A 60,948-nucleotide genomic window follows, 5' to 3' on the forward strand; every position below is an offset into this window, starting at 1 on the left:
CCAATCAGGCACACACACAAATCGGAACACAGAGAAACACATAGCATTGGAATGAAACAGGGACAAGGACTTTTGGCTTATTATATTGTCTCCTCACACGCTGACAGAGAAGACACAATACATGATGCAGCTTGAGAAGACCACAGCAAAAGATTGACACCACAACATGTCTGGTTTCCACTTCTCCTATAACAACACTCATGTGACATTCACTGACCTGAGTGACCTCAAATAGAAATGCTGCAGTACTTTTTCTAAAATGCCTTATGCCTCTCTTGGTAACAGTAAGTGAACATTAATTTCAAAAGCAATAAATTGAAGGACATTTCTCCAAAGAAAATGGATGTCCTTTGCTGTATTCAAAGTAAGTCAGCTGTCAGTCAAGCAAGCTGTATTCAAACTGAGTGGATGCAATTTTGCCTAGTTGCACAAACTCTGCCTGAGTGAAAAGTCTCAGAACATTAAATCAAATAACATTCTAATGAGAACAAAGTGTAATTAGCTGGATCAGACTGCATGTGTGGGTAGGGCTGTGGCGGTCATTCAATTTTTTCAGCCAGTGATTGTCAAGCAAATAACTGCCGGTCTCACGGTATTTTACCGTTAATTAACATAAACACATGTATTATCTCCTGGCTTCCACGCATAGCCTACAAGCCGCTGATGCAGACCTTTGGAACATCTACATTTTCAAAAGTCGAATAAATCCATGTAATATAGCCTACACCATCCCGAGTGGCGCAGCGGTCTAAGGCACTGCATCTCAGTGCTTGAGGCGTCACTACAGACCCCCTGGTTCAATGCCAGGTTGTATCACAACCGGCCGCGATTGGGAGTCCCGTAGGGCGGCGCACAATTGGCCCAGCGTCGTCCGGATTTGGCCGGTGTAGGCCGTCATTGTAAATAAGAATTTGTTCTTAACTGACTTGCATAGTTAAATAAAGGTTAAATATTTAAAAAAATTGTACAAACTTCATCAGTCTCTCATTGACAATTTGACAAGCACTTGATAATGCCTTGAATTTCCCGGCTGCATCCCCTTTGTGTGGCCGTACTGCCCCCTTAAAACATCCATGCCTTTTGTGGCCAGTGGCCGTTGTGCCCTTGGGCTGAATATAATAACTATAATTCCCTTCTCCCAGCTGCGTGCCGAATCACATCTCACTCACATGGCTCTCTGTCGCGTGATCGGGACTTTCTCACAGGCTACAAGTGAAGACAGACACATCGGGGACGCAACTGCGCTCGTCCTTATCCTATTCCGAGGCGTATATTGAAGATATTGGAAGAACTGTCCACATTTGAGCCAACAAGATGAGTAGGCCTAACGAACAGCAAAAGCACTAGCCTATGTCAATCTACTATCTCCCATAGTGCAAAAGTTGACCTATTCTATTCTGTGCGAGAAATACATATTCCAAACATAGTCTGGGACAGTTGTGGGATGCAATAGATCCCAAAGTAATACAACTACTAGCATCAAAAAACCTGTTTTAAGCAATGAGCCTGACGCAACAGATGAGAACATTTAACTTAAAATTATTAGGCTATTTCTTCACATTATGAGTGCAGCAATGCGCACACGACAGTAGGCTATAAGCGTGAATGTTCCATTAGCAGGAAAACACCATTCTCAAAAGTGACCACAAATGCGATTATGCATGTAATGCTTTTATTATAAAGGTGCATTTTTATGGTGAAAATTATCTTCCCCAAACTTGAAACTCATGCGCTGTGTACAGTCGTGGTCAAACGTTTTGAGAATGACACAAATATTAATTTTCACAGTCTGCTGCCTCAGTTTTTATGATGGCAATTTGCATATACTCCAGAATGTTATGAAGAGTGATCAGATGAATTGCAATTAATTGCAAAGTCCCTCTTTGCCATGAAAATTAACTTAATCCCCAAAAAACTTTTCCACTGCATTTCAGCCCTGCCACAAAAGGACCAGCTGACATCATGTCAGTAATTCTCTCATTAACACAGGTAAGTGTGTTGACGAGGACAAGGCTGGAGATCACTCTGTCATGCTGATTGAGTTAGAATAACAGACTGGAAGCTTTAAAAGGAGGGTGGTGCTTGAAATAATTGTTCTTCCTCTGTTAACCATGGTTACCTGCAAGGAAACACATGCCATTATCATTGTTTAGTTGATTGATCAAGCTGAATCAGCTGCGGGATTGGGGCACCACCAGTGCAGAGCTTGCTCAGGAATGGCAGCAGGCAGGTGTGAGTGCATCTGCACGCACAGTAAGGCGAAGACTTTTGGAGGATGGCCTGGTGTCAAGAAGGGCAGCGAGGAAGCCACTTCTCTCCAGGAAAAACATCAGGGACAGACTGATATTCTGCAAAAGGTACAGGGATTGGACTGCTGAGGACTGGGGTAAAGTCATTTTCTCTGATGAATCCCCTTTCCGATTGTTTGGGGCATCCGGAAAAAAGCTTGTCCGGAGAAGAGAAGGTGAGTGCTACCATCAGTCCTGTGTCATGCCAACAGTAAAGCATCCTGAGACCATTCATGTGTGGGGTTGCTTCTCAGCCAAGGGAGTGGGCTCACTCACAATTTTGCCTAAGAACAGAGCCATGATTAAAGAATGGTACCAACACATCCTCCGAGAGCAACTTCTCCCAACCATCCAAGAACAGTTTGGCGACGAACAATGCCTTTTCCAGCATGATGGAGCACCTTGCCATAAGGCAAAAGTTATAACTAAGTGGCTCGGGGAACAAAACATCAAAATTTTGGGTCCATGGCTAGGAAACTCCCCAGACCTTAATCCCATTGAGAACTTGTGGTCAATCCTCAAGAGGCGGGTGGACAAACAAATACCCACAAATTCTGACAAACTCCAAGCATTGATTATGCAAGAATGGGCTGCCATCAGTCAGGATGTGGCCCAGAAGTTAATTGACAGCATGCCAGGGCGGATTGCAGAGGTCTTGAAAAAGAAGGGTCAACACTGCAAATATTGACTCTTTGCATAAACTTAATGTAATTGTCAATAAAATCCTTTGACACTTATGGAATGCTTGTAATTATACTTCAGTATACCATAGTAACATCTGACAAAAATATCTAAAAACACTGAAGCAGCAAACTTTGTGAAGACCAATACTTGTGTCATTCTCAAAACTGTTGACCCCGACTGTATGTTTTATTTTATTTGGCTTTATACATAGCTTGGGCTTTGTCGAGTAAGGCTTAAACTATGTATTTAGATTGTAGTTAGGTATTGTAGGTAGGTATCGTGGGTTGTTGTAGGTAGTTGTTGTATGTAATTATTGTAGGTTAGTATTGTATTCGGCGGTGCCGGGTGTAGCACGAAGCTAGCTAGCTAGCTAACTCACCACCTGGACTAGCTGGCGAGTAGCTATTAGCAACGGTATAGTTGTTTCACGCCTGAGAGTGCCTGTAATTACGCCAGCTGGCTGCCTACAATAATTACATACAATAACTGCCTACCATTCAGCTGTTTTCTAACCTCATTGTCTGAACCGTTAACATTAGGTAGCAAGTGGCTACTGTGCTTGAAAATTAGCAAGCTTGTTGCAACCTGGATAGCTACTTGTAAACAATAGCTGGAAGGACCGAGCGAACAGACGCGAACTGGCTGAGTCAATTCAGTGGCTAGCTTTGCACTTGGCTAGCTAACAGTAGCTGCTAGGGGTAAGTCATAACCTACACTTGTGTTTTGGTTTTTACATATTGATAGCCCGAGTCGCTCAAGGAATTCGGGACATGGGTGACTAGTTAACGTTAGTTTGGCTCTCTCTGTGTGTTCGTGCCGTGAAAGGAGGGGTTCTTCTTTGTCTGAAAGCAATGGCTAGCTAGTTTGCTAACTATTCTAGCTAACTAACTGGCTGAATAAGTTGACGACGGACTCGCTCAAGCTGTCAGGACTAACCCACAACGTTAGACACGGACACGAACGATCTGCTTGTGTGTTGATACACTGGTGGTTGTTGTGGCTGAGTATTGGTGCTAAACCCTGCTGCTGGAGACCGGCATGCTAGCTGGCTGTGGCGTCTTATGACGAGGTGCCCGGACGTTTTTCACGGAATAATAATGCACCTAGTTAGCTAGCTGAATAAACTAGGTTAGTCTATTCCTAGAAAACATTGAACCGCTGTAGTTTACAACAATTATAGTTTCTGAGGTGGAAGTTGGGAGAGTTATATTTGGGAGTTGTGGTGAGGGAGGCCCGCTCTCTCCTTTCCCAGATGTTTAGTTCATTTTATTCCGATCTCCTCTGCATTATTGTAGCCATCTGCTGCAGCCTGTCAACTATGCCTCTGCCTATCCCTGTTCTCTCCTCTCCGCACAGGCTACACAAACGCCTCACACCGCGTGGCTGCTGCCTCTCTAACCTGGTGGTCCCTGCACGCACGACCCACGTGGAGTTCCAGGTCTCAGGCAGCCTCTGGAACTGCCGTTCTGCTGCCAACAAGGCAGACTTCATCCCAGCCTATGCTACCCTCCAGTCCCTCGACTTCTTGGCGCTGACGGAAACATGGATTACAACTGAAAACACTGCTACTCCTGCTGCTCTCTCCTCGTCTGACCATGTGTTCTCGCATACCCCGAGAGCATCTGGTCAGCGGGGTGGTGGCACAGGAATCCTCATCTCTCCCAAGTGGAAATTCTCAATTTTTCCCCTGACCCATCTGTATATCTCCTCATTTGAATTCCATGCTGTCACAGTCACTAGCCCATTTAAGCTTAATATCCTTGTCATCTATCGCCCTCCAGGTTCCCTTGGAGAGTTCATCAATGAGCTTGATAAGTTCCTTTCCTGAGGATGGCTCACCCCTCACAGTTCTGGGGGATTTCAACCTCCCTACGTCTACATTTGACTCATTTCTCTCTGCCTCCTTCTTTCCACTCCTCTCCTCTTTTGACCTCACCCTCTCACCGTCCCCCCCTACTCACAAGGCAGGCAATACGCTTGACCTCATCTTTACTAGATGCTGTTCTTCTACTAATCTCACTGTAACTCCCCTCCAAGTCTCCGACCACTACTTTGTATCCTTTTCTCTCTCCCTCTCCTCCAACACTACTCACTCTGCCCCTACACAGATGGTAATGCACCGTCGCAAACTTCGCTCTCTCTCTCCCGCTACTCTCTCCTCTTCCATCCTATCATCTCTTCCCTCTGCTCAATCCTTCTCCCTCCAATCTCCTGATTCTGCCTCCTCAACCCTCCTCTCCTCCCTTTCTGCATCCTTTGACTCTCTATGTCCCCTATCCTCCCGGCCGGCTCGGTCCTCCCATCCAGCTCCGTGGCTTGATGACTCATTGCGAGCTCACAGAACAGAGCTCCGGGCAGCTGAGCGGAAATGGAAGAAAACTAGACTCCCTGCAGACCTGGCATCTTTTCACTCCCTCCTCTCTACATTTTCTTCATCTGTTTCTGCTGCTAAGGCCACTTTCTACCACTCTAAATTCCAAGCATCCGCCTCTAAACCTAGGAAGCTCTTTGCCACATTCTCCTCCCTGCTGAATCCCCCCCCTCCCCTCCTCCCTCTCTGTGGATGACTTCGTCAACCATTTTGAAAAGAAGGTTGACGACATCCGATCCTCGTTTGTTAAGTCAAATGACACTGCTGGTCCTGCTCACACTGCCCTACCCTATGCTTTGACTTCTTTCTCCCCTCTCTCTCCAGATAAAATCTTGCGACTTGTGACGGCAGGCCGCCCAACAACCTGCCCGATTGACCCTATCCCCTCCTCTCTTCTCCAGACCATCTCCGGTGACCTTCTCCCTTACCTCACCTCGCTGATCAACTCATCCTTGACCGCTGGCTATGTCCCTTCCGTCTTCAAGAGAGCGAGAGTTGCACCCCTTCTCAAAAACCAACACTCGATCCCTCCGATGTCAACAACTACAGACCAGTATCCCTTCTTTCTTTTCTCTCCAAAACTATTGAGCGTGCCGTCTTTAGCCAACTCTCTTGCTATCTCTCTCAGAATGACCTTCTTGATCCAAACCAGTCAGGTTTCAAGACTGGTCATTCAACTGAGACTGCTCTTCTCTGTGTCACAGAGGCTCTCCGCACTGCTAAAGCTAACTCTCTCTCCTCTGCTCTTGTCCTTCTAGACCTGTCTGCTGCCTTTGATACTGTGAACCATCAGATCCTCCTCTCCACCCTCTCCGAGCTGGGCATCTCCGGCGCGGCTCACTCTTGGATTGCGTCCTACCTGACCGGTCGCTCCTACCAAGTGGCGTGGCGAGAAGCTGTCTCCGCACCACGTGCTCTCACCACTGGTGTCCCCCAGGGCTCAGTTCTAGGCCCTCTCCTATTCTTGCTATACACCAAGTCACTTGGCTCTGTCATATCCTCACATGGCCTCTCCTATCTTTGCTACGCTGACGACACACAACTAATCTTCTCCTTTCCCCCTTCTGATAACCAGGTGGTGAATCGCATCTCTGCATGTCTGGCAGACATATCAGTATGGATGACGGATCACCACCTCAAACTGAACCTCGGCAAGACAGAGCTGCTCTTCCTCCCGGGGAAGGACTGCCCGTTCCATGATCTCGCCATCACGGTTGACAACTCCGTTGTGTCCTCCTCCCAGAGTGCGAAGAGCCTTGGCGTGACCCTGGACAACACCCTGTCGTTCTCCGCTAACATCAAGGTGGTGACCCGATCCTGTAGGTTCATGCTCTACAACATTCGGAGAGTACGACCCTGCCTTACACAGGAAGCGGCACAGGTCCTAATCCAGGCACTTGTCATCTCCCCGTCTGGATTACTGCAACTCGCTGTTGGCTGGGCTCCCTGCCTGTGCCATTAAACCCCTACAACTCATCCAGAATGCCGCAGCCCGTCTGGTGTTCAACCTTCCCAAGTTCTCTCACATCACCCCGCTCCTCCGCACACTCCACTGGCTTCCAGTTGAAGCTCGCATCTGCTACAAGACCATGGTGCTTGCCTACGGAGCTGTGAGGGGAACGGCACCTCCGTACCTTCAGGCTCTGATCAGTCCCTACACCCAAACGAGGGCACTGCGTTCATCCACCTCTGGCCTGCTGGCTCCCCTACCTCTGCGGAAGCATAGTTCCCGCTCAGCCCAGTCAAAACTGTTCGCTGCTCTGGCACCCCAATGGTGGAACAAGCTCCCTCACGACGCCAGGACAGTGGAGTCACTCACCACCTTCCGGAGACATTTGAAACCCCACATCTTTAAGGAATACCTGGGATAGGAAAAAGTAATCCTTCTAACCCCCCCCTTTACTCCACCACCCCCCCAAAAAAAAAACATTGTAAAGTGGTTATCCCACTGGCTATAAGGTGAATGCACCTATTTGTAAGTCGCTCTGGATAAGAGCGTCTGCTAAATGACGTAAATGTAAATGTAAATGTATGTATGCCAGTTAGGCTCTACACCTGTCAAGTGGATTAATGTGCTTCATTTTAAGAAGTTATTTGGCCACTTCAGTTGTGATACAAACCATATCAAAACATATAGGCCTATTGGCTAGGCTACATGAGGTGTGCGACTATGATTTGAAAAAGTAAAAAAAAAAAAGCATTCGCTGTTTCTTGCCTTAAGCTGGGCATCATTCACAAGTGATAATATATAAAAGTGATAGGCTAATATTGTCACCCATCACACTATTCTTGATGTAATCTTTACATATACTAAATAATATGAGTGAAATTTGTTTAAATTTACAATGGATCATTATCGCCTGTCTTGAAACAGGGGCAGCGGGAAAAAATAAATGTAATCTACAGTGGGGAAAAAAAGTATTTAGTCAGCCACCAATTGTGCAAGTTCTCCCACTTAAAAAGATGAGAGAGGCCTGTAATTTTCATCATAGGTACACGTCAACTATGACAGACAAAATGAGATTTTTTTTTCCAGAAAATCACATTGTAGGATTTTTTATGAATTTATTTGCAAATTATGGTGGAAAATAAGTATTTGGTCAATAACAAAAGTTTCTCAATACTTTGTTATATACCCTTTGTTGGCAATGACACAGGTCAAACGTTTTCTGTAAGTCTTCACAAGGTTTTCACACACTGTTGCTGGTATTTTGGCCCATTCCTCCATGCAGATCTCCTCTAGAGCAGTGATGTTTTGGGGCTGTCGCTGGGCAACACAGACTTTCAACTCCCTCCAAAGATTTTCTATGGGGTTGAGATCAGGAGACTGGCTAGGCCACTCCAGGACCTTGAAATGCTTCTTACGAAGCCACTCCTTCATTGCCCGGGCGGTGTGTTTGGGATCATTGTCATGCTGAAAGACCCAGCCACGTTTAATCTTCAATGCCCTTGCTGATGGAAGGAGGTTTTCACTCAAAATCTCACGATATATGGCCCCATTCATTCGTTCCTTTACACGGATCAGTCGTCCTGGTCCCTTTGCAGAAAAACAGCCCCAAAGCATGATGTTTCCACCCCCATACTTCACAGTAGGTATGGTGTTATTTGGATGCAACTCAGCATTCTTTGTCCTCCAAACACGACGAGTTGAGTTTTTACCAAAAAGTTCTATTTTGGTTTCATCTGACAATATGACATTCTCCCAATCCTCTTCTGGATCATCCAAATGCACTCTAGCAAACTTCAGACAGGCCTGGACATGTACTGGCTTAAGCAGGCGGACACGTCTTGCACTGCAGGATTTGAGTCCCTGGCGGCGTAGTGTGTTACTGATGGTAGGCTTTGTTACTTTGGTCCCAGCTCTCTGCAGGTCATTCACTAGGTCCCCCCGTGTGGTTCTGGGATTTTTGCTCACCGTTCTTGTGATCATTTTGACCCTACGGGGTGAGATCTTGCGTGGAGCCCCAGATCGAGGGAGATTATCAGTGGTCTTGTATGTCTTCCATTTCCTAATAATTGCTCCCACAGTTGATTTCTTCAAACCAAGCTGCTTACCTATTGCAGATTCAGTCTTCCCAGCCTGGTGCAGGTCTACAATTTTGTTTCTGGTGTCCTTTGTCAGCTCTTTGGTCTTGGCCATAGTGGAGTTTGGAGTGTGACTGTTTGAGGTTGTGGACAGGTGTCTTTTATACTGATAACAAGTTCAAACAGATGCCATTAATACAGGTAACGAGTGGAGGACAGAGGAGCCTCTTAAAGAAGAAGTTACAGGTCTGTGAGAGCCAGAAATCTTGCTTGTTTGTAGGTGACCAAATACTTATTTTCCACCATCATTTGCAAATAAATTCATTAAAAATCCTACAATGTGATTTTCTGGATTTTTTTTTCTCAATTTGTCTTTCATAGTTGACATGTACCTATGATGAAAATTACAGGCCTCTCTCATCTTTTTAAGTGGGAGAACTTGCACAAATAGTGGCTGACTAAATACTTTTCCCACTGTATGTGTCACGATCGTTAATGGAAGCGGACCAAGGCGCAGCGTGATAATCGTACATATTTTAATGGTGTACTCAACACGACAAAACAACAAACGATACGTGAAGTCTAAAGGTTCACCAACACAAACCTATACAGAACAAGATCCCACAATCAACTAGTGAAAACAGGCTGCCTAAGTATGGTCCCCAATCAGAGACAACGAGCTACAGCTGTCTCTGATTGGGAACCACCCTGGCCAACATAGAAACTAAACGTTCTAGAACAAAACCCTAGAAAACAAAACATAGAAACTAACACCCTGGCTCAACATTAAAGAGTCCCCAGAGCCAGGGCGTGACAGTACCCCCCCCCCCCCAAAGGCGCGGACTGCGACCGCGCCAACCAAACACCACAGGGGAGGGGCTGGGTGGGCATTCCGCCTCGGAGGCGGATCCGGCTCCGGGCGTGACCACCACTCTCTCTCTCGCCCTCGTGGTCTGGCCCTGCTGGCCGGAGCTGGACTGAACACCGGTGGAGCGGATTGCTCTGGCTCCGGCGTGGAGCAGCTGACCAGTGCCGGACCAGGCACTGGTGGAACAGGCACGGACCGTGCCGGACTGACGACACGCACCACTTGCTTGGTGCGGGGAGCAGGAACGGGCCGGACCGGGCTGACGACGCGCACCACTGGCTTGGTGCGGGGAGCAGGAACAGGCCGAACCGGGCTGGCGACGCGCACCACTGGCTTGGTGCGGGGTGCAGGAACGGGCCGGACCGGGCTGGCGACGCGCACCACTGGCTTGGTGCGAGGGACAGGAACAGGCCGGACCGGGCTGGCGACGCGCACCACTGGCTTGGTGCGGGGAGCAGGAACAGGCCGGACCGGGCTGGCGACGCGCACCACAGGCTTGGTGCGGGGAGCAGGAACAGGCCGGGCCGGGCTGGCGACGCGCACCACAGGCTTGGTGCGAGGGACAGGGACAGGCCGGGCCGGACTGGCGACGCGCACCACAGGCTTGGTGCGGGGGACAGGGATAGGCCGGGCCGGACTGGCGACGCGCACCACAGGCTTGGTGCGAGGGGCAGGAACAGGCCGGACCGAGCTGGCGACGCGCACCACAGGCTTGGTGCGAGGGACAGGGACAGGCCGGGCCGGACTGGCGACGCGCACCACAGGCTTGGTGCGGGGAGCAGGAACAGGCCGGGCCGGGCTGGCGACGCGCACCACAGGCTTGGTGCGAGGGACAGGAACAGGCCGGACCGGGCTGGCGACGCCCACCACAGGCTTGGTGCGGGGAGCAGGAACAGGCCGGACTGGGCTGACGACGCGCATCACAGGCTTGGTGCGGGGAGCAGGAACAGGCCGGAACGGGCTGGCGACGCGCACCACAGGCTTGGTGCGAGGGACAGGAACAGGCCGGACCGTACTGGGAACACACACCACTGGCCTTGTGCGGGGATCAGGAACGGGCCGGACCGGACTGGGAACACATCCCAGTACCTCTCGCCGTGCCTCTACACTCTCCTTCCCCCTCATGACCAATGGCCCCCGTAACCTGGTGGCCTCCTCTCCTAGTCCGCAAACTCGCCCTGTAGCTGCCTCCAGCAGCCCCGTCGTCCACTCTTGCCCATGGCCCTCTGCCCGCGAATATGTCCTCCCATGACCACCATGTGCCCACCTGCGACATCGCCAGCTTCTCCTCCCGGGCACGCTGCTTGGTCCTGTAATGGTGGGATCTTCTGTCACGATCGTTAATGGAAGCGAACCAAGGCGCAGCGTGATAAGCGTACATATTTTATTGGTGTACTCAAAACAACAAACGATACGTGAAGTCTAAAGGTTCACCAACACAAACCTATACAGAACAAGATCCCACAATCAACTAGTGAAAACAGGCTGCCTAAGTATGGTCCCCAATCAGAGACAACGAGCTACAGCTGTCTCTGATTGGGAACCACCCTGGCCAACATAGAAACTAAACGTTCTACAACAAAACCCTAGAAAACAAAACATAGAAACTAACACCCTGGCTCAACATTAAAGAGTCCCCAGAGCCGGGGCGTGACACTATGTGTCACTGGTGTAGAGAGGAGTAGGCAGGAGGCAGTCTCAGGTTTAGAACTACTGAATTTATTTAAGCAGCATAGATCAAAGCGGGACAGAACCCAAATGCTGTTGTGCTCAAAATATATCTTAATAAACAAAAAGGCACAGGGTGAACCCAAAGTGCAAAATATAAGGTACTCAGGAAATAGTAGGAGAGATTCCTCTCAGGAAAACAAGTAACATATAGAATGTCGCACATGCAGCTAACAAAAACATATGGAAATGTCTGCTCTACCCAAAATTACAACCAAATAATTGCAGCCTTACCGCAAAAGTGGAAGAGGAAAGTGGAAGTGGGAGAAAGTAAGGAACTTGTCTGTCGGCCTTGTATTAAAGAACATAATTGGTTAAGGAAAACTGTGATAAATAAAAAAGTATATCAGTTTCATTTAAGGACCAAAGGATTGACAGCCGTCCCATATAGATTGCAAAATAGTTGGGAAGAGATTTTTGATGTACCGATCCCATGGCATAGTGTTCATGAACTGACACGCAAAACGAAACCGGATTCAAAAATTAGAATCTTTCAATTTAAATGATTATATAAAATTCTTGCTACCAATAGAATGTTATTTATATGGGGGATACAATCTTCCCAGCTCTGCAGATTTTGCTGTGAAGAGACAGAATCATTAGATCATCTGTTTTGGTTCTGTCCATTTGTAGCTTGTTTTTGGACACAGGTCCAGGAATGGCTAAAGGATTGCAATATTTACCTGGAGCTAACCTTGCAGATAGCATTACTGGGTGATCTGAAAAGTCATAGTCAATCTTTTAGCAAAAATGTTTATTTTTAATTCACAATCTGTAGAAGCAATGAGAATAGAAAGGTTCAGAACTTTTGTAAAACATCACAGTACGGTTGAAATATATATGGCAAATAGAAATCCTATATGGATGGTGTTAAAAGATAGATGGGAGGTATTGAATGGAGTTGAAGGATGGGACTAATAACAAATAACAACAAATAATAACAACATAACTAATAATGTAAGCATACTGTGTCCATAATAAGTATATAGGTTGTATGTTGGGAGCTTTTGGGAAAGAGCACAGTTAGAAAGATATGGCATATAGAAGCAAACCGGATGGACATCGGAGAGGTTGAGAGTAGAAGAAGTTCAGGAGCAAAAATAAAACAAAAAAAATTAAATAGAATTATTGTAAAATTGACTGTGTCCATAAGGTGTATATATTAAGTATAGGCTGGAAGTAGAGGCCTGGGCATTGTTGTTCACAAATTTACCCCAAGTAGGGAAAGGATGGCGGGGTTGAAAAGTAATAAAGGGGAGTATATATATACAAAACATGGGGGATTGGAAGTGATGCAGACAATTACATTGATAGAAGTTACAATCTATCTGCAATATTAAGCTGATCTACCCCCAGAAAAAATAAATAATAATAAACATATACAATGACCGACAAAGACAAATGGCAGAGGGAGTATATATACAGTGATAGAGTGGGGATTGGAACCAGGTGTGTGTAATGATGACGAGACAAGTCCAGGGTTGATGAGTGAAGGGCGTTTGCCAGCAGTAGGTTCAGCAGCAGCCGGCGACGCCGAACGCCTGAGCTGGACAGGAGGGAGAGACAAAGTGAAGGCTGGTGTGACACTATGCAGTTAAATAGCGAATGGAGGACGCTTTGTCCGTGGTTCATTTTCATGCCAGCCAGGGAGGCTATATTCCTGCTGTAAAGCGAAGCAATGTGCTTAATATTAGGAAAGTTGAGAAATAAATATAGTAGGCCTAGCCTATAGAAAGCTGATGGGATCTTCCTTGTTTTAATAGAGGCCATCACTCTGTTTTCCCACGCAATTGCATAGCCTATAGACATTTTCCGCAATATGAGCTCATGGGCTCTCATGAGATGTTTGATTAGATTTTTGATTACATTTGCATTGATGTCAGAGTGATTAGAGGGAAAATAGAGTGCTGAGTACCAGGCAGTTAGCAAGTTTGGTAGGCCACTAATGACCGACAGCAGCATCATAACTTGGAGAAGCCTAATTACCGTGACTAAACGGTCACGTGGAATTTGACTGCCTTCGTGACTCATGACCGCCAGCGTGGCGGTAATACGGTCACTGTAACAGCCATATGTGTGGGCATGGATGTGGGTACGCAGACCAGCGAGTCACTGCGGCCCCTCATGATGAGTTTGTGGCACCCATCTTCATCGAAGTTGCCCATCCCTGGACAAGAACATGCTGTTGAATTTGCAGACTAAATTAGTATGGGCCATTTCTATAGATAGACCCATCTAAACCATTAATGTGTGTGTGTGTGTGTCATAAGTGTTCGATCGAAGAAAAACAATTTGCACCAAGCTGCATGAGATTCAGCGATTACAGGAACCCCTCGGCCCCTCTCTGTATAGCAGATATATCCATTCACCAACTTTATCAGGAAATAATTGTAGGAGCATCTTTCCCCCCTGTACCCTTTCCATTTCACACTAAATTAGATTCTACACTTGAGAGCAGGGCCTTAGTGTGACGTCATTTCTCAGAAAGAGTGCATCACAAAGAAGAATAGGGTCCTTAACCTGATTAGCTAATCGCCACCCACCCCTTCATCCATGGAACATAGGAACTTAATTAAATCAGCTACTTTATGTTATGTGAACAGTTTCAATTGACTGGGCAAAGTGAGTGGCTCAACTGAATGAGGATGGACAAATGTATATCTTAATCTACTACAGTATGTAAAGTGAATCAGGCAAATCAGGGCTTGCTATAATTAATGATGAGTTGAGCGGACCTTGTAGGGATGAGGGAGATGAAGGAGAGTTGATGATGGGGAGATCGAAGGGCTGTTGATGTACGCACTGCTGTTAGGCTCTTATTATAGAAATGGTGCTGATTGTTCCAAGTGCATCACTAGCAGTAGTGTGTACATCCTCAATACTCCTTACCCAATGTGAACAAACACACACCTGACTGACTCACTGGACAGTCTATTGGTGATGAATGGCACCTACTACCATACCCCATACAAAGGTACTTAAATATTTTGTCTTGCCCATTCACCCTCTGAAAAGCCATGTCTCAATTTGCACCAAGGATTTAATAAGTGACATCAATAAGGGATCATAGCTTTCACCTGGATTCACCTGGTCAGTCTATGTCATGGAAAGAGCAGGTGTCCTTAATGTTTTGTACACTCTACAAGTAGTGAGTAGAGTTACAAACAGACTATACTAAACAAATTACATTTCTTAGCTGTGATGAAATGTTTTCCACACACATAGCTACATGTAGCCTACTTGGATACCGGGTCTCCACAATTTCCCACTCTTCCACACTGAACAGACTGTAGCCACAGGGCTCTTCTTGCAGGCTCTATTTCCCTATGTGGGACCATTGCGAACCATAGGTCGGATTTTTGACCTGGTTACATGTACATTGAACAACATAGCAGCTTTTTGGCATGTTTTGTTATTTCTGTATAATAAAAAAATGTATGAAGAAGTTGGCTCTTTTACAATGTGGATCAATGGGAAAGAAAGTTTGTTTTCCCCAATTTGTGGCTGTGGTCAAGGAGAATGCCTTCTTATTACATGAATACCAACTCAGAGCATTGTGAATTAAATGACATTCCTTTTATAAAACGGGCTCTGGCAATGATTAGGCCTATTCTTTTTTGTTGTTGTCTATTATTATACAATGTAAGGATTTTTTAAATGATTATTATGCCTTTTACATTGTTTACCAGTTATGTGGTTTAATTGTCAATTTGAGGATGTCCCAGGGAGGGGCTAAGACAATATAATTTTCGCCCAAAACCACTCCCTTTTCCGGGGACAAATAACTGCAAGAAACCAGTCAATTATAATAAATTATGTATATGAACAGCATGGCGTGAAATGGAACTGCTAATTATATGCAATCTGGCTTTTCTACGGCCTCTGCATGATGAATCAATGATCAGGGTGGGGACCCGACAGCCCATCTCAGTATAGAACGCAGTTCACAATGCATGTAGAACTATTATCTCATAATGGTAACTTGTTTTCTTGTGACAGGTAGGCCTACATTTGCTGCAGCATAGCCTATGCTACAGTAATATAAGGACCGAATGCGCGTCTAATTTACCCATCTCCATCTGGCTTTCGGGATCACCTTGTTTTTTAATTGTAAAGATTCATTTTTTAAATTGCAGCTGCAGTGTTTTGAAACAGTCTATCACTCGAATAGCTTTGATTTAAATCAGTGCACGCGCGAGCACTCTCTCGCAGTCTTTCTCTCTACATCAACTCCATTCAAATTGCATCCAAAATAGATAATCCTGTTCTAGATTGATATATAGCCCTATACAGTGGGGAGAGTATTTGATACACTGCCGATTTTGCAGGTTTTCCTACTTACAAAGCATGTAGAGGTCTGTAATTTTTATCATAGGTACACTTCAACTGTGAGAGACGGATTCTAAAACAAAAATCCAGAAAATCACATTGTATGATTTTTAAGTAATTAATTTGCATTTTATTGCATGACATACGTATTTGATCACCTACCAACCAGTAAGAATTCCGGCTCTCACAGACCTGTTAGTTCTTCTTTAAGAAGCCCTCCTGTTCTCCACTCATTACCTGTATTAACTGCACCTGTTTGAACTCGTTACCTGTATAAAAGACACCTGTCCACACACTCAATCAAACAGTCTCCAACCTCTCCACAATGGCCAAGACCAGAGAGCTGTGTAAGGACATCAGGGATAAAATTGTAGACCTACACAAGGCTGGGATGGGCTACAGGACAATAGGCAAGCAGCTTGGTGAAAAGGCAACAACTGTTGCCGCAATTATTAGAAAATGGAAGAAGTTCAAGATGACGGTCAATCACCCTCGGTCTGGGGCTCCATGCAAGATCTCACCTCGTGGGGCATCAATGATCATGAGGAAGGTGAGGGATCAGCCCAGAACTACACGGCAGGACCTGGTCAATGACCTGAAGAGAGCTGGGACCACAGTCTCAAAGAAAACCATTAGTAACACACTACGCCGTCATGGATTAAAATCCTGCAGCGCACGCAAGGTCCCCCTGCTCAAGCCAGCGCATGTCCACAAAATAACTGTCAATCTCCCTTGGCCTGGGGCTCCATGCAAGATCTCACCTCATGGAGTTGCACTGATCATGAGAACGGTGAGGAATCAGCCCAGAACTACACGGAAGGATCTTGTCAATGATCTCAAGGCAGCTGGGACCATAGTCACCAAGAAAACAATTGGTAACACACTACGCTGTGAAGGACTGAAATCCTGCAGCGCCCGCAAGGTCCCCCTGCTCAAGAAAGCACATATACAGGCCCGTCTGAAGTTTGCCAATGAACATCTGAATGATTCAGAGGAGAACTGGGTGAAAGTGTTCAACTCAACTTGCCGTGTTTGGAGGAGGAGGAATGCTGCCTATGACCCCAAGAACACCATCCCCACCGTCAAACATGGAGGTGGAAACATTATGCTTTGGGGGTGTTTTTCTGCTAAGGGGACAGGACAACTTCACCGCATCAAAGGGACGATGGACGGGGCCATGTACCGTCAAATCTTGGGTGAGAACCTCCTTCCCTCAGCCAGGGCATTGAAAATGCGTTGTGGATGGGTATTCCAGCATGACAATGACCCAAAACACACGGCCAAGGCAACAAAGGAGTGGCTCAAGAAGAAGCACATGAAGGTCCTGGAGTGGCCTAGCCAGTCTCCAGACCTTAATCCCATAGAAAATCTGTGGAGGGAGCAGAAGGTTCGAGTTTCCAAACGTCAGCCTCAAAACCTTAATGACTTGGAGAAGATCTGCAAAGAGGTGTGGGACAAAATCCCTCCTGGGATGTGTGCAAACCTGGTGGACAACTACAAGAAACGTCTGACCTCTGTGATTGCCAACAAGGGTTTTGCCACCAAGTACTAAGTCATGTTTTGCAGAGGGGTCAAATACTTATTTCCTTCATTAAAATGCAAATCAATTTATAACATTTTTGACATGCGTTTTTCTGGATTTTGTTGTTGTTATTCTGTCTCTCACTGTTCAAATAAACCTACCATTAAAATTATAGACTGATCATGTCTTTGTCAGTGGGCAAACGTACAAAATCAGCAGGGGATCAAATACATTTTTCCCTCACTGTAGATGTCCTAGCCTACCTCTTTCAGGTAATACATTCAATGCAGTATTAGCCTTATATTTAGCTAATTAATGATGGGTTATGCATAATAAACTTCTAACTTATAGCCTCTGTCATTTGTGCAGTATGCAAGCACCTGTGCTTCACTGGCCTCTCCTTAACCTCTTAAGTATCTGACCCTTTTTTTTTCACCTAAAATGACATACCCAAATCTAACTACCTGTAGTTCAGGACCTGAAGCAAGGATATGCATATTCTTGACACCATTTGAAAGGAAACACTTTGAAGTTTGTGGAATGTGAAATTAATGTAGGAGAATATAACACATTAGATCTGGTAAAAGATAATACAACAAAAAAAAAAGTGTTTTCTATTTATTTTTTTGTTCAATCATCTTTGAAATGCAAGAGAAAGGCCACAATATAATATTGCAGTTTAGGCGCAATTTAGATTTTGGCCACTAGATGGCAGCAGTGTGTGTGCAAAGTTTCAGATTGATTCAGTGAAGCGTTGCAATACTGGAATATTTTGTATCAAGTCTGCACAAATGTGCCGAATTGGTCAATTGATACATTTTCAAGTACATAACTATAGAGAACACACAAAAATGATATGGTAATACAAAATGTAAGTTTACACACTCCCAGGAACGTCATACATGATGGATCATTAGCTTATACACTAACTTTCACACATCTAGATGGCCGGGCGAGGTGCGTGTGGAGCCAGAGACAGCAGGGGTTCAAACTGTAGAACGCAGTTCCTACATTTGAATATAAAAATTGATTTTATCAAACAAAACGATGCTACATTTTATCTCTGGGACCCTTAGGATGACAAATCAGAGTAAGAATACCGAATATAAGTACATTATTAACCTTCAGAGGTGAATGTATCATACCAGTTGCCGTGATAAGTTTTTTGTTGTTGTGCACTCTCCTCAAACAATAGCATGGTATTTGGACAGTGCAGTTAGATTAGCAAGAATTTAAGCTTTCTGCCCACATAAGACATGTCTATGTCCTGGAAAGTTTGCTGTTACTTACAACAGTCATGCTAATCACATTAGCGCACATTAGCTCAACTGTCCCACATACGGGACACTGATCCCGTAGAGGTTAAAACACGTTCCTTAGAGTCCCATACAGGAAAAGCTAGCCTAGAATAGCTTGCTGGACATTCTTTTTTTTTAGCATTTCCTATAGCCTACCAATAGAGTATTCGAAGAGGGATGCAAGCTCTTTTTTGCTGAATGTTAAATACAGCAGCCAATAGAACTCACGGGTAGTGGGTAGTTTGAAAGAAGAGCAAACTCCTGATGGCGGTAGGCTATAGCAGTTATTTATTCAGACCCATAACCATTCAATCTTCGTGAAGAGAGGTGAAAGCCTTCTGCATCTAATTCTAGTCCTATATTATTCAAGGATGTCATTAGAATGATGGAGATAAGGACAATGAAACTTATTTCATTTAACTGTTGAAAGCTAGGAAGGAATGAAGCAACAATAGAGAGAGAAAGAGGAGGTAGGCTAATAACATTAGGGGAAATATTATGGAAGGTATATATGCGTCAGCCTACTAATTATACAAATAGGCTCTATTAAAATCACATTCGTTAGCCTATACTTGTAACTTTGTAAGCCGCATGTGCTGCACCAGAATCGCATGTTCTCTTCTGCTTTATCATGGTTTGAATGATGTGCATAATTCCAGTCCAAATAATACAGTATAATACATTACAGAACAGTAATACAGTTCACACTTAAAAAGATTAGCCTGCTGGAGCTAGTTTCATTTTACCCAAGATAATATATAGCTAGCTACATCTATGGGCTTTTCTGTTTTTCTGTTGTGCTTAATGTGCAGTAGCCTATATAATTTATGTTTTGGATAATGGCACAATCATTTGGGCTTTTTTGGGCTTGGCCTCATTAAATGTAGTTAATGTAGGGCTCATAAAATGTATTTCATATATGGTTCATCAGGCTCAAGTAGCATCATATTTCAATTGTCATGCTGATTAACGCTCTAATCAAATCCAGACATATTTATATGCTTCATAATGCTTTTGAATGACACTTCCGGTTTTGGCGGGAAATACCGAGTCACCCGGGAGAAAATTTCATTTGTAAAATACCGGGAAAATATTCAACCCTATTCTCAACGGAATAGACAGATTTGCCTGTTCCTATCCATTTTCTTTTCATGGAAGTATTATTGAGAAGTTTGTAAATATATATTTTGGATTATTTGAAAATATCCCAATTGAATGTCTAGATCACCATCGTCATCTGTAAATAGCACAACTTGCACCAGATCCTGCCTGCCTGCTGCAACATTTCAGCCCTTACCACTGCTACAACACAGAGTTTCTAAACCTAGAGGCGCAACACCACGAGATTTTCGGGAACGCTTGCAAAACAGACCAAACAGACCAGGCCAGGGATTGGGGTTTGAGAAGTCAATGAGAGAAGTGATTATTATTTTTCTTATAGTTGTTAATTTTCTCGAAATCTAAAGGCAAAACCTAGATTCGAGCCAATGTGTTAAGTAGTTGAACATGCTATTACTCCAACCTCGTGAAAGTGACAAACTGACATGTTTTCATTTTCGTCAAAAATAACTTTATATGCAGTGCCTTTGATTTGACGGCCTGCACATGCGCAGTTCGGCTCGAGACGACCGTTAGATCCGATGACATATTTTACGCATGAGTTTAGATAGCCAACGTCGCCATGACATCGCCTACAAGTGTGATCGGGGATTTCTATTGGAGAAGCAGTTTAAGCCTCTCTTCATACTGTAGCCTAATGTCTTTGTCTACAAGCCCTGTTTAATAGGAAGCCTTCCTAGTTTCCCCTACCAGACTTCTTCTTTCTGTTTAGGCCTATACTGCCATTAAATAGGATTCTCACAGGAACAGGTGCCGATTCTGTTCACTTATGGTGCTGAAACTCCCAGCGCCCTGCAGCTTGTGAGTGCCTACAAATCTGTCACATCCACTGTATTTTTCCAGGAGGCCTCCTCATCTGTGGCAACAGGTCCCTCCCTTTAGCTGTGATGCTGTGATGCTGTTAAATATGAATATCTCAGGGATCTGAAGAGGAGCGCAATCATTCATTAATAGGCCTACAGATTTGTTTTATGTGGCCCTCGATTCCTTACCCGAAACATTGTGATAAAGTGGCGCTGCATAAAACCTATTGACAAAAGGATCAAGTTATCATATGCCAATTTAATTAAAAGTAATTTGTCAAACAGCACATAGAGGTGTCAGAGCCAACTGTGATTAGGCCTATATTTATAATAATTTTACCAATAAAACGGAATACTATTGATCAACTGATAAAAGTTGAAAGAAATCTATCCCGCTTATAGTGTTGGCCCCCTCGATTGTAATACGCGATCGTTTGCCATACAATAGGTCTACATTGTGTGTGTGTGTGTGTGTGTGTGTGTGTGTGTGTGTGTGTGTGTGTGTGTGTGTGTGTGTGTGTGTGAGCGAGGGAGAGACCCGTGTGACATTACTCGGATCTGCACACAGAGGACTAGTTGGTTTGGACACTGAGCTACAGGCGCTCAGAACACCATGACGTGGCGCAAGGAGTTGCATGCAAGCGGCGAGTGCGCTCTATTGCATATTCTTCACGACAACTCCAGTCGGTCAGATATCTCTCTCAGAAGGAGGAAAACAACAAAAAAAAGCTACTAATAGCGGCCAAACGCAATGACGACGTATTGACTCCTATATTGGACTTGGAGAGGGATAAAACATGGTTGTATAAGGAACGGGTGCCTTTTGGCGCTGTATACAACGCACAGGGTGCCTTTTTCAGGACTGTACAAACACCTGTCAACAACTGGAAGATGAAGTTTGGGAAGAGCATCTGTATCCTTAATGTGGGTGGCACAAAATATGCGTTCCCTAAGGATGTGATAAAGGATTTCCCTCTGAGTAGAGTGAGCCGTTTGCACAAATGCGCATCAGAGAAAGAAGTACTGGAAGTGTGTGACGACTATGACCGGGAACGGAACGAATTTTTCTTTGATAGGCACTCGGAGGCTTTTTGTTTCATCATGCTGTACGTGAAGTACGGGAAGCTACGGTTCGTCCCGCAGATGTGCGAGCTATCATTCTATAACGAGATGATTTACTGGGGGCTGGAGAGCTCACACTTGGAGTTTTGCTGCCAGCGGAGACTGGACAATAGGATGTCCGATTCGTACATTCATTTCTCCGAGGAGGAAGTCAAACTCGAGGAAGAGTTGAGGGGCGAGAATTTGGTGACTCGCGTGGTCACGGAGAGAGAGGAGTCCAAGTGGCTGGAGAGAATGAGAAGTACTTTTGAGGAGCCGACTTCATCAGTCGCAGCACAAATATTGGCCTCAGTGTCCGTTATATTTGTTATAGTGTCCATGGTGATGCTTTGTGTGAGTACTTTGCCAGATTGGAAAACCGCTGAGAACAACAGCGTGGAGGAGCACCAGTACAATCCAGACTCTTTAGAGCATCCATCCGGGTATCTATGTCCTATCTTTTTATTATATATTTCCAGATTTCTCCGTTATTTGATTGCCTGCGATGTTGATACATGTGTTCAATGCTCTACTTCTCAATAGACTTGTAAGGACCACAAGAGTGCACACCGTTTTGTTTCAGCAGCTGTGACATAGGCCTACCTACAATCATTTAGAATGTATATTGTTGTATTCTGCATATAATACAGTGGAGGCTTGTGGGAGGAGCTATAGGAGGACGGGCTCATTGTAATGCCTGTAATTAAAGTTAAGGGTTAAGTTTAGGCACTCATTTTGAATGGTTAAGGTAAGGGTTAAGGTTTGGCAATAGAGTTAAAACATTACATTAAGTTTAAGCACATTAAACATTAAAGATGCACTATGCAGACATGGCTCTGTCATTTCCAGGTTGCTAAAATTCGAATAGTTTGCCTAATTTCAGTTTATGTGACAAAACAAGCAAGTATAGTGTAGAGAATTATTGTACCATCTAAACTGCTGTGAAATATGTTTTCCATAACCAAAAATATTGTATTTTCAGCTGTTTGAAGCTGGTGTACAAAACCGAAAGTAAAAGATGCAAAAACGAAACTTAAGAACGGGAAGCATAGAAATAGCGCATATAGAACAGATCTGATCGCCCAAAAAGTTTCATATTGCAGCTTTAAGTTTAGCACTAATTCTGAATGGTTAAGGTAAGGGTTAAGATTTGGAGTAGGGTTAAAACCAAGATTTTCAAACCAGTGAGTCAAAATGTCACATTTCTAAGTTAAGGGTTAAGTTTAGGCACTCATTCCGAACGGTTAAAGTAAGGGTTAAGGTTTTGGATAGGGTTAAAATATATAAATATATATATGTGATGAGTGTGATAGAAGGAGTAAGGTGCAGGTAGGTAATCACAGAATGCAGAGTTTATTCCGTCGTACACAAATAGCGCTGGATAGCGACAAACGAAACAGGCACAGGGGAAAATCTACCCTGGTAGGTAACGGTAGATCTGTGCGTAATGCCTGCTCTATATCCGCGTCCATCGCCCATACTACCGGCGCCACAATGCAGGAGGCTGGGAGTATGGGAGTGTTGTCTCTGGGCCTCTCCTCTGTGTCATACAGCCGGGACAGTGCGTCTGCCTTCACGTTCTTCGTACCCGGAATGTATGACAGTGTAAAATCAAACCGGGTGAAGAATAGGGCCCACCTGGCCTGGCGAGGATTCAGCCTCCTCGCTGCCCGGATGTACTCCAGGTTACGGTGGTCCGTCCAGATGAGGAAAGGGTGTTTCGCCCCTTTGAGCCAATGCCTCCACACGGTCAATGCTCGGACAACAGCCAACAGCTCCCGATCACCAAAGTCGTAGTTCTGCTCCGCCGGGCTGAGCTTCTTTGAGAAGAAGGCACAGGGGTGGAGCTTGGGTGGCGTGCCCGAGCGTTGAGACAGGACAGCGCCTATCCCTACCTCGGACGCATCCACCTCCACTATGAATGTTAGTGATGGATCGGGGTGGGCCAGTACCGGGGCTGAGGTGAACAGACCCCGCAGTTTGCTGAAGGCCAGGTCAGCCTCAGCAGACCAGCGGAGCCGGGACGGCCCACCCTTCAACAGGGATGTAATGGGAGCTGCGACCTTGCCAAAGCCCCGGATAAACCTCCGATAATAGTTGGTGAAGCCAAGGAAGCGCTGCACCTCCTTAACCGTGGTTAGAGTCTGCCAATTACGCACGGCTGAAATGCGATCTCCCTCCATCTCCACACCTGTGGTAGTAATACGGTATACGAGGAAGGAGACGGACTTCTGGAAAAACAGACACTTTTCTGCCTTGGCATAAAGGTCATTTTCCAACAGTTGGGCCAGCACTTTGTGAACCAGGGACACATGCTCGGCGCGCGTAGCAGAATACACCAGGATGTCATCGATGTAGACCACCACACTGCGACCAAGCATGTCCCGAAACACCTCGTTCACAAAGGACTGGAAGACGGATGGAACATTCATCAAACCGTAGGGCATCACCAGGTATTCATAATGCCCCGTGGTTGTGCTGAATGCTGTCTTCCACTCATCCCCCCGAACACGCACCAGGTTGTATGCACTCCTGAGATCTAATTTGGTGAAGAAGCATGCCCCATGCATTGACTCAATCACTGAAGGAATGAGGGGGAGAGGATAACTAAATCTAATAGTCTCCTTGTTCAGTGATCGATAATCAATGCACGGGCACAGACCGCCGTCTTTCTTCTTCACAAAGAGGAAACTCGAGGAGGCGGGTGAAGTGGAGGGACGTATATACCCCTGGTCCAGGGACTCTGTGCCCATTGCCTCCGTTTCAGCCTGCGACAGGGGGTACACATGACTCCTGGGAGGTACAGCGTCTACCCGAAGGTTTATCGCGCAATCCCTCGCCCAATGAGGTGGTAATTTTGGCGCCTGTGTCTTAGAAAATGCGTGCACCAGATCATGGTATTCGGGGGAAATGCGCACGGTGGAGGTACCGTCTGGACTTTCCACCGTGGTTGCACCAATGGAAACACCTAGACACCTACCCAGACACTCTCACGACCACCCTGTGAGAACCGTCTGCGGCCATGAGAAGGTGGGGTTGTGGAGTGCTAGCCAAGGGATACCTAATACCTCAGGGAAAGCAGGAGACTCAATAATCGAAAAAGTAACCTGCTCACAATGAGTCTCCTGGGTGATCATGGTGACTGGTACAGTGACTTCCTTTACAAACCCGGATCCTAATGGTCGACTATCAAGTGCTCTGATGGGGAGTGGAATGGATAGCGGAACCAAAGAAAAGCCTTGACGGCGTGAGAATGCCCTGTCCATAAAGTTCCCAGCTGCGCCTTAATCGACTAGCGCCTTACACTGGGGAACTACCATGTGATCGGGAAAGTGGATAGGTAGGGTACAGTGCGCAGCAGAGAGCTCTGAACGAGTGTGGGTGTTCGATACCTGGGGTGATGCAAGAGTGCCCTGCCTGCCGCCTCCAGGCCCAAAAGAGCGTTGACTACGACGTGTGGTGTACTGTCCCTTCGTGCCACCAGAGTGGCACTGTCGCTGTCGTAATCCACTCTCTCGGACGGCGGCTCTACCCAGCTCCATCTGCTCGGGATCCGAGTCGTCCGGGGTGGAAACGGGCAGACCCTACCAGGACGTCCTCTGGCTGCCAGCAGGTTGTCCAAACGGATGGACATGTCCACCAGTTTCGTGAAAGACAACATGGTGTCCCGGCAGGCTAGCTCCCGTCGGACGTCCTCCCACAGATGGCACCGGAAATGGTAGATCTGGGCCCGCTCGTTCCACCCGGCCCCGCTGCCAGAGTCCAAAACTCCAACGCGAAGTCCTGCGCAGTCCTCATCCCCTGCCTCAGGTGGACCAGCCGCTCGCCCGCTACTCGACCCTCGGGCGGGTGATTGAAGACCGCCCGAAAGAGGCGAGCAAACTCCCCGTAGTCCTCCTTCGTTCCAAACCGCGTTGTCCCACTCCAGGGCTTTCCCCGAGAGGCAGGAAACGAGGACGGACATCTCCCGCTACGATGGTGCCGGCTTGATGCTGGAGAAGTAAATCTCCAGTTGGAGGAGGAATCCTTGGTAGAGCGCCGCCGTCCCGTCGAACGCCCGTGGTCGGGATATCTGGTTCCCTCCGGGTGCTGGGGTGTAGGTGGCTGTATCCGGTTGGCCAGCTGGTCTTGACAGATCGGGTCCTCTCCTCTCCAGGCTTTGGACGACCTGAAGAACCCGATCCATCGCATCCCCCAAGTTGGCCAGCATCGTGGAATGTTCCTGGACCCGTGCCACGACTCCAGGCATGCGCTCTTCTCCCGCTGACTCCATATTCGGGTGGGTGATTCTGTGATGAGTGTGATAGAAGGAGTCAGGTGCAGGAGGGTAATCACCGAATGCAGAGTTTATTCCGTCGTACACAAATAGCGCTGGATAGCGACAAACGAAACAGGCACAGGGGAAAATCTACCCTGGCAATACAAGGTAACGGTAGTTTCAACAATAACAGGCACAGGGGAAATATCTACCCCGGCAATAACAATGTACGAGTAGCTCCACCGAGCTACACTACTCTCACAAATAAACAATCACCCACAAGGACAAGGGGGGCAGATGGAACACTTATACATGGACTAATGAGGGGATAAGAACCAGGTGTGTGTAATTAACAAGACAAGACAAATGGAATGATGATACATGGAGCGGCAGTGGCTAGTAAGCCGGTGACGACGAACGCCGAAGCCTGCCCGAACAAGGAGGGGAGGCAGCCTCGGCGGAAGTCGTGACAATATATTTTTTTTGTCCATGATTGGGATCAAACACGCAACCTTCTAATCCAGAGTCATGGAATTACGCCTGTCCACAATGCCATAACAAAACCCAAGCCATCTTAATGGTAATAGTGCACACTGTTGCCCCTATGGCTGGTTTTGAAGGCATTTCCCGATGTCCTCAGGACATGGATAGACGTCCAATTGCGACGTCAATCTGAAAAGAACAATAGGGTAAACTGTTATTGCCTGTCTTGTTAAAAAAAAAGTAACGCTCTTTATAGGCCTACTTTCAACGCATTTTTCTGCAAAGGGTGGGTAAATTGTGTTTACTCTCCACGACACCACTGGGGCTACCATTTAGTAGTCCGCGACAATGCCATTTCTAAGCAACATAAGCGGCCACTAGGGGGCCCCCAACCAAATGTTAGGAATGAAAGTATGTATATATATATTTTATATACTACTATAATTTTTTAGAAGCCAGTCAGGGTCTCAACTTACTGTTAGTTAGGATAGTGGAATCCTGTGCAATTTCTAAATTTGGTAGTGCATCAGCAGTTTTCCTCTTGGTATGTAATTCACTGACAGTCACTCAATTAGCCCATGTCAGCTTAAATTTTATAGATTGCTAGGTAAATTGGTCTAGCCAGCTATCTAAACCTTGTAGTAATCGTGGCCGAATTACTGACGTGCCCAGGGGCCCTGACCACCAGGGGGTACCCATTGATTTAGTTAGTTATTCTCACTCAGATACAGTATCATATGAACATGGCATAAGTCATGGCAAACTGTGTAGAATTGCAAAATGTTCCCAAAATGTCTAATTATTATTATTATAGAACTGCAGGAAATTAGCATTAAAACTGCTACATTTTATCTCCATACCATGGCAAAATGTGTAGAGCTGCACATTTTTCTCTCCACTGCCAACAGGGGGGCCACTAAAATGTTTTGGCCGTGAGCTAGAAACGGCCCTGGTCCCCGACCACATGGTCTCCTGGCAACAGATTGTATGAGCCCCTGTGGGGAAGGGGGCAGAGGAGGAGCTGAATGTTTATCAAAGTTAAATGTCAAGGGAGCTTCTGGTCTGATCTTACCAAGTGAACAACACATTTCATGTGCCAAAGTCTCCATTTTGTGTGTTGGCCAATTGTCATTACGGACACTTAAAGGTGTTCATTCTAAATGTTAATTGCCAGAAGCACCACTGTCCCTTGCACTATTGTCATTTTTGTCATGCATTTTATCTTTCAGCACTAACTCGTCATAGTCTTTAACACAAGAGAGGCTGAAGAACTTAACAAGTTAGAGCGTTGCCTCTCTTGTTACAGACAACACATGTTTACAGTGAAAAAGTTAGATTAAGGCAGTAAATGTAAATGAGTTGTGACTGTCTCGGCTCCCTTTTTGGATGAGCGCGTATGTATCGGTAGCTGTCCAAGGTACTGATTTTAGTGGTAGCCTACTATAATAATAGTCAGGACCTGTCCACAGTGCTGATTTCAGGTAGAGTACGCTTACCATTGTCATAGGAGAGACAGATAAAAATAATGATGTATTGCTGTTTCTTGGTGTGAGTTTCATGTCTACTTTTTTTAAAGATACTTTTGATGTTTTGAAGGAGATCAGAACATGAATCAATCAAATTTAGCCATTTATCAATACATATAACTGTGTCAGCCAATACTTTTGTCCATTTGTCTACAGAGCTGTTTGTCATCCCTTTCTTGTCTGCTCTCACTCTGCTCTTTAACCTGTGTGTCTGTCTGTCTTGTATCCATGACTGCCACGCGGACCGCTCTCAAGGTATTGGTACCTGAAAGGCACCCAACACCATCAGTGTGTGTGTGTGTGTGTGTGTGTGTGTGTGTGTGTGTGTGTGCAGTTGTAGGTAATGCAGGTAGGTATTGTTCTAAGCCAATGGTTGGAGGTTATGGTTATACCTGATTTGTTTTCCTTTTAAATGGGCAAATGTTTTATTTAAGTGAGCATGACGTCACAAATGCTAGTTGTCCCAAGGTAATACAGTAAAGGGTACTCCCATTCTACACAAGCAACTTAGGATGTACTGAGCCCTTGCACCGAGCCCTCACTTCAATGCAAATGACAATAGTTTCTATTTGGTCAAAGTGTATTTTTTGTCAGCATATAATTGACCCAAGGCAAGAATGCTTTATGTATAGCATGTTGGGGGGAAATGACTAATTGATGATATCAACAGTGACCCCTAAACATCACCACACAATAATTATGTGAGATTATTCAGTGTATAATTTATATTTGGACAATATGAATAACATCTGTATCAATATTGCATTGAGTTAGGTCATAATTTATGACCCTTTTAGGTGTCTGGATTCATTTATATCAGCATTTGACAATAGCATATTTTGTTGGATTAAACTGTAACTGGCTTTTGAATGGCTGACTACAATCCCTCATTACAGCCCTACTTCTACTCTGATCCTTTGTGGCAGCCTGTCCTCCCCCTCTCTAAACCTAATAGGCATGCTCAGGGCTCAGCCTCAACCAGGTCTACCTTGTCTATAATTCATGGTATAATCAAGGCGAAAAGAAGCATCTCTGATCAGTATGCTTCTACCATCCTCTTGCCCTGGAGTATACGCACTGATCTGCAATACATATGTCTTTAAAGTCCAGGCCCATGAATGGTCTCAGAATCAAATGAAAATCAAAAATGTGCATGCTACTATGATTTGGCATTTGCTGCTGTTGTATGTTTTCAAATGAATTCACTTGTGAACATTGTAAATTATCATGTGATTACGTCAATGTCTGAGGGTTATTTCTCACTATGTAGCAAAATTAATAAGGCAAAGTATGGTGCCCAAATATAATACTTTAAATTACAACCTGACTTAAAAATGCAGAATATCTTATGCATGTTCTGGAATTAAAAAGTTCAGGTGGTCAGGTTGGGAAATTACAACAGGATTATGATGTGAAAATGACCAGGATTACGATGTGAAAATGTTAGAATATCAAGAATCAATGTATTGCATCAAAATGTAAGAGCGTCCATAAGTCATATCCCGCTGGGCACAGACTTCAGTTCAACGTCTAGTTGTCAACTATTGTGAATTTAACGTGAAATCAGCAAAGAAATGCACCATGTCATTGGATTTAGGTTAAAAGTTGAAATGCCCTTATGTTGATTACTTTTTGCAACTCCAATCAGTTTTCCACATTGATTCAACATCATCACATTAATTTTTTGGGGTTGAAATTACGTGGAAACAATGTTGATTCAACCAGTTTTTACCCAGTGGGATGGCTCCAAGACTATAGCTTACCAGGTGTTTGTGAGTGAAGCTTTATGAGTTATCAATGTAGTGAGATTGAAGCCTTTTATGAGTCACTGGTCAATCAAGACCCACTATCAATACAGTAAACCAGTGTTGTATAAGTGATTGACAGCACCCTTCTTCAATAGAATACTCTCGCACTGCTCCTAAATTCTTAGAAAAAAGGGTTAATAAAAGGGGTCTCAGGTTTTCCCTGTAGACCAGTGTTTCCCAACTCCAGTCCTCCAGTATCCCCAACAGCACACATTTTAGTTGTAGCCCCGGACAAGCACACCTTATTCAACTTGTAACTAATCATCAAGCCCTCAATGAGTTGAATCAGGTGAGTTTGTCTGGGGCTACAACAAAAATGTGTGCTGTTGGGGGTATCCGAGGACTGGAGTTGGGAAACTGCTGTAGGCAAACATTTTTTTGGTTCCAAAACATTTTCACCCAACGAATAGGCCCTAACCCTCAATAAACCATTTAAGAACCCTTCAGTGAAAAGGTTCTACCTGAAACCAAAATGGGTTCTACGTAGAAACTTTTATTTTGTAAGAGTAATGTCTGCAGTCCATTGCTTGTAGATATACAGTGGTGTGTAGACCTATAGTGGAATCTCCAGCTCTCCTGCTCGCGGTAACTCTGCCTGGTTCTCCCTCCCACAGGATCATCGAGGCTGTGTGTATCGGCTGGTTCACCGCCGAGTGCATCGTGCGCTTCATCGTGTCGCGGGACAAGTGTGAGTTTGTCAAACGGCCCCTCAACATCATCGACCTACTGGCCATCACACCCTACTACATCTCCATCTCCATGACCATGCTGACAGGGGAGAACTCCCAGCTTCAGCGGGCGGGCGTCACTCTGCGCGTCCTGCGCATGATGCGCATCTTCTGGGTGATCAAGCTGGCCCGTCACTTCCTGGGCCTGCAGACTCTGGGGCTGACGCTGAGTCGCTGCTACCGGGAGATGGTGATGCTGCTGCTGTTCATCTGTGTGCCCATGGCCATCTTCAGTGCTCTAGCCCAGCTGCTGGAGCATGGCCTGGACCTGGAGTCGCCCAACGAGGACTACGCCAGCATCCCCGCCGCCTGCTGGTGGGTTATTATCTCCATGACCACTGTGGGCTATGGAGACATGTACCCCATCACTGTGCCTGGGCGAGTGCTGGGTGGCCTGTGCGTGGTGAGCGGCATCGTGCTCCTGGCACTGCCCATCACCTTCATCTACCACAGCTTTGTGCAGTGCTACCATGAGCTCAAGTTCCGCTCGGCCCGCTGCACACGGAGCCTGTCAGCAGAGTTTCTCAACTGAGGGACCACTGATGTCGCAGTTGATGGGGGGTTCCACCCCTCGCTACTCCCCCTGACAACTCTTCAGAGACCTCCATCCACCCTGAAAGTGTGCATTGATCTGAAATATGGCCTCTTTCATTCGTCTCACACTTTATTTAACGTATTTTGTTGATGTATCCCTCGTCTTGGAACATCAGAATAAGGGGTTATGTGTTTTGAGGTTTGCATATAGCACAACCTTCTTCTTCAACAGTCAAGTCCAAATAGGAAGTAACATTACACGATGGGGACAAGGACAGTTTCCACGGCTGCCATGGTGACAGTGGTGTTCGGGGCAGATGTCCCTGACAGGATGTCACTGTTGGAGGGCAGCTGGATTGTGTCAGACCAGACAGAGGCCTTCATATTACTGTGGATTATATAGAATTTAGCCAGTCTTACAGTACAACCTTCTTCTCACATGGTGACATGCCACAAAAGGGATTTGAGTTTTAATGTCATTTTTAATCCCACACTTCTGGCAGTGTCACAGCGTGAGGATGGAAAGGTATCATTTCTCTTCTCTTTCTTAGATCATTTATTTATAGTATTCCTTTGGCCAGTGAGTGAACAACAATGCATTACAAAGAACCAAAGTGTATTAGTACAGTGAACACTGTCCCCTTTAATCCTTCACTTCAACGCTCACGCTTCCCATTTTATTTTGCGTACACAAACCTGACAAATATAAAACACAACACTTTGTGAATTTGAATGAGCCCATTTACAACTCAAACATGGACATATTCTAAACCTATGAACCATTCCACCTGAAAACCAACCAACGCAAAGTGGTTTTGAAAGGTACTTTTCACAGAAACCAAGAGAAGGGGTGGGAGGGGTTGAAAAAGAGTACAGTACCGTATGGGTCTGTCAGTTCAGCTGTGTAGGCAGGTCTTTAATGTGGAACACGGAGCCACAGAGCGAGAGTGTGTCATGGAGAGACGGGTGGTTCGGCTGACACCACGCAGTGCAGTGAGGAGAGGGCATGCCTGCCTCAGCCTCGGGAGTGCTGCGAGTCTTCTGACTGGAGGAGTGGAACCATTTGTGGCTGGTGTCAAAACTTTGGTAGCCTCTTCCTGTCACAACAAAGGCACTCTGCAAAACCACCACAGCCTTGGTAGGCACTCCTCTCAATGTTGTTGTCTGGCCCACCCGCTTCTCCTCGACACTCTGTCGACGCCATGTTTGGGTGGCTTGTGTGACGCATTCGGCCTCCTTTCCTGCCAGAGTGAATTTGGGTGACTCTGAAAAGCTTTTATCATGCCTTCACTCATTTCATTGGTGGGGAATTGGGAATGGGATCATCATGTGTTCTCTTCACATCAGCTGGCTTCAGGCTACACTACCTGTTATCACTAACAAGCACCATCTCTCTTTTCTCAGATTGTGCATAGCTGTGTTTGCTCTAGGACTGGGTTTTTGTGTTCGCTAACAGAATCTGTAAATATAATATTGTAAAGGGTTTCCTCTCTGAAAACCCTCAATCTGTTCTTGACCTCATTTTATCTGAATTCTATTTTGAACCAAAGCAGTTTTATATCTTCCGGAAGCACTTTTTATAGTGGGAGCAGAAAATGAAAGTTCATCAAGTCAATGTTTCATGTATATGAGCGTTATTATCAGAGTGCTCTATTTGATGTGATAGATATTGACTGCCGGGACTCACAGTCTAATTGTACTAGTAATGCTGGTTCTGTTGACACAGATTTAGTTCCTTTGCTTTGTCCTCAGTGTTATAGTTTCCACTAGCTGCAGACAGCCCCAGCTGCTCTTTCTGATCTTCCCCCGCTTTCACTTGGCTGCTTTTCCAAACCCAGTAGTCACAGTGCTTTAACTGTGTTGAATATTGATAAGATTGATTAAAACTGTTATTTCAGAACTTTGGGCATCAGGCACTTGAAGAAGAGAAGGCTTGACTAGACTTAATTGACTTTGAAAAATTTAGACTTATTATATTAGTATTTTAGTATGCAGGGAACGGAACGAGGGTGTTGTTCAGCGGTATTGCAAGAATTGTATTGCAAGAACCTGTCATCTAAGCATTCCTTCCTATTCTCACTACAACTTCCCTGGAGGAAAACCAATTTAATTCAAACTTCAACAACTTCCAACAGGCGGAGTTTGCAATTCCAACGGCCCTAATATCTCTATGCCGACGATGAGCTCAAACCAACAGGTGTAATATCCCACCAAAGAGCCTGTAGCTCAATTGGTAGAGCATGGCGCTTGTAACGCCAGGGTAGTGGGCTCGATCGCCGGGACCACCCATACGTAAAAATTTATGCGCACATGACTGTAAGTCGCTTTGGATAAAAGCGTCTGCTAAATGGCATATTATTATTATGTGGTCCTCTGTAGCTCAATTGGTAGAGCATGGCGCTTGTAACGCCAGGGTAGTGGGTTTGATCCCCAGGACCAACCATACGTAAAAATGTATGCGCACATGACTATAAGTCGCTTTGGATAAAAGCGTCTGCTAAATGGCATATTATTATATTATTATATTCACTTTGAGAGTGTGAGCAAACAATGAGTTTTGAACGTGAAGGGAACTGGCAGCAACATGTAGCCTATCTCTGTAAGAGCCTCCTTATCAACTTAAATAATTTCCTATCACTTTCTCTTGTCATCCTTCACCAAGACAAACATGGTATATTATCTCTGCTCTCGTTTATAAACTCATAGGAAGTCACATTGCTCCACAGCAATTAGGACTTCTATATCTGACCAGCCTACTTTTCCTTGACATAAATCAACATCAGTCAGATCTCCCTGGATTCTACTCCACTTTAGTGAAAATTTCCACAACATTCATCAGGGATTCTAACTGCTACAGGGGTAACTGAGACCATTAAAAATCCAAGCCACACATGGACCACAAGCTGGACTTTCTCAAACCATATTCTGTCCCTCTTCTTCTTCATCTATCTTTCTGTCTGTCTGTCTGTCTCTTTTTTTTCTCTCTCTCTCTCTCTCACACACACACACAAAGGTGAGCGTTTTGTGAGTGGTTTTTCTCAGAGAGCTCCATTTTAATAACATGGGTAAACAAGAGAGTGGATTTCACTTGTATTTTGCCAATCCAAACTGCACATACGTAAAATGAAAAGTCAGAAAGGTCATCATAAATGACATTTATGAGTAAATCAATTGACACACAAAAAGGGGATTACAAGACAAATCAGGCAATAAAAACACATTTTGAATGTTTAAACATGGTCCACTGGTTATAAAATCATTGAGTGACCTATTTAATGTCTGTCTGACTGACACCCTGTCACTTCTGTCATCGCTCTTCTCAATGAAATACTAAAATACTCCACGCCCCACTCAGTGCAATCTTGATATTTGGACTGGGACAATATTATGTGAGTCTCTCTGTTGTCATCAGAATATGTATTTTGCCATTGGACTGAAACTGAAAATGAACTGTTACTGTTGTGTTGAGGATCAGGTATAAGGCAATGGGAGTTTGGTTGGAACAAACAGTTTTTGAGAATAAGTGCAGAATACTCCTCTTAAACCCTTTAGGACATATACCTATGCTCACAGTGGATGTAGTGGGGGCAAAAGTGGGCTCACATTTGTTACAATGGAAATAATTAAAAGAGAAAAATACCTAATATTTATTTGAAAGGTTTGTACATTTTCTACAAGACTTAAAATATGACTTATACTCACATAAACAGAGAGGACCTGCTACTTCTGGATACTGTACTTTGTCACACCCAAACACCTTATGTGGGCATCTCTAGCATATTGCTGCTTCAATAGAATGTAAAGTGCAACAGTGCATATATATTTTGAGAAAATGGTTCTGTTTATGCAAGCCATATAGTTTTTTCCCTTCTTTTTAATGAAACCAGCTATTTTGTATAGAGCTTATGTCGTTTACAGATATAATGGTTATATGGTTGTATATAAATAAAGAAAATCTAAGTCTAATCTGCATGTTTGTCTGAGTACATTAGGGGCTTACATGACTGTACACATGTATTTATTTAACCAGGAAAAGCCCATTGAGAGGCAAGTTAGACCTGACCAAGGCAGCAGCAATTAATATAACATTACAAAAAAAATGTTTTAGTAAAATACAATCAGCACAACAACAACACGATCCAGCCTACAGTAACACACAGAGTCTTGCATCAGAGTTTTAAACTCATTGAGGGGCACTAATACATCTAGGTGAAGCAATAGATTGTATACTGTTATATGCCTCTGGGGCACATAGGAGAAGGCAGTCTTGCCTAACTCCGTAAAAGCCCTGGGGACTTTAAGTATCAACCACCTAGTAGCCCACGTCTGGTAACTGCTAGTGGTGAAGGAGAGCAGGCTAGAGGTAGAGGGAGTTTACCCAGAATGGTTTTGTAAATGAACACGTACCAATGTAGCTGTCTGCGCATATAAAGCGAGGTCCAAACCACCATTTGGTACAACATGCAATGGTGGGTAAGTGACTTAGTAGTAATGGTGGGTGACTGATTTAGCATGTTTAACGGAGCGGGACACTAACCCGGACGCTTATAAGAAATCCCGCTATGCCCTCCGATGAACCATCAAACAGGCAAAGCGTCAATACAGGAGTAAGATCGAATCCTACTACACCAGCTCTGATGCTCGTCAGATTTGGCACGGCTTGCAAACTATCACAGATTTCCAAGGGAAATCCAGCCGAGAGCTGCCCAGTGACGCGAGCCTACCAGATGAGCTAAATGCGTTATTTGCTCGCTTTGAGGCAAGCAACACTGAACCACGCGTGAGAGCAACAGCTGTTCCGGACGACTGTGTGATCACGCTCTTCGGATGTGAGTAAGACCTTTAAAACAGGTTAACATTCAAAAGTCTGCAGGTCCAGACAGACTACCAGGGCGCGTACCCACAGCATGCGCAGACCAGCTGGCAAGTGTCTTCACTGACATTTTTAACCTCTCCTTGACCCAATCTATAATACCTACATGTTTCAAGCAGACCACCATAGTCCCTGCGCCCAAGAACGCCAAGGTAACCTGTCTAAATTACTATTGCCCCGTAGCACTCACATTTGAAGCCATTAAATGTTTTGAAAGGCTGGTCATGGCTCACACCAACACCATCGTCCCAGACACCCTGGACCCACTCCAATTCGCATACCACCCCAATACATCCACAGTTGATGCAATCTCTATTGCACTCCACACTGCCCTTTCCCACTTGGACAAAAGGAACACCTTTGTGAGAATACTGTTCATTGACTACAGCTCAGTGTTCAACACCATAGTGCCCTCCAAGCTCATCACTAAGCTAAGGACCCTGGGACTGAACACCTCCCTCTGCAACTGGATCCTGGACTTCCTGTCATGACGCCCCCAGGTGGTGAGGGTAGGCAACAACACATCCGCCATGCTGACCCTCAACCCGGGGGCCCCTAAGGGGTGCGTGCTTAGTCCCCTCCTGTACTCCCTGTTCACCCACGACTGCATGGTCACACTATCATAAAGTTTGTAGACGACACGACGGTGGTAGGCCTGATCACCGATGACGATGAGACAGCCAATAGGGAGGTGGTCAGAGACCTGGTAGTGTGGTGCCAGGACAACAACCTCTCCTTCAGCGTCATTAAGACAAAGGAGCTGATCGTGGACTACAGGAAACGGAGGGCCGAGCATGCCCCCATTCACATCGACAGGGCTGTAGTGGAACGGGTCGAGAGCTTCAAGTTCCTCGGTGTCCACATCACTAAGGATCTATCACGGTCCAAACACACCACCACAGTCGTGAAGTGGGCACAACAATGCCTCTTCCCCCTCAGGAGGCTGAAATGATTTGGCATGGGCCCTCAGATCCTCAAAATGTTATACAACTGCACCATTGAGAGCATCTTGGCTGGCAGCATCACCGCTTGGTAGGGCAACTGCTTGGCATCCGACCGTAATTCAACGTCTATTCCACATTGGTTCAATATAATTTAATTGAAATGACGTGGAAATAACGTTGATTCAACTATTGTGTGCCCAGCGGACCAACTGTTAGCCTAGTAACATGGGGAACTAACGTCTAGTAGGGTGTCCACTCAGCCCTAGGCTTTCTCACAGCGACTTTTGAGGATTTTACATGTCTGCAAAGTTGTCGCAAAAAGCAAAATTAACTTGACACAAGCTAAATTAAATGTAAAAGCCTTTGAAAATAAAAAGCCTATGGTACGCTGCTACCTTGACATTTCACAGAGATACGCTTGTTTCTGTGATGAATCTTCAAAGAAATAACAGGAATTTTGCATTAATATGAAAAGCGTATAGTAAAATATGAAAATATTACATCATATCTCAAAATAGGTATCTATCTTACCTCCATAGCCGTGGGAAGTAGGGTGCTGAAGCTGCTGCAGCACCCCCTGATAAATCACCATTTAAAAAAAGTTTAGTGCAGGAGGAAAATACTCCTCACCAGAGCATGGAGTAAAATAGCAACTCCAATAACTTTTTAACAGATTATGATAGAGACATGAGGTTTGGAACGTTGGTTTTCTTAGATGAGTAACTACACAATTAACATATTATTTTACCCATTGGTCAAAATATGCGTTTTTGATTGGGCACCCTATGTCTAGACCAGTGGCGGCTCCTGAAAAAATTCTCAGGGGGGGCAATTTTTCTGATGATTTAGGTGACCTACACACATTTTAAAAAAGATATGTCCAGCAACAACATGAAGACAGGGGCAGCATATAAGTCAATACCAGAAGCATTTATTGACTGATCTCAAAAGTGTTGGCTTACAAAAGCAAAATAAGTTATCACAGTAAAAATAATCAAGGGTGTTCTTTCACATTCCTCAACACTGCATAAACAATATGCATTTCCATAAAACACCTCATCTAATTGTGCCACAAAGTTGACAAGTCCAAGAAAAATACCAGGGTTGGTGGAGCCCTCAGTTTCATCTTTGCCTCGCAAAGCTAACTCAAACACTCCGCAAAACTTCACACACTGGATTAGCCGGCTGAGGATGTGGCGGTTCTTGCTAACCTCATCGTTGTGGCGGCGGACAGCTAGCCTGTATCCCTCATCCAGTTGAGTGGCAATGTTCACTCTCCCCAAAGCAGACAATCTCAAACAGCTATCCATGTGGGTCTTTGACAGCTCATGTTTCTTAATCTTTTCTGAAAGATGGTGCATGTCCGTTACACCAGTCGCTGTCCAAGCGGTGCTGTCTGCCGTGCCGCCTTCAGGGTGAAAGAGTAAGCAGGGGTAGCAGAAGACTGCATTAGCTACATCGCAGCCTGCTAGCCAGGTTTTTCGTTCGTACCAATTTTTGGAAAATCCTCGGGTGTAGGACTTTCCCCCTTTAGTAGAAACCTGTTGAATTATTAAATTTGGTCTGGGAGGTCCTAATTGCTTCGTTGCCAATTTATCTTGATTTGTTCGCCGACAAAAAGGAACTTCTTTCAAAGAGACAATCGAGTTGCACTGAACGCTAGCCATCTTGACAGTAGTACGTGAATTGATTGACGCTGCTACCTGCTCTTTTCTTAGTTACGTTCATGGTTATGTTACGTATGACGAAAGCGCGTAAGTGCAAGCCCTCCCGGAACCCATAGAGATTGTATTGAAAGCTCTGATATTTGAAAAAAAAAGATTTTACATGAGAGTCTATGAGAGACTTCTGGGGCGATTTTCAACCTGACTGAAATCGCCCCAAAAGGGGCGGGGCCATTTGAAGCACGACTTTAGCCTGATTGGACATTTAGTGGCAGATCAGACGTCTAGATTAGAACACTGATAACTACTGTTGCCGTGATATAATTGATTAGGAAAAAAATCCCTTCCTTTTCCCGTTTGGCAGTGCGTCGCCCATATCGCCCTAATGAACACACCGCCCCTGGTCTAGACACTTTTATCCAGGGGAGATGAAGTTTATGAATTGGCAGGCTGGGCTGTGGGACAGTGGATGTGCGTTGATAATTCAAATGGAATTGTTAACAGGCATTACCCGGGGATTGTGGCGAATAACGCCCTGCTATCGCTCCCTGCTATCAACCAATCAGCATCCAGGATCCAAACAACCCGTTTTATAATAGAGCTCGCCAGCTTGTGTTTCTAAAAACCGGAAATTAGTTAGCATTTTCTATGGCCATTGCTATGGGGGGAATGAATGGGGAAAATAAAGGGGTTTTGGGATATATGCCGAAAATAAGGTCTGAGATTAACCTAGGTTTAGGAGATCTTAGAACAAAACGTATCAGTTAACATGAACTTTATGAATGATGAAGCCTTTATGTGCTCAAAATATGTAAGAGAAATGTAACTACAACATTAGCCGCAACATTTTTCACGTCACTACGCCTACCATCAAATCAAAATCAAATGTTATTTGTCACATGTGCCAAATACAACTGGTGTAGACTTTACCGTGAAATGGTTGCTTACGAGCCCTTTCCAACGAAAATAGTAACACAAGAAGAATAAAATACACAAGAATAGAGCTATATACAGGGAGTACCAGATCAATGTGCAGAGGTACGAGGTATTTGAGGTAGATATGTACATGAAGTCAGGGTAAAGTGACTACACACTTCAGGATAGATAAGACTAAAATTAATTTTTTTTAAACGAGTCTACGCCACTGTCCGCCAAAAAGCTAGTTAGCTTAGTTAGCTTTCTGCTTACCAGCTCAAACGAAATATTGTATATTGTTTTGCTCCAGGCTCAACCCCATATCTCTTCAGCGGGATGGTGCTCGTTTTATCGGTTCCCGAACTATGTTGTCCAGAGGAGACTTTGGGTCCATCTGATAAAGTAAGCTAAGCCTGTTAGCTAGAAGTCAAAGGCATGCATTTACATTACATTTACGTCATTTAGCAGACACTCTTATCCAGAGCGACTTACAAATAGGTGCATTCACCTTATAGCCAGTGGGATAACCACTTTACAATGTGCCAGAGCAGCGAACAGTTTTGACTGGGCTGAGCGGGAACTATGCTTCCGCAGAGGTAGGGGAGCCAGCAGGCCAGAGGTGGATGAACGCAATGCCCTCGTTTGGGTGTAGGGACTGATCAGAGCCTGAAGGTACAGAGGTGCCGTTCCCCTCACAGCTCCGTAGGCAAGCACCATGGTCTAGTTTTATTTTGTACATGTTAGCATATTGTTTGCGTTTTACTTGTTTTGATTAAATAAATGCATCAAAATTCACAAAATGTGACATTAGCTGATAATATCTCATAGAACAAAACATGTAATATCTCCAAGCCTGTGTTTACCATATCCTTAATCTTGTCATTTATCCCCAAACCCTACCAAAAAAAACATGAATTTCCCCATAGCCTTTGGCCAACGAGCCATGGAGTTAGCCTGTTTAATAGTCATGGCTAGATGGACTCAAATTATAGTCAGATTTAACTTTTTGTAGCAGGTTAGTATAATTCGGTTAAGGTTAGGAAAGGGTTAGCTTAAATGAAGAAACAATTTTTGACAAAAGCTGGACCGTTTAATAGTGCCTACAAAAAGCCGCCATTATTGCCTAATGTTCTCTATTCTAAGCAGGCACCACTGAGCCAGCCTGTGTCATTAATACTGGGTCCATCCTCTCTGCTCTTCTAGCCAACAAGGAGAAATTCGTGATCCGACCTTATTCGTAACTGTTGTTTTTGTTTTGCAGCCAAGTAAAATGTACTACAAGTTAAATGGGGTTACACAAAGACTTGCCGGATCGGCACCGAGTGCTTACAGCCCTCAGGTAGGAACAGAAAGCATGTCTAGCAGGCAGCCACAGATGTAAAAGTGCAGCAGTGACCTTCACATTGTTAGCTAACGTTAGCTAGCAAGGGTTTCAATTGGGCACAACAAACAAATGTATGGATTTACACAACATGGCTAAGAAAGCACACCACATTAGATAATATGTATTTTATAACAGCTAACTGGCTAGCTAAGTATTTGTTGTGGTTGGCTAAGGTGACTCGACGGACAAAGTTAGCTAACACAATAGCCCTAGCTAGTAACGCGTTAACCTGGCAAGTTGCTGCCGGTTAGCTAGCAGCGTTTTGTTGCAGAGACATTCCGGATTGGTGTTCTTGTGCATTTCCGGCAGACTATACGCTTTTTGGCGTATTGCTGCCGTTCTCAGTTCGGAATGTGCCTTCCACATTGTGAAGAAAAAAAATTGACTAATGGGAAAAAATGTAATTGCACCACCATCTAAGAGCCAATTTATGCTTGATCCGAAAATGTGGTCGGAGGCGCCGTATGGATAGTGTGACGCAATTGCAGAGCCTCTGGAGGCAAAATTGAGCTCCCTAAGGCATTGCAGTTCGCCTAAAGAAATGTTGTAACAAGGCGGAGGGCTCCACATTGACATGATTGGTTGAAGGTAGGTGAGGGCGGGAGGTACTGTATAAACACAAACTCACTTCCTTGACAACTTCACAACAACTCTGCGCTGCTCAGCGAAGCACAATAAGTATGAATGCTCTGACTTCTGCAGAGGCCATATCACCCTAAATGCTGCACGGCCAATGCAGATGGCAGAATGACCATGCAGTGCCATTAACGCCTTGGACACACTGACCGTGTTATTGCGCAAAATGGTACACAGCATCATCTGGATATTTGTACAACAAAAGTTAAACATTCACCTTCTGCTACCATTTCTGTCAATCCGCCGACGCATAGTTTGAACCATACGTTCGATAAATCCAACGTATGCACCACGCAGAACGCACTGCCTCTGCAACGCAAGGCAAACACAGCATTCCATTGGAAATTAATGTACTTCTGGTGTACCAAAATGCAAATACACTGTCGGTGTGATCGAGGCGTAACCCTGCACCGACTGCAAGGCACTACAGAGGGTAGTGCGTAAGGCCCAGTACATCACTGGGGCCAAGCTTCCTGCCATCCAGGACCTCTATACCAGGCGGTAGGGGGTACCGGTACAGAGTCAATGTGCAGGGGTACAGGTTAGTTGAGGTAATATGTACAAGTAGCAGGGGAGAACGGCTCATAATAATGGGTGGAACAGAGCAAATGGAATACCATTCCACCTATTCCGCTCCAGCCATTACTACGAGCCCGTTCTCCCCAATTAAGGTGCCACCAATCTCCTGTGACATGTAGGAAGTGGTAAAGGGACTATGCATAGTTAATAAACAGCAAGTATCCGCAGCATAAAAATGGGGATGATGCAGATAGTCCAGGTAGCCATTTGATTAACAGTTTAGCAGTCTTATGGCTTGGGGGTAGAAGCTGTTATGGAGCCTTTTATTATGTTATTATTTTTTTATTTTTTTTTATTTTTTTTCCTACCAAATATTTTCTTACTTAACCAACAATGCAGAGTTGTGTTTTTTTGTAAGGGCTTGTAAGTAAGCATTTCATGGCGCATGTGACAAATACTATTTAATTTTATTTACACCATCCCCAAAAACCTACCACCCCATCCCAGTACTTGGCCCTAAACGATCCTACACCAGGCTGTCGGCCTGGGAGGATGGAACCCCTTCTCACAACTATCTTTAGATCTTCTGCACTAAAATCTCTCACAACCAAATATTTTGCTGCTGCTGCAACTACCACAGCTATCTTCTGTGATTTCTGCTCCATCAGAGCAGTGCAGTTGATGACCATGGCTATAAACGCAAGAAATCCAACCTTACTAAAACTCATCCTCTCTGGCTCTCTCTCTTCAGGCCTACTCACTGGGGGGCTCCCAGTCGACTCACTCGCCCTTGGGCTGTCCTCTACCCTCTTCATTGCCTCAGCATAGGACATTTTCTGCCCCACTCGAACTCTGGCAATCTCTCTCGGCACTTCGGACCCCCAACTGCATGTGCACCCCCACTGTTGGCACACAGTGCTTTCTCTATCCCCACTCCCTCTGACTATGCCCTCCTGCACATTTCTCACATTGTGGGTTCTCCCTTCTATACACTGCTGCAACATGTCAATCCTTGGCACCTAAAGCACTGACGCGTGTTCAGAACCTAGGCCCTCACAGAATAGCAAATATAACCTAACCTGACCTTATCATGAAGAAACTCTGTCAAAGCTCAACAAGACAGACTGGGTATTCTCAGTCTCGCTATTGCCACCGGATCTACGTCTCACCAAACGGCAGGCGCCACAAACACTAGAAATATTCATTTTCATTTGATCCACCGCTACACTCAACTCTACCCCACTGCTCACCACTTATAGCGGCGCCCTGATCCAGAGAGCAAAGCACACCACAGGTTGAGCCCTGGGCAGCGTGACTCGAAGAGCCCGCTTCCTTTGAGAGGCGGATACACAAAAAATCTAAACAATTCCACTTCTTGAAACTTTAACAGATGTAACCATTCCCAGTTTGTCCTTTTCCCAGCCCGAAACAATGTATGGGTCGGCCAAAAAGCAGGAATCCACTCTTTCCAAAAATCTCACTCCTACCGGTCCAAAATCATCTCTGGTAGGATTATCAGGGAAAATGTTGGAATTCTCCACTACACATGTCTCCACAGGTAGGTCCACTTCATCCTGGACTGGCTCAACCTCAGAGCGCTCACCACTGCCGTCTGACTCCATTTGTAGATCATCAAGTTTCTCAAGCGCATGAAGACCTATAAATCAGATTACTTGGTTTGTAATCAGGAGACGTAGGTAACAATTAACTCATTAGGAATTTGGGGCACCACGGAAGAAGGTGTTTAACGAGTTACCATCTCCCGAATTAAACTCTTCGATGTAGATGTTATATCGATAACAGTCACTTATTAAATAATTACCTCTTATCAGCCTCATTCTGAACGTCGCATAATCTTTGAACCTGCAAGAACCCTAAACTTATTGATGAATCAGCAATACACAAATTGGCTTAATTATTTACTAACTAAATAATAACACAATACAAACACACACACGCACACAGGTTATTGATTACTAACGTAATACAATGAAAACAGGTCCCTAGTGGACTGGACTAACAATAGCATGAATGCTTGGGTAGAAGGAGAGTTGGCTGATTCAGAGAGAGGGGGGAAAGGAAGAGACAAAGGAATTCACTTATCGGACATTTGTAAACTACGCTCACGGAAATACAAATGCTTAGCACACCCTAATAACCACTCAATCGGATTAGAAATGCAAAATGTATTTACGTGTAGCTGTCTTCGATCGTTGAGCTGATGATGTAGGACTTTAGTTTGCCCACCAGAGATCCCAATGTAGAGTTTCTGGTCGTAGTGGTGGTTAGAATGGATACTTCAGATGTACCAGCGGTTGTCTGAAAGGGATTGTCCTTCCCAACTCTTGTCTTTAGTGAAAAGTTCTCTAGACGACTATACATGCCAGCTGCAGACTGAGATGATAAGGTCTAGTGCATTGTCTTCTTCTTCACCTCGTGTAGAGGTTGAGTGTTTGAGTTTCTCCATTTCAAACGTGTGGACTCACGTTTTCTGGTCTAACCATTTTGTAATGTGTAGCTTCAGCTTCACGCTTCCTGGTGTGGTAGAAATTCAACCATTTGCAACATCCGGCTTATACCGTAATCTACTTGGTCTTCCTTTGGTAATGGAGTTGTAGTTTTAAACCATTTTGTAACGTTTAGCTCACGCTTCACGTCTGCTGGTCTAATGTTAATTTGTTTTTCAAGGCTTTTTAGGCACTCGGGGTAAAAGGGGCGTTCCATCATGTTTGTGCTCATCTGGGCGTGGCCACTGGCTGGGAACAAATCAATATGGAAAACAATCATCTCATCTAGAATGCTAAAATCACACTGTTATTTTCACAAAAGTATTATTATACGTAATAATTCGTTTTTATACAGCGATTTAGATGCAAACCTCATAACTGGGAAGTGTACACCCCCAGAGATAGTTATGTTGTTCCACCGTCTTAAATGACATCACAACATGGTAATGAATTTGACATGTTCTTTAAGTCCCCACCGACCATTTCCAACATTCTTTTAAGTAGGAATATTGTTTCATTATCCACTTTTGGATGTTGGAGTCTTGGCGGGAAGACTTCCTTTGTCTCACAGGGAAATTCCCTCTCCCAATACTGCATGGCATGGAAAGAGTTTCTGCAAGGAATTTACGACCGGTCATAAAACTGTCCCCCAGGAAAGGGGGTGTTCAAACCTTTGCCTAGCTGGCATCTTTGATCCTCAGCCCATGAGGGCAAGTCATGACAGTCCCCCTCTAGTGGTTAAATCTTGGTATTATTATGCAAGTTGCAACCCACCATAAAAATGACCACTGGATGTCCTGGTTGTGGATCATCGTTGCGGTCCCCCTCTGGTTGTTTACCTTGGGAGGATCTCTGCAAGCTGGAAGCCACCACAAGAATGGCCAGGGGATGTCCTGGTTGGGGATTGCCGTTGCGGTCCCCCTCTGGTGGTTTACCCTGGTAGGCTTTCTTCCAACGGAGCAGTCCACCACAAGAATGGGCAGTGGGCATCGCCGTTCCGGACCCGTCGTCCAGCCTGGTAGATCTGGGCAGTAACTTAGGCAGATGTTAACAACGCACACACACACACACACTCCCGAAATGCATAATTACATTTATTTCCCAAATGAGTGGCGTTGTGGCACTAATTGATGGTTGTATGGGGAACTTGTTTATGGCTCTATCACTTCCTAAGTGTCAGAAAATGAAAAAAATGAATAAAAGTACACTGCTCAAAAAAATAAAGGGAACACTTAAACAACACAATGTAACTCCAAGTCAATCACACTTCTGTGAAATCAAACTGTCCACTTGGGCAGCAACACTGATTGACAATACATTTCACATGCTGTTGTGCAAATGGAATAGACAACAGGTGGAAATTATAGGCAATTAGCAAGACACCCCCAATACAGGACTGGTTTTGCAGGTGGTGACCACAGACCACTTCTCAGTTCCTATGCTTCCTGGCTGATGTTTTGGTCACTTTTGAATGCTGGCGGTGCTTTCACTCTAGTGGGAGCATGAGACGGAGTCTACAACCCACACACGTGGCTCAGGTAGTGCAGCTCATCCAGGATGGCACATCAATGCGAGCTGTGGCAAGAAGGTTTGCTGTGTCTGTCAGCGTAGTGTCCAGAGCATGGAGGCGCAACCCTCTCTGTTCTCATGGGAAAGTTTACAACTAGATTTGTTTCCTGCTCTGGCGGTCTCGTACAGTGTTGCACATATTCTCGACCCCACCGGCCTCGACGAGGCTCATCATGGGTCTGGGCTAGTATTCCCCTCCCCCACCAGCGGTGGGTGTTGGTGTCCAAGGCACAAATGAAAAGGTCGGACCCTTTGTACGAGTTGTCAGTAGCCACGTAGTTAGTAACCATTCAACCAAATCTCCTGGTGTTTGTGCTTGAAAACGCTCAGTGGCTGTCGTGGCCTGTCGGTCACCACAGCGTCTGCGTGTGGCGACCATTCCAGTACCTGCGAACTGAGACAAGGATATCTTTCTGCGATATGGCACAGCGTTTCACCGGTGGGAGTCATCGGGTCAGTTGCGGGACTGACGCCGTTAGTTTCATTGTAAGGGGTTTCAGTCCCCCTCAAAGCGGAAAATGTAACATCGGAAGCAGAGTACACTCTGCTTTTATTCCTGAGACGGCCGAAGTGCTTGCGGAAGTGTCCGTAGGACAAGAAGTTAATCTCAGCTACAGTATCGCATGACTCCAAGGAGGAGGGAAGTGGCTCATTCACAGAGACTGCTGGCTTGAAATCATGAAAGGACTGGTCAATCAGGTTTGCAGATTGAATGTGACGAGATATTGTAATATCTCCTTGGGTCAGATGCTTCACAGAGAAGTGTCGAGACATCTTTTTCGAATGGGGTTCTTTTGATATATGCTCTTTGTGGATGACTGTGTCACAGTCAGCGGTAGGAGACGACAGTATGGTCAGTGGAGACGGCACGGTTGCCTGTGACCATACTTGGTTGGTCTTCCCATCCATCAGTGGGATCAACCGATCCATCAAGTCTACTCCGAGTAGCAGGGGTTCACATTCGAGGATGGTAACATACACCGGGTGAACAAGCGATACGTCTTGGAAGTGTAGTTTCAGCATGAGTCTCATTGTGAGAGGCGAGGTAGTCTGGGTGAAACCTCGAAGTGAAGTATTGCATCTTTCCGTTTTCAACAAACGTTTAGCTGGGTTCAAAGCCCTTTTGAGATCAATGAACAACGTTTGAGAGATGAGCGTTATTGTTGAGCCCGAATCAATTAGCGCATGACAGGTTTCCAGGTATGGGCTGTTTGAGTCACGTTTTGTGGTCATATTCCCCACAAAGTGGAGTGGTCGTTCGCAATGACGTGATGTGTAATTTCTGTTCATAGTGAAAACAGATGGACTTATTGGGTTTCGAGTGGAATGAGCGGGAGTAATTTGACTGTTAACGTCCTTGCTAAGGGTGTTAATTCTGGCGGACCTGTTGTCCGGCAATTCCACTTCTAGTCATAGTGACTTGTCTTTTTCCTGTTGATCATATTCTCTCCGGTTCTTTATTTCTCTTTGATGCCTCAAAAGCTGTGCTTGCAAGCTCTCTGAGTTCTGAGATTGGCAAACCAACGTGGGCTGTAGGACCCAAGTAGTTAATGAAGGTGGGATACATGTTCAACAGAAGCATTTGTTTGAATGGATCAATACTGCGTCAGTAATGTGGGATTTGGACGTGAATTAATTTGCAAAAGCAAATTGAGGTGATTAATCAATGATAATGATTAATCATACCTGTATTTGCTATTTGGGAATTAAACTTTAATTAACCTGAAAGCGTTGCTTTATCTAGGTTAATATGGAAAAGTTTAAAATTGTCTCCTTTGTTGAACCAAATCAATTTGGATCTTATCCGAATGATCAACCTGAAAAGGTATGTTCGGCAATTTAACTTATTAAATTGAATGAGACAATGATATCCAGTCAGTTGAGATTGGCTGGGTATCATAAGTGTAGCCTGTAGTTACACACTATAAGAACACGTTTTGCCCTCACATAGAATATTCGTTTTTTCACCACTAGTGGTCACTGATCGCAGAAAGCTGAACTCGAACGAGAGTACAGAGGGGCGGGACTTCCGTCGCCCAAGACGGGGATTTCAATGTGACACAGGAAAAACAAAATGGCTGCTCTCCCTTTGTTAGCTTAGCATCTAGTGCACAGCTAACCTTTCTTATACTTGTTTTAAGCACACAAAAGGATCCCATACACTACGGGAAGGGGTTTACTAGTGACGTCTCACATTCAAACCCATTCGGCATTCTCTTTGCTAGCACTATTGTATAAACTATTAACTTAGGGCCAGCCCACATTGTATAAAATATTCTGGGCCCTCAGTTTCCCATGCCAGTGAGCTAGGGACAGACCCAGCTGTAGGCTATTTGCGCAAGGAATAAGAAGCAGTGCTTGACTTGGGCAGGAGCTCACTGGAGCTGAGTACCGGCATCTCAAATGTTCTACTGCTTGAGCTCCTGTTCCTCTTATAGGATATTAGCTCAGAAGTATTGTGGCGCTCCTGCACCTAAATATAAACTACCAGCACCCAAAATAAGTACCAGAACCTATTTCAGTGCAAGTCGAGCACTATTAAGAAGTAATCAGGTAGGCCTATTTTATGACGTTTACACTGGATCAGAGCATGACATTTTTCCCTTTCACGCTGAGTGGTTATCGAAAAGGAGAGGGTGGTAAAGATTTTTCAAATACATTGAGGAACTATTGTAATTATCAATGGTTGTAAAAACAGACTTAGTTTGCTTGCTGTTTGAGGTGAAGAAAACATTACTTTGAGAAGCTCCACAGGTCATTAGTGGTGGTGTGTTAAGCCAATCCAGAAATACTATCAGATCCCCAAATGGGCACATTTTATATGCCTACATTTGCCCGCAGGCCAGGTAGCCTATAGGCCTACTTCTATGTGTAATCAGGTGTGCGTCCTTACACAACATTGACAGTAGCGCTCCAAACAAAAGACAATGACTAAATTGACAACTCGTAAATGGAATGAAATAAACCAAAACTTGTTTTCCACAAGTGTAGCATAGGTTGTGCACTCTGCACACAATGTGTCCACTCAGACAATGAGAAGGGGAAGACTGGAATAATAATATTGAATGCATTAGAAGAAATTACCATAACCAAAGTAACAAACGTTGTAGATTAGGAATTAACGGTACATGTACTACTGGTGATATATGTAATGGGGAATTGATATACACTAACAATCAAACGCAAACAATTCACACAATGAAGTTATCAAACAATGAATGTGTACAAATTGGCGGGAGAGAGCGCAATCCGATGTCTGCATTGGCCATACAGCATTTACGGTGATATGGCCTCAGCAGAAGTCAGGGCATTCATCATACTTCTTGTGCTTTGTGGAGCAGTGGAGAGCTGTTTTCAAGGAAGTGATTTTGTCTTTATACAGGATGTATCGGCCCCCACCTGCCGTCAACCAATCATGTCAATGCGGAGCTATACAGAGCCCTCCGCATTGTTACAAAATTTGGGAAGCGCACGGCGATGCGGTACAGAGCTCGATTTGGCCTCTGCATGCCTCTGGAGGCTCTGTAATTGTCACCCTCCATAAGGAGCCTCCGACCACATTTTCGGATCGAGCATAAACTGGCTTTTAGTCTCTACAATGGATTAGTTAACTGAGATGGCCGCAAATATGTAGTGTGTGTGTTTTAGTAATGTAACACACACACAATCTCGGTCGACCAACAGCCTAACGACTAAACAATCGACCAGTCAAATTGGGGTCAGCCCTAGACCGTTCAAAATGATTTTTCCCAGTCAGAGCTTGTTTTTTTTTCCTCCCCCAGAGTTCCCAGTTGTCTTGAACGCTTGGAAGTCAGAGATGTCAGCGTTCCCAGGTGTTTTGAACGCGGCATTACCCTAACCTTAACCCAACCATTTTACATTTCAACTTCAATGGGGAGTAGGGATGTCCCAAGGATCCCGGATAGCATGGACCATTCTGGATTACCGGCGGTAGTTTCAGTTTCAAGTTTTATTAGTCGTGCGGGATACACATGTATGGTATACACTACCGGTCAACAGTTTACACTACCGGTCAACAGCAAAAGCGGTATGAGAGGAACGCCCTTCTCAAATTCAACAGTTATCTGTGCCAGTTGGTCATGTTGTCAACAAGGCAATATGATGTATTGTTCAGAAACATGCATCTCTTTTCCATAACTAGTTTTGAAAATAGAATTATTGGGAAGGCAGATAAAGCGTTATCAAACGCAATCACTTTTGCATGTGAAAACGCCAGACTCCTACTCCTTTCTCCAAGTGCTTAAAGGGATACTTTGGGATTTTGGCAATGAAGCCCTTTAGCTACTTCCCCAAAGTCAGATTAACTCATGGATACCATTTTTATGTCTCTGCGTGCAGTTTGAAGGAAGTTGCTAACTAGCATTAGCACAATGACTGGAGGTCTATGGTAACAGCTAGTGTGCTAGCTGTTATCATAGACGTTGTTACCATGGACGTCCTAACATTGTGCTAACGCTAGTTAGCATTGGCTTGCAAAACGATCTCTAACATCCTTCATACTGGACACAGAGAAATACAAATGTTATCCATGAGTTCATCTGACTCTGGGGAAATGGGTAAAGGGCTTCATTGCCAAAATCCCAAAGTATTCCTTTAACATAAGTCACTTTAGTTTTGAGACGACTTCGCCTGGATGGGGTCTTCCTGGGGCATACATCTACATTATGTATTTATTTTTTCAGTGGCGGCCACGATTTAGCAACGGCAGTGCACGGCTGCTAAATGCATAAAGGCCGAACACTGATAGTTTGTCCTATGTGTTTGTGGATGTTTGGGTCATGTGGTTTCCACAGTCTAATGTTTTGTTGTCTCTCCAGGGGTTGCGGGTAACAGTGCCCATGGAGGCCCCCCCAATGATCTTTGCCACCCCCACCAAATATGTGTCGGAGGCAGGGAACACGGTGGAGTACCTGGGACACAACAAAGTCCCTGACCTACAAAAACTCTTCCAGGTACAGACACTGCCCTAACCTTTGTTTGACCCAGACACTGCTTATCGGCTTCCTAGGGTCATTGGGGTTCTGTGATAATCACAGAACCCCAATAACCCTAGTAAGCTTGTGTGGGAGTTTTTCCTACTTGACCTTGGTTTGTTTGGTTAGAAGATGATAAAGCGATCGTCTACTCCTATGGTAATTTACTTTGACCATGAACTTTCACTGCCAAAATGTACTTGCACTGATAGTTGCATTCCTACTAGTTTCCTAGGAAGTTATACACTCCTCTGTCCCTGCAGAGAAGTTGTGAGCAATGATAAAGTTTGGACTTGAATAAAATATGACATGTCTCAGGATTCCCTCCTTTGACTCACAGTGGGGAGTTGGGGACTGCTATCAAATTTCTCATTATCTTTATTCTGTCTACATTGCAGAAGTCTGATGGTATTCCTGTGCACCTGAAGAGAGGCCTGATGGACAAGATGCTGTACAGGACCACCATGGGCCTGACCATCGGAGGGACCCTCTACTGCCTGATGGCTCTCTACATAGCTGCCCAGCCAAGGAAGTGATCTGCTTATCCAGCCTCTTCCCCTTCAAGGGTCCAGCAGGATTCTATATGATTCAGATTAAGAGCAGTAATGTGGACGATGACGATTGTGCTCACAGACGGTCAAGGAAAGGAATCCCTTTACTCCCCAGTGATATATTGCCCCTCCTTGTCTTTATTTATTCCCTAGTTTCATGTTAGGGTTTTCATCAGAATCAAATAATCTATCATTTGTCAAATTTAAGACTATCTCTAATATCACTACTTGCTCTGTGTTCTTGTGCGAGTTGTGCATTTGCACATGTATATCTCTACTGATGTCTCGGTAACAACCAGCACCATATCAGTGGTACATAACTACGACAGCTAGTATATCAACAATCTACATTTAAAAAAAGTCTGACAATGTTTTCTGCCAAAGTGCTCATCTATGTGTGTGGAAATAATTTGGGGTCTCATAGCATGGATGAATTTGGTTTCTCTTTTGTTTTAGACGAGTTGGTGGATGGGGCTAGCACCTTTTCAAAGCTAATAATGAGGTGGTACTGCAGGTTGTGTGATATCATTAATGGGTTTCTTTCTGTAATAAACTCTGCTTTTGAGAAGTCACATCTGCATTACCTTATTTGCACGGCCCCCAAGTCCCTACTTTATGGTGCGGAGGTCGTGAGTTGTCATTTAATCTGCATACTAACTGAGTGTTCTGTAAAAAGTGAGTATCTGACAAGTCATTGTAACTTTGTCTTGGGATAATAAAGTATATTTTGTTTGTAAAACATAAAACATTTTCTTTCATTTTGTTACCTGGTATAAAAAACTAAACAATGAAGGACTATCTAGCTGCTTCTAGGAATAGTTGACCATGAAACGGGATATTCCTTATAGCGGGACCTATGAACGAATGCTAGTTGGACATCCTAGTTCAACTTGTAGGTTTATTTAACATGTCATTAATTGTTATTTTCCAACATCGTCCTGGCAGACCAACTCAACTCTGCCCAATTCAAAATGTATATTCTTAAAATCAAATATTTTACATGACCTTGAGTATTGGGCTGCATCGAGGGGAAGCGGATATCTTGTTGATTGATCTTTGCTTTATTGTTGATTTGAGTGTCACGATCGTCTACGAGAGAAGACCAATGCGCAGCGTTGAATGCGAACATATTTTATTAGAAAACACACGAACAAAATAACAAACGAAAACGTGACGTCTCTGGTTACATCAACACGGAACAAGAAACCACAAACACAAAGTGAAAGACAGACAGTTAAATATGGCTCCCAATCAGAGACAACCAGCTGACAGCTGACACTCGTTGCCTCTGATTGGGAGTCACTCAGGCCAACATAGAAATAAGTAAACTAGACCCACAACACAAAACATAGAAACTAACACCCTGGCTCAACATACGAGAGTCCCCCGAGCCAGGGCGTGACATTGAGTTGTACAATAGGCAGCTAGCTAGACCTTTCCATCATACTCTTATATATCAAATTTAAATTCTTGCAGTAATTAAGTGGAGATTATCATTCATTTGAATATGACGTTTTATGGAATGTCAATTGTTGATTGACATATCGGGCTGCCTGGCCCGCAAAATTATGGCTACATTTAATCTAGCCACTTCAGATATTAGTTTGTGTTTGTTGAAAAACAGGCTGTGGGTGGAAATCTGTTAGAATGGCTCTGTAGGTAATAATTGACAAACTGATAGCAGTTAAAACTGATGTCTGAAAAGCGACTCCTAAAATGGCAACAGCCTATGTGCCTTATTATACAACCAATCACAATCATATTGGGATCAATCGGATCACTTCAGTCACTGAAAGCATCAACACACACAGATATGCTTTCTCTGTATTGTCATCCAGCAGTGCTACACTACAGTCGTGGTCAACAGTTTTGAGAATGACACAAGTATTGGTCTTCACAAAGTTTGCTGCTTCAGTGTTTTTAGATATTTTTGTCAGATGTTACTATGGTATACTGAAGTATAATTACAAACATTCCATAAGTGTCAAAGGCTTTTATTGACAATTACATTAAGTTTAGGCAAAGAGTCAATATTTGCAGTGTTCACCCTTCTTTTTCAAGACCTCTGCAATCCGCCCTGGCATGCTGTCAATTAACTTCTGGGCCACATCCTGACTGATGGCAGCCCATTCTTGCATAATCATTGCTTGGAGTTTGTTAGAATTTGTGGGTTTTTGTTTGTCCACCCGCCTCTTGAGGATTGACCACAAGATCTCAATGGGATTAAGGTCTGGGGAGTTTCCTGGCCATGGACCCAAAATGTCGATGTTTTGTTCCTCGAGCCACTTAGTTATCACTTTTGCCTTATGGTAAGGTGCTCCATCATGCTGGAAAAGGCATTGTTCGTCATCAAACTGTTCTTGGATGGTTGGGAGGATGTGTTGGTACCATTCTTTATTCATGGCTGTGTTCTTAGGCAAAATTGTGAGTGAGCCCACTCCCTTGGCTGAGAAGCAACCCCACACATGAATGGTCTCAGGATGCTTTACTGTTGGCATGACACAGGACTGATGGTAGCGCTCACCTTGTCTTGTCCGGACAAGCTTTTTTCCGGATGCCCCAAACAATCGGAAAGGGGATTCATCAGAGAAAATGACTTTACCCCAGTCCTCAGCAGTCCAATCCCTGTACCTTTTGCAGAATATCAGTCTGTCCCTGATGTTTTTCCTGGAGAGAAGTGGCTTCCTCGCTGCCCTTCTTGACATCAGGCCATCCTCCAAAAGTATTCGCCTCACTGTGCGTGCAGATGCACTCACACCTGCCTGCTGCCATTCCTGAGCAAGCTCTGCACTGGTGGTGCCCCGATCCCGCAGCTGAATCAACTTTAGGAGACGGTCCTGGCGCTGGCTGGACTTTCTTGGCCCTGAAGCCTTCTTCACAACAATTGAACCTCTCTCCTTGAAGTTCTTGATTATCCAATAAATGGTTGATTTAGGTGCAATCTTACTAGCAGCAATATCCTTGCCTGTGAAGCCTTTTTGTGCAAAGCAATGATGACGGCACGTGTTTCCTTGCAGGTAACCATGGTTAACAGAGGAAGAACAATGATTTCAAACACCACCCTCCTTTTAAAGCTTCCAGTCTGTTATTCTAACGCAATCAGCATGACAGAGTGATCTCCAGCCTTGTCCTCGTCAACACTCTCACCTGTGTTAACGAGAGAATCACTGACATGATGTCAGCTGGTCCTTTTGTGGCAGGGCTGAAATGCAGTGGAAATGGTTTTTGGGGATTAAGTTCATTTTCATGGCGAAGAGGGACTTTGCAATTAATTGCAATTCATCTGATCACTCTTCATAACATTTTGGAGTATATGCAAATTGCCATCATAAAAACTGAGGCAGCAGACTTTGTGAAAATTAATATTTGTGTCATTCTCAAAACTTTTGACCATGACTGTACATTGGAGTGTTTGACTATTAAAATCATAACTACCATTTAAAGCCATAGCTACATGTGCTTAAACTGTAAACACCACAACAGTTAAGTGGGTGGAATAGTGTTTCATCTTGTTTCCCCGCAATTTCCCACCCAAACTCAGTAACCCACCAGTGACAGAGTGAACACAGACATTAAAGGCCCAATGCAGCCGTTTTTATATTAATATAAAATAATTTCTGATTAACAATTAAATACCTTACTCAAATAGTTTCCCATTAAAATTGACAAAAATAGTTTTTTGCAAAAAACTCAAGAGGGAAAAATGTTAAACTACACTGAACAAAAATATAAACGCAACATGTAAAGTGTTGGTCCCATGTTTCATGAGCTGAAATAAAAAATCCTAGAAATTGTCCATATGCACAAAAAGCTTATTTCTCTCAAACTGTGTGCACAAATTTGTTTACATTCCTGTTAGTGAGTATTTCTCCTTTGCAAAGATAATCCATCCACCTGACAGGTGTGGCATATCAAGAAGCTGATTAAACAGCATGATCATTACACAGGTGTACATTGTGCTGGGGACAATAAAAGGCCACTTTAAAATGTGCAGTTTTGTCACAAAACACAATGCCACACATGTATCAAGTTTTGAGGGAGTGTGCAATTGGCATGCTGACTGCAGGAATGTCCACCAGAGCTGTTGCATGAGAAGTTAATGTTCATTTCTCTAACATAAGTCGTTTTAGAGAATTTGGCAGTACGTCCAACCGGTCTCACAACCACAGACCACGTGTAACCATGCCAGCCCAGGACCTCCACATCTGGCTTCTTCACCTGCGGCATCGTCTGAGTGGGGGTGGTGAGGTGTATTTATGTCTGTAATAAAGCCCTTTTGTGGGGAAAGATTCATTCTGATTGGCTGGTCCTGGCTCCCCAGTGGGTGGGTCTGGCTGCAAAGTGAGTGGGCCTATGCCCTCCAAGGCCCACCCATGGCTGCATCCCTGCCCAGTCATGTAATATCCATAGATTAGGGCCTAATGGATTCATTTCAATTGACTGATTTCTTTATATGAACTGTAACTCAGTAAAATCTGAAATTGTTGCATGTTGCGTTTATATGTTTGTTCAGTATAGCTTGGCAGAGAGGTTTGGAACTCTCTTTGTTACTGGTCCAATGGCCAATTTACTGCCTGAGGCAAGCCGAAGCTCCCGCCCATACAAACAGGCTGATGACAATGTCCTGTGTAGATTGTATTTTCAACCAGCAACTATCAGGAAATAATGCTGATCACAATTTTTCACACTTTTACAATTTTAGTTTCATCAGTTGTTGTACAATAGGAAACCAAACACAGGAAAAACATAATTTTGAGTGCACTGGGCCTTTAAATAACTATTGCTGTGTGATTCTAGTGGGGGAAATGGGTGCTATAAATCTGTGGATGGGAGGGGGAATGAAAAGGTACCCCCTGTCAGAGTGACTGATAGAAGCCTGGTGGGTAATCTAACAACTAAATAAACCCGTTCTGATCGTCCAATCTGTCTGGCTGTTTATCTCAGCAGGAGAGCGGGGAGAGGGAGAGAAAACAGCCCCTGTGGAAAACAAAAAGCGCTAGGCTACAGTCCTCGTATGCGTATTCCACAGCAAACAACAACAGCCTTATTCCAATTCTTTATGCCCAAGCACATCTTATCAGTGTTGTGACATCGACCCATAAACATTTAATTACATACTAATAAATGCTTATTAGTGGTAATTACTTATACGCAGACATACGACAGATGCTATCCACACACTCATGCACACACAAACACCATTAGGTTTGTGATTCACATGGCAACAGTTGGCCTACTAGAAGCGAATCACATCTTGAGCTAGAGAAGTGTATTAAAGGCCTTTTCTCCCTCCTTGGCATTGGAGAATAATTTCACTGCTCTGATAAACAACACAATGTAGGACTGAATAAAAGCTAGCTATCTTTGTTATATCTCCTTTCTGTGCTAATTAATTTTATTTGTGCCTGTAACCACTTGTAGGCGACTGGCGACAACAAGTATATAATTGATTATTTCATAAAAATAGTGTTTAAGTAGTTGATTCATCTGGGGACAAACAAAGCAAAATAGCGTATCCAGGGGTGACCAAGGTCTGTGGGCTTGTTGTCAATTAAAAAAGAGGGCCGGTGAGTTATCAAGTGGCGTTTATTACAGACAAACGGCCCCTCAAACGAAAAACAGCTTGTCTTTGTGAGTTTATGTGTTCTACCGCCCTACAGTCCTAACTCCTGTCTGAAGCCAGTAAGTGCTCAGGAGAGGTTTATTGACGCAAATTATGAGATTCTATCGCTACACCAAACTGAGTCACTCTTTACACAGCTGCTGAGTGTGAGTTGATGACACATGGATGAGAGAGGAGAAGAGGGGGTAGTTCTATCACAGAGACATGATAGATAAGTGATAGACTATAGGCCCGTCAATCAAGCTGGCTGCTGTCATTTTCATCATTTCGCATGGTGCTTGTGGAGAGGACTGGAGGAGGAGAGAGCAGAGGTGGCACTTGCTATTTGATGCTTCTGTCCTTTTTGCTGTCTGGAACTCATATAAGAGATGCAGCAGATGGTGGTTTTCTAAAGGCTGTGTGTGTCTTTCTTTTTCACTGTCTATCTGTTTCTCTCTCTGTATCTCTATATTTTGTTTTGGCAGGAGGAAAAGGTGTGTGTGGTGGAATCAGGAGGTGAAAGTGGGCAGGGGACATGAAGCACTTAATGAGCTGCATTGACTTTTCCAGACCTCATTAATTCTGCATTTTAGGGGTTTTAGAGACAAGCGAGACGATTTGCATGAAATAAACAACAGATGTTGTGACCGGCCTGCCTATCAAACGCTAAATAATCCAAACCACCTGGGGAACAGACATTGGATGTGGCAAAGAAAGGGAGGGAGGGAGGAGGAGGGAGGAGGAGGGAGTAGCAAGTCAGATCAGGGGTTACATTGACAAATAGAAAAGACCAACCAATCCTGAGGGATAGACTGGGAAGGTCGTAAGAGGGGTTAAGAACAGTTAGTAAGAAGAGTTAGCATGCTTGTGTGTTATTTATCTCAAATCACAAAGTGTTATTTATCTGAGGTAGAAATACTGAAGGCTTGCGTTTAGGCCCTTAGCAGTTAGAGGAAGGGCTGAGAAAGTGTGATGCATGCTAATAGTGGTGATCATGAACGGAAAATAATTTGGGTATCTCAGATTGTGCTGGCAATTTTCACATAGAAACTTCATTGGGAGGAAGGATGTTTGATATGCTTTTTACATTTGTATCACAAGCTTTTTACATTTGTACCACAAACATTTGTGAGAAAATCATGGTGAAAGTGGCAATTTTAGGCCCATTTTAGACCTATACATGCCTCTTGTAAGACCCTATGATCTGTGAACCGTACATGATACAGACAACATTTGGTGTCGTTATACTCCTTATAGTGTGCTCTAACATATGGAGTATGTCTAAATTCTGAAATACCCTTTTTGATTTAGCTTATTTTTGTTTATTAATATTGTTTGGAACAGGGGTCTCCAACCCTCCTGTAGGTCTATGATCTAACATCACACTGCTTCTTTTTGCAAAAATAAAATATGGGTGAAGTAGGCAATAATTTCCTTTCTGCCTAATTCTCACTGTTTAATAGGCTAAATTACACATTATGTTAACATATGACTCTAACAGAGTGAACTGTTCTTGCGGTTTGAAGTCTATGACATTTCAGATTTAGATATGAGAATTTATCACAAAGTAGTTTGGATGTAGTGAACTACTTTTTCAAAGTAACTTTAGTTAAGTAAACTATATTTTTCTTAAGGGTAGCTTTAGTGTAGCTTAACTTCTTCCACCGTGAAGTAATTGGTAGCTTGGTGAACTATATTTGCAGAGTAGCTTCCCCGACACTGCAGTTGATGGAGGTAAAATCACCTCTAAATATGTGACTGTTGGTGTGAATTAATTTTATTCTGAATCCAATATGGCCAACATGATTACACTCAAACACCTTCGCCTGCATGTAAGTAGGTGTCACGCCCTGGCTCTGGGTGTCACACCCTGGCTCTGGGACTCTATATGTTGAGCCAGGGTGTGTGCATTCTATGTGTTCATTTTCTATGTGGGTTGTTCTAGGTTGTCTATGTCTATGTTTGCATGTGTGACTCCCAATCAGAGGCAACGAGTGTCAGCTGTCGGCTGGTTGTCTCTGATTGGGAGCCATATTTAAACTGTGTGTTTTCTCTTGGGTGTTGTGGGTTTTTGTTCCGTGTCGGTATGTTAACCGTTGGACTTCACGAGTCGTGTTTTGTTTGTATTTAGAAACTTTAATTAAATAAAGTCATGTTTCTTTCACACGCTGCGCCTTGGTCTACTACTCCTTACCCAGACGATCGTGACAGAAAAACCCACCATACCAGGACCAAGCAGCGTGTCCAGGAACAGGCAACCTGGACGTGGGAGCAGCGTCGGAGGGTCGAGAGGCAACCCCAAGAAATTTTTAGGGGGGGGGCACACGGCATGGACGACGGGGCTGACGGAGGCAAAGATGGGGCGAATCCAGGAGGCCACCAGGCCAGGGGTACACCGCCCTGTACGTCCTGTGCGGATGCCTCACACAGAGTGTGTGAGGGTAGGCATTCAGCCAGGACGGGTGGTGGCCGCTCTTCACTCCAGGTCTCCTATCCGTCTCCACAGCCCGGTTCGGCCTGTCCCTGCTCCACGCACCAAGCCTACGGGGTGCGTCGCCAGCCCAGCCCGGCCTGTCCCTGCTCCACGCACCAAGCCTACGGGGTGCGTCGCCAGCCCGGCCTGTCCCTGCTCCACGCACCAAACCTACGGTGTGCGTCGCCAGCCCAGCCCGGCCTGTCCCTGCTCAACGCACTAAGCCTACGGGGTGCGTCGCCAGCCCAGCCCGGCCTGTCCCTGCTCCACGCACCAAACCTACGGTGTGCGTCGCCAGCCCAGCCCGGCCTGTCCCTGCTCCACGCACCAAACCTACGGTGTGCGTCGCCAGCCCAGCCCGGCCTGTCCCTGCTCCACGCACCAAGCCTACGGGGTGCGTCGCCAGCCCAGCCCGGCCTGTCCCTGCCACTCGCACCAAGCCAGGGGTGCGAGTCGTCAGCCTGGTCCAGCCCGTTCCTGCCACTCGCACCAAGCCAGGGGTGCGAGTCGTCAGCCTGGTCCAGCCCGTTCCTGCCACTCGCACCAAGCCAGGGGTGCGAGTCGTCAGCCTGGTCCAGCCCGTTCCTGCCACTCGCACCAAGCCAGGGGTGCGAGTTGTCAGCCTGGTTCAGCCCGTTCCTGCTACTCGCACCAAGCCCGGGGTGCGAGTCGTCAGCCTGGTAAGACCGGTCAGCTGCTCCGCAACGGAGCGTAAGCTATCCGCTCCGTCTATGTCCAGTCCAGATCCAGCCAGCGGGGTCAGACCGGACCAGGGCGCTACGGGGGGTATTATGGAGGGGTGGTGGTCAAGGCCGGAGCCGGAGCCGCCTCCGAGGAGGAATGCCCACCCAGCCCTCCCCTGTTTGGGGTTTGTTAAGACGCGGTCGCAGTCCGCGCCTTTAGGGGGTACTGTCACACCCTGGCTCTGGGACTCTATATGTTGAGCCAGGGTGTGTGCATTCTATGTGTTCATTTTCTATGTGGGTTGTTCTAGGTTGTCTATGTCTATGTTTGCATGTGTGACTCCCAATCAGAGGCAACGAGTGTCAGCTGTCGGCTGGTTGTCTCTGATTGGGAGCCATATTTAAACTGTGTGTTTTCTCTTGGGTGTTGTGGGTTTTTGTTCCGTGTCGGTATGTTAACCGTTGGACTTCACGAGTCGTGTTTTGTTTGTATTTAGAAACTTTAATTAAATAAAGTCATGTTTCTTTCACACGCTGCGCCTTGGTCTACTACTCCTTACCCAGACGATCGTGACACTGGGGACTCTGTTATGTTGAGCCAGGGTGTGTAGAGTCTATGTTTTGTGTTTATATGTTCATGACCTAGTTCATTGTGTTTCTA

At 44.8% G+C, this 60,948-nt stretch overlaps 2 protein-coding genes across 2 annotated transcripts; both read left to right on the top strand.

The window, feature by feature from the left end:
• Nucleotides 1–21,165: 21,165 nt before the first annotated feature.
• Nucleotides 21,166–33,253, top strand: LOC121553663 (potassium voltage-gated channel subfamily G member 3-like). Its single transcript, XM_041866951.2, has 2 exons — nt 21,166–22,079; nt 30,326–33,253. Exons 1-2 carry the CDS (start codon nt 21,427–21,429, stop codon nt 30,969–30,971), a joined length of 1,299 nt encoding a protein of 432 aa, XP_041722885.1. The 5' UTR covers nt 21,166–21,426; the 3' UTR covers nt 30,972–33,253.
• A 7,266-nt stretch (nt 33,254–40,519) lies between these two features.
• On the top strand, nt 40,520–52,275 carry LOC121553341 (cytochrome c oxidase subunit 7A-related protein, mitochondrial). The gene is made up of 3 exons (XM_041866379.2): nt 40,520–40,708; nt 50,823–50,957; nt 51,377–52,275. The coding sequence occupies exons 1-3, from the start codon at nt 40,640–40,642 to the stop codon at nt 51,512–51,514; spliced, it is 342 nt and encodes a 113-aa protein (XP_041722313.1). The 5' UTR covers nt 40,520–40,639; the 3' UTR covers nt 51,515–52,275.
• Nucleotides 52,276–60,948: the final 8,673 nt, after the last annotated feature.

The sequence above is a fragment of the Coregonus clupeaformis genome, chromosome 37 (genome assembly GCF_020615455.1).
Source record: "Coregonus clupeaformis isolate EN_2021a chromosome 37, ASM2061545v1, whole genome shotgun sequence".
Classification (NCBI taxonomy): Eukaryota; Metazoa; Chordata; class Actinopteri; order Salmoniformes; family Salmonidae; genus Coregonus; species Coregonus clupeaformis.

Coding starts and splice junctions, on each gene's coding strand:
- LOC121553663 (XM_041866951.2), top strand. CDS start 21,427: ATGAAGTTTGGGAAGAGCATCTGTATCCTTAATGTGGGTGGCACAAAA. Junction 22,080..30,325: donor TCTTTAGAGCATCCATCCGG/GTATCTATGTCC, acceptor TCCCTCCCACAG/GATCATCGAGGCTGTGTGTA.
- LOC121553341 (XM_041866379.2), top strand. CDS start 40,640: ATGTACTACAAGTTAAATGGGGTTACACAAAGACTTGCCGGATCGGCA. Junction 40,709..50,822: donor CGAGTGCTTACAGCCCTCAG/GTAGGAACAGAA, acceptor TTGTCTCTCCAG/GGGTTGCGGGTAACAGTGCC. Junction 50,958..51,376: donor ACCTACAAAAACTCTTCCAG/GTACAGACACTG, acceptor TCTACATTGCAG/AAGTCTGATGGTATTCCTGT.